The sequence below is a fragment of the Lactuca sativa genome, chromosome 9 (assembly GCF_002870075.4).
Source record: "Lactuca sativa cultivar Salinas chromosome 9, Lsat_Salinas_v11, whole genome shotgun sequence".
In the NCBI taxonomy this organism is placed as follows: domain Eukaryota; kingdom Viridiplantae; phylum Streptophyta; class Magnoliopsida; order Asterales; family Asteraceae; genus Lactuca; species Lactuca sativa.
This window is the reverse complement of record NC_056631.2, coordinates 213942771-214014859: the sequence shown is the minus strand read 5'-3', so window position 1 is coordinate 214014859 and position 72089 is coordinate 213942771. Positions and strand designations below refer to the sequence as shown.

Here is a 72089-nt window from a genome sequence, read left to right as displayed (position 1 = left end):
ACCATTCCCAAAGTGTCCATAGGGTTCTATTACCAAAAGGAAAGGGCATTGGTTGCGAAGCTGTCAAATTTACCTGAAAGATCATAAGGTTGGCTCTATTTTAGGTAAAGTCCACTATCTAACTCGATTAAGTTTCTATTCTAAGATTCTTACTACACGATGTAACAAAGTCACATGTTGATGTTTTAAGAATCAAAGGAAAAGTGAAGGAAACTTAAAGAAAGAGTATGCTGAATCTGAACGCGAAGATGGATTTTTAACGCTTGATTGAAGATCGGATTCTTGAGCTACTCTTAGGAGTTATGATAGATTGCTAGGAAACATGTAACAATATAGTTTTCATTTAAATTTGCATTGTAAGGAAAAGTTTTTTCTGCATTTTATAAATAAATAAAAGTTTGTTTTGTTTTATTTTATATATCCTTGAAATGACATTTATGAAAACTTGATGTTTGTATCTTTCTAACAATATTGGAAATATGAATTTGGTTCTTTCTTTAGTGGTAGTGTCTAAATTACCAAATAAGGAACGCTTCTCATCAACCAAGTTTTCAGTTGGATAGAAACTTGGAATCATACAAGTTGTATAGTATGATGAATGAGAACTTTCAGCTTTGGAAAATTAAGACTAGTTCCTTGTTCACATTTATATGTGAGTCAAGTGAAGGACTAAGGGATCGAGTACACATTTCTTGTGCACTGATCAAGTCTACCACAAAAGATCTATAAGACTATTCGCCATGATTTACTAAAGTTTAGTAAATATGGTTACACTTACAAGTTTAAGTGTAATTCTGATACATTGGAAAATTTTTGATGTATGGCAGAATGAATGAGAAGAATCAAATTAGGCAGAAAAATAAAAGTTTCTCAAATCTGAAAAGATGGGAGAGTACTTTAGAATCATGATATATGATCATCTTAATCATTAAGAGACCTTATCATAATTCATCATCTAAGTGCATTCTGATAGCTAACAAGAGGAGCTATGAATTGTTGAAGTGGTCAAATCAAGATGATGATTCATACCTTGTTCCAAAACAATTCTTAGAGTCATAATCCAAGGTTGTAACTTGAGTGACATATCTTAAAGTAGGGTTTATTAACACTAGTCAAATGTAAGAGTAAAAGTATCCTACTCTTGTACATTTGAAATTGGTAAGTTGTGATGTTTTGGATAAAACAAAGACCAACTAAGACCAATTATGTGAAGTGTTTGTCTTGATAAAGAATCCAAACTATCTATTGAATATTTGGCAAGTGAGTCTTATATGTAAAGAAGACAGTGGGAGTCCTAAAGATCCTGAAAAGAATTTCAAGATCTAATCAAGAATAAAATCCTGTAGTTTAATACTAGCACACGATGTGAGGTTTTTTAACCTATCATGTTGGCATATTTCTATTTCTGTGCCCATTCCAGGTAAAGTTGGCTTTGCATATAAAACTTGTTTTTAAAGTGGTAATGATCATAGTAAACCAATTTCAAGGTTAAAATCAAAATTTCAAGTTTATTTATGTCGATGTAATTCTTGAAATTATTGATATGGATTGTTCATGATTATGAGTTTCGGTAGATCATAGGAATTATTTACAAAGTGTTTTTAGTTAATTCTTGATCTAAATGTATTTTAATGGAGTCCATAGTTTGTCCTCAAGTTAGTGAACTCAGTATGGTGATGGCTTGGTGATGACATTGTGGGCTGATAAGAGAGTAAGTGGATCTAAGTGGGAGTAATCACTTAGGAATATTAGGGAAAACCATGGGGTGAGCCCATGGTGGGTGAGAATGTATTGTGAGACTACAGAGAGCCATAGCATTCACGAGTCAGTGAGAGAGTATCGTAAGACTACGGGGAGCTGTAGCATTACACAAGTCAGTAAGAGAGAGTATCGTAAGACTACGGGGAGCCGTAACATTACACAAGTCAACGAGAGAGAGAGAGAGAGAGAGTATCGTAAGACTGCGGGGAGCTGTAGCAAACATGAGTCAGTTGGAGAGTATTGTAAGACTGTGGGAAGCTGTAGCATTACACGAGTCAATGAGAGAGAGAGTATCATAAGACTACGAGGAGACGTAGCATTTACGAGTACTCATTAAGAGAGTATCGTAAGACTGTGGGGAGCCGTAGCAAACACGAGTCAGTAAGAAAGAGAGAGATTGTATTACAAGACTACAGGGAGTCGTATCATTCACGAGTTAGTTCGAGATAGTATCGTAAGACTACGGGGAGTCATAGCTTTCACGCGTCAGTGAGAGAGTATTGTAAGAATGTGGGGAACCGTATCAAACACGAGTTAGTGAGAGAGTATCGTAAGACTGCGGGGAGGCGTAGCATTACACGAGTCTGAGAGAGAGAGACACACACACAGAGAGAGAGAGAGAGAGAGAGAGTATTATATGATTGCCGGGAGCCGTAGCATTCACGAGTCAGTGAGAGAGAGTATCGTAAGATTATGAGAAGCGGTAGCATTCACCGGTCAGGGTGTGACGTAGAGAGGTTCTTGGGACTGTGTGGCCTTGCCTATTGAGTCCTTGGGAACTTGGTGGCCGGACCAAGAGCGAGAATGGGGTCTCCGTGATGGTCAGAAACCATATTATCTCGATTGAGGGAGGGTTTTTCATAAATCGAAAGGATGGGAGGAGTAATGTACGCGTAGATTTGCGAATCTCGGGTCATGAGTTGAGTATTAGATTGGATACGAGTGGTTCCAATTATATGTCGGACCAGACTCTTGTGTTTAAGTTTAGCTCTATCTATGTGGAGGACGGGCAGGTTGGGATTTCGGAGCTTTCAGATGGATTTCATTATGAGTGGGGATGTTTACCATCTGATGTTTTAGACATGGGTGAATCGGATCGTGGTTTAAGGAGGACCACGACACACATGAATTATCAAGTAGTAGACGACAACGGTCGGAGGTAAGGTGCGACTTCAAGTTGGTTGTAGTAATCGCTTGGAGTAAAGAGAACTTGGTGATTGTGAGTCCAGTGTGATTGGTTGAGACAACTCGGTTGGATAGAACGAATGTGAAGTCGTGTTGCTGAATGTGCTAGGGCATCCCTGGAGGTTCAACTTGTAGGTCAGGAGCTGACCTGGTACTCAGTGTTGGAAAGAACATTTGAAGGGAAGTTGGGGCTTATGGATATGGTTATTAGAGGATATTTCGACCAAGCATGGTCATTCTTCTAGTGTCTGAGGGAAGAGTATTGAGATTCATTTATCAAAATGGTTATGATAGCAGTACCGATGGTTGATACTTGGTGAGAGGTGACCTCTCCGTTCTTTTTGAGCTACAATCTGTAGCGACTAGTATGTCTCACATTAGTGATCAGCAGCCAATTATGGTCAACTACTTGTCCCCGTCAGTCAAAATGAGATAATCAGAGTTGGGAGAGTTTTAATGGGTTTGTTATTCGATGAGCGATTAACATTATAATATTCTGCATGGGCGGTCTTTCGGGGAGACAGACCACTACAGTTTCCAAGTTTTGGAGAGCCAAAGCTGATACTGTTGGATAAGGTGTCTAAGTCCATAACTTATTTGGTATATACTTGACCCGACCCGACATGGTCCATTTGGGTTGCATTTCATCCAAACTATTTATGGATAATCTTATGAGAGTTATACACATATGTTTATTAATATATTATAAGTTATAATATATTAATATGAAGTCATGTTATTTAATTAGTCTTAGTCTTAAATTAATTATGAATTAATTTAGAGATTAAAAGGAAGACTAATTAGATTGTGGGCTATTGGTTTTATATAGTGTGGGCTAACACTCATTTGTTAATGGGCTAGGCTTGTATGGAAGTCCATAGATGATCCATGGAGATTTTAACCCATGGATCCTTGGAAAAGGAAAAGTCATGGGTTATTAGGGTTTCACCCTAATCATGTACACTATATAAGAATGCTTATGTTGCATGAAATAGCCACTAGTGGCACTAGTGTGTGTGTGTTTGTGTGTGGCCGATTTCATAGTGTGTATACACTCTCTCAAAGTTTTCCAAGAGTTTGTGGTGATTTGTGATTCCATTTGAGGCATTCACACTATTGGTGCTTGGCCCTCAAACTCCTTAGGATTCAAACTCATCATCAAAAGGTATGTAATCTCATCTAATTCTTTTATGTTTAAAAGTAACCCATGCCATGTTAGATAGGTTATGAACCTTGGAAAATTATTATTTTGCATGTATTTAGACAAACATAGATCCAAGGTTTATTAGGGTTGCATGCACACTTAGGAAGTGTTAGATTGCTCAAAACCCAACAGTGGTATCAGAGCCTAGGCTTGCTTGTTTGAATACTTGATGCAAATTGCTGAAAATCGAAGATTTTATGCTGTCTGCACAGCAGACTCGCCGAGTCCATGAAGGGACTTGACGAGTCCAAGACAAAAATCATCCAAATCGGCGAGTTGGTTCATGCACTCGACGAGTTGGACCCCCAGACAACATATCTTCGAGTTTTGGTGCTGGAATTGGTCTAGAATCATTACCTTAAACTGTTTTGGACTCATAAAACCTGTTTTTGATGTGGTAATGATGATGGTGGACCAATTTCAAAGTTATAATCAAAATTTCAAGTTTATATGTGTTCATATGATTCTTGAAATTGTTGATGTGGATGTTCATGTTCATATGAGTTTTGTTAGATCATAGGAATTATTTGCAAATTGGTTGTTAGTTAATTCTTGATCTTAATGTGTTTTAATGAAATTCTTAATTTGTCCTCAAGTTATGGAATTCCAAGAGGTTTTCTTTTAAATGTTTTTTTAAGAAGTTGTAGGTTACATTTTCTTGAAGAGTTTTTTTCATAAATGTTTTATGGACTCCATAACTTGTCCTCAAGTTATGGATTTCCAAGAGACTCTTCATTAAAAGCTTTAAAACACTTAATTAAAACTCATAAGTTATGAATATCCAAAAGTTTATGAATTGTTCAAAACTTGCCCTCAAGTTTTGGAATTTGGAAAAGTTTCACACACTTTAATAAACTTTAATTCCAACACTTAGAATTTTAAAAGTTAAAATTCAACACTTATACTATTTATAACATTAATGGTTAATTATATATATATATATATATATATATATATATATATATATATATATATATATATGTATAAGAACAAGTCGTTTTACCGTTAGTAGGCCTCATTCACGAAGTCGGTCTATAAGGTGGGTATAAGGTTGCTGCCTATAAAATGACGACTTAATGGGTGTCCACTCTTACCCACCGCTTGCTTGATCGGTGGAGGGTCGTTAGCCGAACAGGTAGGACAATGACTTTAAATTCTCATTAAAAGTATAATGAATATTATAAAGTAACTAAATATTTTTTATTTAATTCCCAATCTTAGTTACTTTAGGAAAAATGTGAATTTGGTGCTAGCCCATGGAATTCACACTTTGAACCTTACCAAGTCGTTGGTGGAGCGTGTGTGGTTAACCGGCACACCAACTTGGACTAGTAAGGATCACGAAGGGTGACTTAATGTTTGTCATAGATCAATGGAGCGTGTGTGGTTAACCGGCACATTGATTAAGTGATAATATTAAGGGTACCATGTGAATTGGTATGGTTATTCACACCTTGTTTTGTGATCCTCGGCATCCCAGTCACTAAATTTGAGAGGGCACACTCAAGATTGAAACATGCCATTGAAAAGTTCAATGAATTTCAAAAGATCTAGGAATTTCAAATCCAATTAAAACCTAATAAATTATTTCATTTTTCATGGTGGAAATTGGTGAATCGTCATTCGCCTATCTTCAAATATTTTATAGCTTGGATTACGGCATCCCTCTTCCAAATTATAAAATATTGTGTTGGGTCCTAGCCTTAATATTTCATATTGGGTGTTATATTAAGGACTTTGAATCAACTAACTTGATTTTCTCCCATTATAGATGTCTGGTTCAGACAACTATGATCTTCCCAAATCTCTTGAAGATGGTGTCCCTCAACATCATGTTTCACTTCCTCCACCTCCTCCAATTATTCTCCCTCACCCACAAGTTCTTGAAAAGTTTAAAGTCACTCAATCCCTATTGGCAAGCATAGTCTATGTGTGCTCACATCTTGGAGATAAAGTCACATATTGACAAGCCGGGAGAGTTGGGTGTCAAAGTCTTGTGAAAGTTGGATGTTCCATCACTTTCTTAGTAACATAGTGAGTCTCTTTGGGACTACTATGAGACAGACTATGACATGGCCCTTAATGATGTTATCTATTTGCTTGGTGTTGTGGAATCAGCAATGATTTGGAACACCAGTAAAGCAAATTTGATTAAAAGAACAACTTCCCAAGTCTTAAATGGACATTGAAAATGGTAGCATTGGATATCTAGAAAAGCATTTCTCTTCCCAATGGAAAGGGATCGGCCATAGTCAACTCGGTTGACCAAATGGTAAAGAGAAAGGCTAAGTCTGAGATAGTCTCATGTGCCAAAGGGTCCATGTGTTTTGTTGCCAGAGGAAGGGGCATTGGTTGCGAAGCTGCCCTATTCACCTGAAAGGTCATAAGGTTGATCAAGCCAAGAGGTTTGACTTTACTTCAGTTAAAGTCCACTGACTAACTCTATTAAGTTTCTATTTGGAGATTCTTATTACATAATGTGAATGGGTCACATGTTGATGTTTTTAAGAATCAAAAGAAAAGATAGGAAGCTTAAAGTAAGTATATGTTGATTCTGATTGCAAAGGTGGGTTTCGATCGCATGGTTCGGCAATCAGAATTTTGAGTTGTTGCTTAAGAGTTATAATATATTGCTTATGAATAGATAACAACAAGGTTTTCATGTGGATTGTAAGGATAAGTTTTTCCGCAAAAATTTAAAATAAAAAAAGGGTTTTAATTTTATTTATTTTAAAAATATCCTTACAATGGCATCTGTGGAAAATTGTTGCTTATATGTTTCCAGTAATAGCAATATTGGAAAGTGGATTTGATTCTTTCATTTGTGGTAGTGTCTGAATTTACCAAATGAAGAAAGTTTTTCATCACCCAAGTTTCAATTGGACAGAAACTTGGAATCATACAAGATGTATTTTATGATGAATGAGAATTTTCATCTTTGAAAATTAAGACTAATTCTTTGATCACATGTATATGTGAGTCAATTGAAGGACTAAGGAATTAGGTACACTGGGTGTGCGCTGGTCAAGTTCCACCACAAAGATTGATTTGTCATGATTTACTAAAGTTAGTAAATATGATTATACTTATGAGGTTAAGTATAATTCTGTAACATTGGTAAGGTTACAATGTATGACAAAACAAATGAGAAGAATCAAATTAGGCAAAGTTTCTCAAATCTGAAAGGATGGGAGAGTCCTTTAATATCCTGTTTCTTGATCATCTTAATGATTATGAAACCATATCACAAATTCATACTCTAAGGACGTCTTAGTGCATTGTTATGGCTAAGAAGAGAGGTCATGAATTGTTGGATTGGTTAAAATCAAGAAGATGAGTCATACTTCGTTCCAAAACAATTCTTAGAGTCGTACTCCAAGATTATAACTTTGAGTGACATAAAGGAAGATTTATTAACACTACTCAAATGTAAGAGTAAAATGTTTTCTACTCTTGTACATTTGAGATTGGTAAGTTGTGATGTCTTGAATGAGAAAAAGACCAACTAAGACCAATTGTGTGAAGTGTTAGTCTTGATAAGAATCCACACTATCCCTTGAATATTTGTTTTGTCAAGGAATGGTTCTTGACTGGGGAAACTTATATGTCAAGGGGACAGTGGGAGCCTTAAAGATCCTGAAAGAATTTCAAGATTTAATCAAGAGTAAAACCTGTAATTTATCACTAGCACACGACTTAAGGTTTGCAACCTATCGTGTTGACATAATTCTTATTTCTGTACCTACTTCAAATAAGTTGAATTTGCATGTGAGTTATCAGAGTTCAACTTGGAAGCATTGGTGGGCCTTATGCTACCAAGGTGACAAGAAACTAAGATTGAACAAGTTTAATCCATGTAAGGCTGAATTTGTCACTAACCTTATCTTGTGATTATGGTTTTGAAAAATTCACATGGATAGGAACTCATACACTATAAAATCTAAGTGTCATAAGGTTTCTCTCCGATTCATGAAAATGATGGTGAGGAAACGTTTTCACTAAGTAGATTTTACGTTGATATCAATTGTGTTATTTGCATTTTCAAAAGTCGTTAGTGGAGCGCGTGTGGTTAACTGGCACACTAACATGGACTTATGAGAAATGGCAAATACCTAAACAATTAAGACTATGATTACGGTATCCCTTTTCATAGTTCTAAAAATTGTTTAGACACACATGTGAGCTATCTAAGAAAGGGTGTATGAATCTAAATTTCAGAAGTCCAACAGATTTCTGGAAATATGTCAGAGCTAGTGGGAGCATAAGTGTTATGCTGATAATCATCATGTTAGTGGGAGCATGATAATTATGATTAGTATTGCAAGCTAGCAATGTTAATTATAGAAAAACAAAAGTTTCAATTCATGAAGTTGCAAGGGTTGAAAAAGTCATTTTGCTATAACTAAGGGAGAGGAAATTATACTTTGTTTCAATTCTAAAGCTTAGATTGAGATTTTAATCGTCTTTAGTCAAGGACATATATATGAATTTTATGTCTGAATGGTTCGACTTAAGGAAATTCTATATATATTGCGTTCTCAAAATTCAATTATGACTACGGCATCCCTCTTCATAGTTAACTTTTGAAAACATGGCAAATAAAAATTATTGTAGCAAAAGACTGGTCTAGTATCATGTCTTTGTGTCAAACATCATGAATCGTGTCCCATATGCTTCGGATATAGGATCGATTGCATGTGCTATAATATTCATCTTTTCTAAATTTTCCAAATGCTTAAGGCATTGAGAAGGGAAAAGTCTAGAACTAGATATGACTAAAGTGATTAAGCAATTGTTGAGGACAAATCTGAGGTTCGCCAAAGATTGGTTGCTCAGGGACAGTTGGAAGTATGATGTAAGTTGTCGGAAAGGACCATATTGACATATTCTGAAAAGAAGTAACTCTTGTTCGGAAGTGATAGTCAAAATGGGACTATGGAAATGTCTCCATAGGTGGAAGTTATTCAATCTATGTAAGATTAGAAAACCTTAATGCAAGAAGGATGTTCAAAGCAATGTACTTTGAATATGAGACTTCCGTTCCATAGAAGTTGACCTTTTTTGGAGTACTCTGTAATGACTGGTGACAAGGTTTTGGTGACTTTGTGCATAATCATTACAAGAGGAACATTGTATAAAAGTTTAAAATCTAACAGATTTTTTGGTAAATGATAGGAATCGGGGATTCTCACATTTACAATAAGGATTTGGGATTGTGAAATGAGTATCATTGGAATCATGTTCAATTGATCTACATCACAATGTAAGGATCATAGACAAACATAGTGTGCATACTTGGAGTATGGCATAACTATTGTTTAGAAAAACAAAGTGTACATGCTAGGAGCATGGGACGACTGCTGTTTTATTCAAGTCTTAAGTTGATTGCTTGAAACATTATACAATGAATAATGTGTAATCAATATGGTGATAAATAAAAGGTGGTTCTATTTATATTCAAAAGGGTTCTGAGACCATATTGGATTCGATTATTATTGTGTTTCACTTTGCATGTTTTGACTTCCAAAATAGCTAGGTTATTCTTTCCGAATGACTAAGTTATTTAAACACTCCACAGTCGTTCATATGTTGGAAGTAGGTATGAATCTAGACTGTCATGAATCGAGTTTGTAGATGGCTAAATGGGTTTAGTCATAGCAATGGTTGCTACAACATTCATGAGTGCTCATAAGTTATGAGTATTGGAATAAACCCACGCTCACTTGTATCACTTCATGGAATTTATCTCGAGTGATCGTGAGACGGTAATATCATATAAATCTTCAAACCTAGAGATATGAGTTGTTACCTATGAGTTGGTTGTACATTGATTGCACGTAAACGCATCAGTAACTTGATGTTATAAAACGTGCCTTTGTGTACAATTCAACAAGTAGTAGAACAAGCATATGAGTCGAAGTTTATCTGTTCCTTCTAGAAATAGAAGCGATATCTGGGCCCCTCGATGATTTTGTTGTGACCTATGTACCTTCCGGTCAGAACTAAATTGATGTGTTCGATTAAGTTCCTTGTCAAACAAATCGAAAATCGGGAAACAAACTGCTGGACAATAAGTACGACGTTGTTCCATGTATTTGTCTGGCTGATATCATGAGAACAGAGGATTATATGATCACTTATCTAAAATGGCGCTTCATAGTTCAACAGAGTTTTCGAGAGCTACGATTGCTGGTTGGTTGCTGAAGTAACATATGCAAATATAGTTATTAGACTTATCCAAGTGGGAGTCTGTTGGATAAGTTGTCTAAGTCCATAACTTATTTGGTATATACTTGACCTGACCCGGCATGGTCCATTTGGGTTGCATTTCATCCAAACTATTTATGGATAATCTTATGAGAGTTATACACATATGTTTATTAATATATTATAAGTTATAATATATTAATATGAAGTCATGTTATTTAATTAGTCTTAGTCTTAAATTAATTATGAATTAATTTAGAGATTAAAAGCAAGACTAATTAGATTGTGGGCTATTGGTTTTATATAGTGTGGGCTAACACTCATTTGTTAATGGGCTAGGCTTGTATGGAAGTCCATGGATGATCCATGGAGCTTTTAACCCATGGATCCTTGGAAAAGGAAAAGTCATGGGTTATTAGGGTTTCACCCTAATCATGTACACTATATAAGCATGCTTATGTTTCATGAAATAGCCACTAATGGCACTAGTGTGTGTGTTTGTGTGTGGCCGATTTCATAGTGTGTATACACTCTCTCAAAGTTTTCCAAGAGTTTGTGGTGATTTGTGATTCCATTTGAGGCATTCACACTATTGGAGCTTGGCCCTCAAACTCCTTAGGATTCAAACTCACCATCAAAAGGTATGTAATCTCATCTAATTCTTTTATGTTTAAAAGTACCCCATGCCATGTTAGATAGGTTATGAACCTTGGAAAATTATTATTTTGCATGTATTTAGACAAACATAGATCCAAGGTTTATTAGGGTTGCATGCACACTTAGGAAGTGTTAGATTGCTCAAAACCCAACAGATATTGCAACAGCAAAGGGGTCCATCCTTTTTGGGTTGGGAGTTCATGTTTGGTTTCGGATGTCTTGGGAGGGGGATCGTTCTATGTTATGAGATTTTCCGATTGTGCTTCTCAGATTGTTTTTTTCAACCTATGTGTCGATAAAGAGTGATTTCGATGGCGAATTCTAATTTAAGTGGGGGAGAATTGTAACACCCTGATTTCCTAGATGGGAACTTGAGAATTTCATTCACATTATAGGATCTACTCGACGAGTTGGTTTGTCCCAACACATCGTGTAGGAGTTGATCAGGATGCGTGGGATATGAAGTCTACTCGTTGATTCGGAGGACTGGACTCGACGAGTTGAGTCTATTTGATAAAACCCTAATTATTCGGGCGTGCACCTTATTTAAAGGACTTTAACTCCTTTACCCCATCTCCCTCATCACTTTGCCACCATGAGACAAACCCTAATAGAGTACCTTCCATTTGAGTAGGGATGTCAACGGGGGAAAATGGGATGGGGAATGCATCCCCTGCCCCCGCCCCCGAAATTTCCTTGTTCCCCCGTCCCTGCCCCCGCCCCCGAAATGTTCAGCTTTCCTACCCCCGCCCTCGCCCCAAATCCCCTTTATTACCCCTGCCCCCGCCCCCGTTCCCCTACCCCCGATTGATTTTGGGCTGTCTTTTTTTTTGGCTAAAAGAAGTTGTTATTTACGCTAAAAGAAACTATTTTTTAAATGAAAAATAATTATGTATAGTAGAATTTTACATGTTAAAAATAAAAAAAAGTTATGGCATCTTAAAAACATTATACTAACAATTTAAAAGCATGTTTTTTTGATGAATTTTGGAAGCTCAAAATCATGTTATAGTTTATTATATTTATATATTTAATATATGTGTAATTTATTAACGGGGTCCCCATGGGGGTTTCGGAACGGGATTGCCTATCCCCGCCCCGCCCCCGAAATTAAAACGGGGGTTAACTTTGCCCCCGCCCCGTCCCCGCCCCCGATTTTTTGAAAAAAGTTTCCCCAAATAGGACGGGGCCCCCACGGGAACGGGGTCCCACGGGACTTTTTGACATCCCTACATATGAGAGTGTTTAGAGCTAATAGAGGGTGTTTTTGGTGCATTCCTCGAAAAGTAGAAGGCTTGGAACAAGAAGGAGTCTTTGGATCCGGCATCATCTCAGTGGTAGCAGTTATTTGAAGGTAAAAAGTCATTAACTTGATTACTTGTTTGTTCGATCTCTCCATTAAAGAGTTTATGGCCCTTTCTAGCTTCTCCTTGAGTCATTAATGGTTGTGAGCATGCTATGGAGATGAGACCTCATATCTGGACACTACTAGGCCCTTTAGGCCTAAAGCCTCAAGCTTTTTGAAGCTTTGACCCGTCTTCATGTCCTAAAAACCTTCTTGAGATAGTTTTGGGTATTTTAGCCTTGTGAGGCCTTGCATGATCGTAAAGTTAGCAAATTTACGTGGTAGCTTCATCCTAGGGTTGGATCTGGAGTTTGGAGCATTGGAATAGAGTGGAGTGAGTTTAATTTGTAATGGCTGAAGAAATTGACGATTTGGGCATCCAACTCAACGAGTTGAGTTGGGTTTTCCCATTTTGGATTCAGAGTAAACTCGACGAGTGGTTAGGGTTTTCCCCGATCTTCTAGACTCTGCATGGACTCAACGAGTTGGCTAGCAAATCGGCGGGTTGACTCAGGTTTCCATGATTTGTTGAGTACTAAGGAACTCGACAAGTGGATGAGTTGCACTCGATGAGTTGCGTCAGTTTTGATTATTGACTTCCGTTGACTTTAGGGTTTTGGTCAAGATATGGATTTTGGAGGATATGGAGGGGCGGAGTGTAGACCATCAGTTCGAGTGTGGGATATCTTGCTTTACTATGCGAGGTGAGTCTTCTCACTATACTTACTTGAGTGGTAATCAATGTGCTACCGGAGGGTCTTATGTGCTTATACTGAGTTATGTGATATTATGCTTTTTGTATTTGTGATTTATGTTGTATATCAGTATGTGCCTTAATGAGTTACTATGTCTTCGTGGGACTAGAGGGTCTTCACTAAGATACATGACTGGAGGGTCTAACCCGAGCTGTGAGACTGGAGGGTATTCAATAAGACACATGACTGGAGGGGCCTTATTGAGATATAGCCATGAGAGGCTAATTATTTGTGTGTGGTATTTTAGGGTACTCACTAAGCTTCCTGCTTACAGTGTTGTGTGAAATGTGTTTCAGTTACCTCTCAGGATCGTGGGAAGGCGTCGACATGATTGTACACACCAACTTGAGATTATGTTTTGAGGATTATGGGATATTATCAAACATTTTGTTGTCTTGTGTTTTGAACAACTTATACATTTGTGATTTGAGAAATGTGAGATTGTGTTTTATGTGGCTTTATAAATGAAAAAAAAAATTGTTTGATAATTTAGAGCGTTACATTTGGTAATCGAGGTTTGACGATTCTTTGGTTTCAATCCATGTGGTTTGACTGGTTGTTATTTCTATAGATTTTGTTGCGGTTTTGGTCATTCCCCAGAACGGAATGACTAACTTGCCATTATATTCATTTATTTTTTTGAAAATTTTTATATTTCTAATAAAATCAAGAAAGGGGTCCACCACCACAACACCCCCCTGTGTGTGTTCATATGTGTAAATACTCATACGAAAACAGAACAACGACAACCAACAACGTTCTATTTTGGTGTTTCATCAGACCTCCAATCTTAATCCTCTCATTCAAATTTCTTTACACGGTACTCGTAGGAGGACGAATGTACTATTAAAGAGAGAGGACACGTAATCTTATAAAAATGATGACATGGTCTGCTAATGAAGAACAACATGGTCAAAGCTTTAAGGTTTAGTCAAAATCACATAAGAGAAACAAAGCAAATAAGAGATAAGCTATTGTATATACCAAAATTAAAATTATCGATCTTAAAAGATGTAGGATAGATTAAGCTTAGAAAGTAGAAAGCCATGGATCTTTAATTTCTTCTAAAGTATGGATTAATATGTGAAGAGTAATCTCGGATTCCAGCACCTTCCCAACCCATCCAATCTTCCCACATATCCTAATTAGGATCGCCATTCCTCTCATCAGTTCATCGATCCGTCCACACATGTTATCTCGTGTACAATTGTTTCATCTCTCAAAGTACTCATCACCATCTAAAAATCATCACCCAGATTTGAGTTTGATTTTTTTAAAAAAGTGGGCACCTTAGCAATTTTGAGGTGGAATTGGTCCTAGTGTAGTGTTTAGATTACCAAATAATGTCAATGCCATGGTGCTATAAATTCGGATAAGGTTAATTTGTAATCGATATATGGAAGAATGCCATGAAGGGTGCATAATACTTGAGACATACGATGGTGCCAGTCAAAGACCAGTCAAACATCAGGTTGAAAACCTTGAAGGTTTTAGGCTATAGAGTTTCATTCATTTTGGATCATGATGCATATTTGAACATAATAAATAACAAGAAATAGAAACATAAAAAAGCATAAAAATCATGATTGAACCATGGATATTTGTTCATCATTTACTAGCAACTAACTTGTTTCACAAGAAGGTTGATAATATTACCTTTTAGTGATATGAAGAAGAAATCCATGGACCCAAAACTATAATCTCTGTATCAGCATCGCACCCCTTGACATCAAACTAGCAAGTTCTTCCTCCTTGGTGCTTAAGCTAAACTGAAACAATCATAAGTGTTTTTGAGCTGAAAAAGATAGAGGTGAGGAGAGAAAAGGTGGAGACAGAAATTTAATGTTTCCTTAAATCTCAAAGGTTTTCCATGCCTTATATAGTGCATAATGAAACACCCCTCTCTAGGTTCAATTTTAAATAACCTTTTAAAATCATTAATTTTTAGATCCCCAAAATTTAAAATTTTATTTTGTGGAAATAACAATCCAAAAATTCAAAAGAATTTTAAAAGTTCAAATAATGAGGGTGTAACAACCAAAATATCATAACATAGTTTAATAAACCACACATGTCATGGACATCTCAAAAGTCCTTACTACTTCTAATCTCGCCTTTATAGTCTTCAATCTAAGCACAAGTCAAAATAAGTTAGCCAATGGAATACCTAGTGAGAATACCCGAGGTTGATTCATTTTGACTAATAAGATAACAATCTTCTTACTTGAATCAAACCTCCAAAATTTTACAAAAATATCATAAATCATTATATTGTTTTTATGACCCAAAACAACCAATAATCAAGAACAAAAGGTATATGTACCCGTACTTAAATCCAAGGAATAGTTCAACAGCTCAAATATGCAATGCATGTATCTATTCCCAACCTGAGTGAATCTAAAAAATTCCACCTCACCAACAATATGATGGTTAGTATGCAACGTCCCAAAAATATAGTCCAAAAAGTTCATTTTTAATTTTAGTAAAACAATATTCCAATCATCAACCATACATCCCAGATAAAACAAATGTATTAAATATCATAAAATCAGAGTATAATGTCAACTACGGAATCCATGTGGTGTGTGCAATAAAATCATCATGAGCTCTTCCCCTTGGAATCGGAAGTACTTGAAACACAAATTCAAAACCGTAAGCACAAATCTTAGTGAGTCCCCCAAACTACGCCATACCATACATAATAAGTCACATATTGGGACCTCGCTCGACTTCAGGCCCCGCTCAGTTTACAGATCTGGTATTCTCAGGTCTCGCCTGTCATTGGGCCTCGCCTGCTCCACACATACAATATATATCACATAGTCATGCTAATACATATAATGATCATAAACACTAGCCTATGTTCTAGTTATCGGGCTTCGCTCGGCATCTAGTCCTGCTCGATATACATAGAAACACATAACACATGCAAGGGTCATGCAGACTCCTAAAATCCTAGCATAATCAATAAGGGCTGGAATTGGTGCCTTAGACCCAAAAAACCCAGTGAGGAAACTCACCTCGAATGTTGAATATCACTGAAAGAAATCCCTAACTGCTGCGCTGACAACTCCTCGAACTATCGGTACAACAATAACACCTAATTAACACTTGGGTTCCAATCTATAGCCCATAATACATACTTAGGGTAAAATGGTCATTTTACCCTTGGCCTAGCTTAAACCAAAACTGAGGCAGAAATCCATAAATCAAAAGGCCCAAAACCAATGGATCCATTAAGGCCCACTTATAGCCTAATTTTTCAAATTGGGCCCTACCGCCATATGGGCCTTAACCTAAAGCCCAATAATTTTACTTATCCCAAAACCTTGATTTCAGATGGACCAAAAGGCCCACAACAACAAAGTCTAAAGAAGTGGCCCAACCGAGGCCCAAAGATGCAAAGTTGAAACTGACTAAGTATGCAAGGAGTACTCAGTTGTACGCTAAGCGTACACACTGTATGGCTTGTACGCTGCACGTATTGGCTTGTACGCCCAACATACTCCTCCATTAAGCCATTTCTTCCATTAAGCTCTTAATGCTTAAGCTTAACCGTCCAAAACACAAATCTGAGTCCTAAAGAGTATCTAGAAACATAAAGTCATTGACTTGGTGACTTTTCATGCCCCAAAAGATCCCAAATTCGATTTATAACATTCTACTTTCAATATAATGGCCATAACTCAGGCATGGATGGTTCTAAGCTTCAAAGATGACAACTTTATGACTCTAGGGCCAAAAGAACACCAAGAGTAGCAACTTTATGCTTTATGAAATGATAATAAACCACAAGATCTCATCTATGGGACCAAAAAGGGTCCAAAGCTCAAACAAAGGATATCTAAGCTATAACACAACAAGTTTAGAGCTTTATACCTCAAATGAGTGCCAAATGATGATGATAACCTGGATCTACAAGCTCCAACTCTGCCAATGAAGCTTCAAGATGATCTCCTTCCTTGAAAGCACCAAAAACACACCCAAAAGACCTTCTAAGCTCAAGAACACTCAACAATAGGGTTAGGGTTTTAAGTATAGGGCTAGGAGGACAAGGAGGCATAATAAATGAGGGTTTCAAGTCCATAAGGATGATTATATAGTTACCAAACCTGGAAATTAGGGTTTTCAAAAGTCCTTACGTACGACCCGCACACGCTTATTTACGCTCAGAATAAACTTGTGGATCCATGATCAAACCCTCGCATGAGTATGTTTAGCATACTACTTGGTACACCTCGCATACTCGCTTTACAACTAGTACGCTAAGCGTACCTATTAGTATGCCCCGCATACAACTCAAGGACTAAATTGGACAATTTAAATAATGCAAGGACAAAAGAGAAACTTATCAAGATTCAAGTGTTACATATTACTTATGTCTCATGGATGGTGCCATAAGGGAAAACCATTATCTCATTTTATCCACAACTCGAAAATAAAAACTAGGCATTAAGGAGCCATCACCCTATGCCACATAAGAGGTAGCGAGCCTCTACTTGTACATGTGAGGATTATCTAGAAATCTAGTCACACACCAACTTAATGTCACCTGTAAAGTCCCTAATTTGCCTATGTATCAATCAAATCCGTTTGATTGTGCGGAATCCCAATCAAACGGATGATGTCAGATCACAATAAAAAGAAAAGGAGAAGAAGATGATGATGAATCTCAATGTATTAATGAATAGAATGACGATCCGGATACAAGAGATTCACACACACACTAACACACAATAGTTCTTCTCTCTCTCTGGCCGTAAACTCTCTTCGTGTTCATCAATCTGTACTCCTCACCCTAACACCTATATATATACATGGAGAATATGGGCCGTAAATGGGTTTACGGCCGTAAATGGGTTTACGGCCGTAAACACCCATTGGACCGTAAACTTGACCGTAAACTCATAAACATTATAGAAAAATACAATCAACTAGAAAAAGCAAAGTATAAACCATATTTTTGACCCAACAATCTCCCCCTTGGTTTATAGCTTTCTTTTCTTTTCTTAAATGACCCAACAAGCTCCCCCTAAAAAGTAGCTGGCTTTTCTTGTTAATCTTCAATGGGAGCTTTGGCTTCAGCTTTAATCTTTGATGACTTCACGGCTTCAAGATGAACTTGATGAATCTTCAATAAATGACTTCATTTTGAGCAGTTGGGAATTTCTTCAGAATTTGACATTGAACGCACGTTGGGTGAGAAGGCTTCTTGTACTGATTCTTGAAAGATGGCGCTTTCAGCTTGAGAATCTTCAGAGAGAACTTCAGAGAGAAATAATCTTTTGGATCACTTCAGCAGGTTTAAGATAGCAGCAAACTGATTGAGGAGGCTTCAATGCAATCCGTCACATAATCTTCAATTTCAGCTTCACCTTGCTTCTAGGGTTGAAAGATTGAATTTGAAAGAATAATCTTCATTTCTTGCTCTTTAGAATGAGAATTTTTCGATGCTCATGGACGAAGCCTTTGGCTTAGAAATCTTCAACACAAACTCCATGAGTCTTATCTATACCTGTTTCAAGACAAAACAAAACTAAAAGAAAACTTAGCACACAAAACAAAAACAAAAATATTTTTGGATTTTTCATATTTTATGAAAAAGAAATAAAACAGAAATAACACTATTTTTTGATTTTGAATTTTTTGATTTTTGTTTGTTTGTTTTTTTTTTTTAATTCTCCCCCTTATATTTAAATTAGAAGAACACTATGAACAATCTTAACAAAAACAAAAATAATAGCTAACTTTAAGAGTGATTTGGGTTCAAAGTTGTTGGACAACCTTTTCCACTTGTCGGTACCCTTATCTTCACATCTTCGTCTGATCGATCGCCAGTATTGTGGTCCACTTAAACACGAAAAATTTGTGACAATTTTGGACAATTTACCAATGACATGATACATGTATGTATATCTAATTATAACTTTATTATCATGATTGGCCCTAATTCTTAAATAGATTTTTCTTAAGACCATTTAACTGACTACAACCAGGGATATTGTTGTCTACCTAAATCGAGCAGCGAGATCTATAGACAATCTGTATGTGTTCAATTTTTAAGTGTACTAGAACATGTTTCTCGCTTCCTGATATGCCCCAGCCATCAAGAACTTCCAGAGTACTCATTACACCGGGGGAGCAGACAACCATTCAGAGAAAGGATAGATTCAGAATTTTATAACTTATTACTTCAGAGGGGTTGAGAAGAAGAAGGTTGCATATGTTGTGTACCAGGTCGGATTAGAAGTCACGCAAAGGAGACAACATATGGCTAACAGATAAGAAGTATTTCACATATATAGCCTGCAGAGAAATAGAGTTGCGTATGTTATGTACCAGGTCGGATTGGAAGTCACGCAAAGGAGACAACATATGACTAACAGACGGAAAGAAAGAAAATGATATTCTACAGACCTAATTTATCGGAATTTACCAGTCGCCCCATCCAACCGGAATTAAGGACAGAATCCGCACATCGAAGAAAAGTGAATCCACAGTTCTAGATACGGGTTATTTAATGTGACCGGTAGATTCCCATGTATATATCCCTGCTCAACCTATCCGAGCGTCATGAAATCAGGTTAAACGGATCTAACTAGGTCAAAGTTTGTCAGGTCCTTAAATTCATTAGGTTCAACTTTCCTTAGTCAAGTCCATTTAAAATCTTATGTGCCTACCAGCGCATCGAACACAGAGCGTAGACGATTCAACTTAGGTACGTTACTCTGATTCAGATTGTCCGTTATCACTTGCTAATTTCATTTCCCAAAACATCTCCTGCAAGCACATTCCATTAACACCATATTTTTTATTTTCTAATTTTCTAATGTTTTTGGATTTTTTTTTAAATTAAAATTTTCTAATTTTTGTTTTGTTTTTATTTCTCCCCCTAAATTTGTGCATAGGTGAGAAACGAAAGTAAATGCGCAAATTTAAACTATCCTAAAACAAAAATTAGTCTCTAAAGTGAATCAGCTTAAGAAAAATTTAGGAGTATGGAGAAGAAAACGCAAACCGTAATTCACCGATTGAATCTGCATTCAGAAGGTCTGAGAACAGCAAGCATAATCTCATAATAGATCCGAAAATTCTTCATATCATTAAGCACTAACCCAATGTGATCTCTTCCTTTCTTCCTGTGACAACCCGAAATTTCCATTCTGTACAAACCATTTGAAGCCAATAGATGTAGAACAGTTACAGTGAAAACTCAGATTTCGAGTATAAGTTTGGCAGTTTTCAGGATTTTACACTTAAGGATATATTAGGAGAGTGGATGCACTAGGGTTTTGTGCAACACTATTATTCCAATACTCTAGGATATTAGAGTTCGTTTCAGGAATAAAAATATTTTCTGCCAAAAATATCTCAGGACTATAAATAGAATTCTGAACCAAATTGGTTCATTAGTTGAATTCCATTTAGAGAAAAGTCAAAATTCTCTCTCACGAATCTTCGGGTTTTTATCCCAAATTGTGAGTACTTCGATCTAGTTATGTTATATAGCTTAGATTGTGTTTAGAAACACCAATTTCATATCAAATCTGTGAGATTCGGGAGTTTACCGCCCAAGAACGTTCTTGGAGAGTAAACTCCAATAAGTGGCTTAAATGCTACCTAGTCCTTTCCCCGTGAATTGTAACTACCTTAGACTTGTATGCTAGTGTGTATGTGACTAGAAAACATCAAAATCGGAACAAGACACCAAGATTTGGGAGTTTACCGCCCAAGAACACTTGGGGAGTAAACTCCATTTTAAGGGCCAAAAGTGTCCCAATGACCCTCAAAGCCTTAGAACTCAAACTAGAAGCCTTCATTACATATTTAGGACACCAAAATCAATTAAAATCAATGATAAAAGTGAGTTCACGGCCAAGGAGCTTCTTGGGCCGTGAACTCCATGTTTAAGTGCCCAAAATGCCCTAAATGCCTTCATTTAGCCAAGAGACTAGCATAGCACATTACCTTGATGTGTCTAATACCCAAAACAATCAAAATACCAACACCTAGGGGTGTTCACAGCCGCAAACACATGGCCAATTGGTTCATGGGACGAAAACTCTAGTTAGGGGTGTTTTGATGCCACAAACACTACCTAAGGCTTAGACTTGATTTTAGACATGTACCCTAAAGTGTTTAAAGCCTAGAAAACATAAGGAATCACAAGTATTAAGGAGTTTACGGCCAAGACAAGTTCTTGGGTCGTAAACCCCTATAAAGGGGTCAAATGATACCCTAACTCCTTCCTTATGCCTAGAACCCAACATAGATCATAACCTTGAAATGTTAGAGACTTGAAAACACCATAAACACCCTCCCAAGGGAGTTTACGGCCGTAAACTCCAAGGGAATATGGTCCCAGGGCCGTGAACTCCTCAAAGGAGTTAATAGGAAGCCCAAACACTTGTTTAAGCCTTGAAGCAATTCACCACATGAGTTGTATAATTGTTAGACTTCATTTAGGGGCTTTGTTCAGAGTTTACGGCCAGGAGTTTACTCCCCTAGGCCGTAAACTCCAAGACATATGGTCATTTGACCATAAACTCCCATTAGAGGCTTGGCACTCCTTTGTTGCAACTCATTAGCCTCCTAGCACTTGACCAAAAGTGTTTTCCCCGCGTTAAAATGTTTATACTTGTATAATTAGTGTTTTAATCACTAATTATTTATATACATATGTCTTCATATGTAATTAGGATCATTGTGTGTGTCTAAAGTCTTCACTTGACACCAAGCACTTGTCTGATCCTTCCTTACGATAACAGTCCGTTCAATTCCAGTCACTTACTGCAGGTGAGTTCATACCCCTTAAATAATGTTTTAAACTGCTTTTAAATGTTTTATGGGGGGGGGATACATGTAGAATCATGCTAGTTATTATATCAATCACATGTGATTAGTAAGTAGAATTATGCTAGTTGTTATATCAATCACATGTGATTAATATGTAACATTCAAATGATTTACTACATATTAGCCGTTTTTCGAAACAGTTTCCTTCAAATGATTTTTATAAACATTTTATATGTTTTAAACTCTTTATTACACTATACATTTTACTCTGTATATTACATTTCAAACTTATTTACAATTGTGTTTCAAACAAATGTTTCTTTATACTAAACTGTTTTATCAAACCCATGCCTTCAAATTGTTTTATAGATTGACATCAAGACGATCTTTTCTTAAAATAATAATTATGTTTCAATTGTCTTACAAAACTTATTTATGCTTTTATATTATAAATTGCATGCCTCTATATGTATAGTTATATAAGAAATGTTTAAAAGACTTAGGAAGGCTATCCACCCTATTTCCTTTTCGCGCTTGAGATGTGGTCTGGTGGGATATCGGGTACTCGTCCGAAAGTCATTTAAATATTAGTTATATATCATGTGTACATATATAGTCATAAAAGGGTCCTTCCAGTTCATCCTATGCCCTTGGGTAGCAAGGGTATACATCCATGTTCATACGTACCAGTTAGATTGCTAGTAAACTACCATATGGGTAGTTTAGGAAGATACTAGAACTATTACTAGAACATGATATCATACTATGAGTCAGTTCATTCATGAGTCAATACTTACTACTAGAAGAACATATACAATTTTACTAGAGAAGAACATATACAACTATACTAAAGAAGAACATATACAACTATACTAGAAAGAGAACATATACAACGATACTAGAACGATTACATTACTATACTTGCTAGGTAGAGAGCATGTACATTACAGCTAGAACAGTTCATTACATTACATATACATGAATACGTTAATAATTGTGATCCACTGTATCGTAGCATGCCTTAAATGTCATGGCCCGAGTTGTAGCCAAAATTCTCTTGGAGGGAGAGCGTGAGTTTGCGTATAGATCTATACTGGATTGACTATCCTACACCTTGCTGCTAGCTACAGCCGGACCTGCAGGTCTGCGGGTGCCAAACGTCATTCCGTTTTACGACCATTTGTATGTCGTTGTTACCAGTCGATAGTATGGTGCAATTAATCACATGATGCCTTAATATAAATCCGGTTTAAGGTAGTTAGTACAGCAGTAGTTCCTATAATACAACACTACAGTACTACATTAATTTCCCCTTTTCACATTTTAGTGCTCATTTCACTTAAACATTAAATGTAAAAACTATATTTTGTAAATGATAGTTTCACTTGGGAAAATTACGCACTTTTACGAGAAACGAACATTTAGAACAGTTAAGTCTTGGTAGAAGACTACATTGAGAACAGTTAGGTCTTGGTAGAAGACACGCTTTATATAACAGTAGGAATCATAGGGATTTCTAGGGTTTTTCAAATGTTTACAGTTGTTTTACAAACATTTTACATTTACAGTTCATATACATTTTCAATACTTACAATTCATATACATTTTCCATACTTACCGTTCATAAACTTACAAATTCTTACATACAAATTAAGACACTAAAATACTTATGATCTCACCAGCTTCAAAGCTGATACTTGCTTTCAAAATTACTTGTATCCTCAGGTCATCATAGACAGGTAGCGATGCAAGGAGAAAGGAAGATGGAGCTTGTTCAAGACTCATCTTTCATTTTGATTTATGCTTTAGTGTTTATCAAAATTTGACAGAACACTTGTATAATAATTATATTATTAATGCAATGGATGATGTTGTTGCTTGTTTACTACTTTTCATTGTTGTGATACTGTACATGACGTCCTCCGCCCCAGAACGTTTCCGCCGTTCTTGGTTTTAGGGTGTGACACTTCCTTTCCCGCAAAAGGACACATACTCTCAAGCAATGTTATGAGTGTTGTATAGTTGAGAGATGCCTCCTATCATGTGCTTGGAACAACCACTACCAACAAACAGAAGTGTGATGATATGCCTCCATGGCTGCTCTGACACAGAGCGGGACCAGTTGGTCTTTGGAACCCAGTCCATTTTGAAACTAGGTCGACCTTTGTCATCAACGCAGGGTATTCTATCCCATGACATATCCTGCTTATCACAAACAGAAGATGTAGAAACGTTAGAAGCATTAGGAGATTTGGGAGTTTTCACCTTTGGTACCTATCTATATTCGGGTTTAACCCATTTCTTGTTCGATCTGATGGGTGCCTCGGCACTTGCTTTGGAACTTAAAGTCGTCTGCCTAGATGATTTTGACCTAACCGGTCTTGGTTTCACAGGAGCATCTCTTGAACTAGACTTCTGTGCCAACATTCCCTTCTTGTTCTTGGGAGTTGGATGCTTGGCCTTGGGAGTTGGATGCTTGGCCTTGTTCGCATTCCAGTCATCATGGTCTGAACGTGACCTTGATAAGTTTCTTTTGGAGTATCTCCCTCTTGGTGCGTTCTGCCAGCCTTTTGCATAGTAAGGAGTGTATGCGCGATTTGGACAGTTTCTGGCAATGTGTCCAGGTGTTCCACAGTGAAAACAAGTCATTTTCTTCACTGGGAAATTATTTCTTCCTTCCCCTGGTGGCGTATCCTTGCCTTGTCTCTTGTTGTTCCCATATGCACACTTACAACATGTAACAGCTCAAATTTTCAAATAAATTTTTCGTTAAAAACAAAACATCATTATTCGACAAAAGGGTTTATTCCAAGTTTATTTCAAAATATAAATAATAAATCTCCAGGATCTTCAATAGTGGCAGTGTGTACGTGTCACGCCGGCGCCTTTCCACGGTCATCACTAGTACCTGAAAAACATAAACACAACTAGTAAGCATAAATGCTTAGTGAGTTCCCCAGTATACGACTTACCCACATACGCCTTCCGGCCCGGACCTTTCGGTCCACATAACATTGCCTTCCGGCCCGGACCTTTCGGTCCACATAACATTGCCTTCCGGCCCGGACCTTTCGGTCCACATAACATTGCCTTCCGACCCATAGCATTTTGCCTTCCGGCCCATGATAGTATAAAACATAACACATGTACATAATACTCGTAACACATAAATCATACATCATACCGTTCTTTCTATCACATAAAGTCTCGCCTTCCGGCCCGTATAAGCATACATCACATATAAGCACACATCACATATAAAGCATCTACCTCTCTAGACATAGCATGAATATAACACACACGACCTTCCGGTCTAACAGTCAAACCCTTCCGGGTGAAGTATAGTGAGAAGACTCACCTCGTAGTACGCAGGCTATAACCTCTTCGAGCTACTCGCACACAATCCGCTAGTCCGCAGGTTCCCTATAATACCACAGCCTTTGTTAACGATCTTATCAAACAAGACAACTGACCCCTCTAAGATATATACAGGTCAACGGTCAATCTTGACCGGACTCGTCGAGTGCAAAGGGTAACTCGACGAGTATAGACATCCTGACAACACTCGCCGAGTCTGAAGAACGACTCGACGAGTTCCAGTAGATCTTCAAGCTACTCGCCGAGTCTGAAGAACAACTCGACGAGTTCTAGTGAACCTTCAAGCTACTCGCCGAGTCTGAAGAACAACTCGGCGAGTTCTAGTGAATCTTCAAGCTACTCGCCGAGTCTGATCATTGGACTCGGCGAGTCCTCGCCATGCAGTCAATCCGCTGCCTCCTGTATTTCGCATGATTTCGAAGTATATAGATATAGGGCTTCCTGGACTTTCACATATACCATTACAGGGGTTTTTAACACTTATAACAACAATATAATCTAACTAACCCTTAATTGGGTTTCCTAAACCCTAAACTCGCATACAACGTAAAAGTTACAGATTTCGATCCGAAGATTACCTGAAAACGTGTTCCCTGTGTCTCCAAACCTCCAGTACTCGATTCCTTTGATCACCACCTTGCTCCTCCTTGTCTAACAATCTCTTCAAGCCTTCTCAAGTCCTCTCTCTTGCTTCAGATGCTCACACACTCCCAGGGGATCTTCAACCGGCCAAAAGACGCGACATGACGGCCATAAGATCGTTATATACGATCAGAAATGAAACGGCTAGGGTTCAGCTGAACAGCGTCGACTCGCCGAGTCCCTTCTTGGACTCGTCGAGTCCAGTCGCGCGTCTGCGACCAAGACCATGACCCTACTCGGCGAGTCGTGCACCAACTCGCCGAGTCCCCTCCTAAATGTGCCCCAAAAATAATTTAAAGAAATACCTGAAATTCCGGGCTGTTACAACTCTCCCCCACTAGAACTAGACTTCGCCCTCGAAGTCTCTCATTCTGCGAATAACTCCGGATGTTGCTCCCGCATTTCTCGTTCCGGCTCCCAAGTCATCTCCGATCCTTTCCGATGTTGCCACTGAACCAACACCAGAGGTATTTCCTTGTTCCGTAGAACCTTGATCTTCCGATCCCTGATAGCTACTGGTCTCTCGGCGTAATTCAGACTCGCATCTACCTGGATATCTTCTAACGGAACCACTGCTGCCTCATCGGCTATACACTTCCTCAGCTGTGATACGTGGAAGGTATTGTGAATCTGATTCAGCTCCGCTGGCAACTCCAACCGGTAAGCTACCCGACCTACCCTTGCAATTACCCGAAATGGACCTATGAACCGGGGCCCCAATTTGCCCCTCTTCCTGAACCGAATCACCCCTTTCCAAGGAGAAACCTTTAGGAGAACGAAGTCGCCGACCTGGAATTCGAGCTCGGACCGGCGTCTATCCGCATAACTCTTCTGTCGGCTCTGGGCGGTCAATAACCTCTGCCTCACCCGTTGGATCTGTTCAGTCGTTTGAAGTACGATCTCTGTACTGCCCATCACTCTCTGTCCCACTTCTCCCCAGCAAATGGGAGTCCGACACCTCCTACCATACAACAACTCAAAAGGTGGCATACCAATGCTCGAATGATGGCTGTTGTTGTAGGAAAACTCAGCCAACGGCAGATGCGCATCCCAGCTACCCCCGAAGTCTAACACACACGCTCTAAGCATATCTTCCAATGTCTGGATCGTCCGCTCGCTTTGACCGTCGGTCTGGGGATGGTATGCGGTACTAAAATGCAGTTTAGTACCCAACTCCTCATGGAATTTCTTCCAGAACCTGGAAGTGAAACGTACATCGCGGTCCGAAACAATCGAGGTCGGCACTCCATGCCGAGATACTATCTCTCTCACGTACAACTCCGCCAACTTCTCTGCTGATGAACTTTCACTAATGGCAAGGAAATGTGCACTCTTTGTTAGTCTATCCACAATCACCCAAATCGCATCGACTCCCCTGGCAGTTTTCGGCAATTTGGTGATGAAATCCATCGTGATCTGATCCCACTTCCACTCAGGGATCTCCAAGGGTTGCAACTTACCGTGCGGTCTCTGGTGCTCGGCCTTAACTTTTCGGCAGGTCAAACACCTCTCCACGAACCAAGCAACGTCTCTCTTCATGCAAGGCCACCAGTACTCCTTTTTCAAATCCAGATACATTTTCGTAGCACCGGGATGGATCGAGAATTTCGATCTATGTGCCTCCTCCATCAAAATAACACGCGTACCGCCCACGAATGGCACCCAGATCCGACCCTGAAATGTCAGGAGTCCCCGCCCATCCGTAACGAACTCTGAAATTAACCCGACGACCCGCTCCTGTTTCTGCATCCCAGACTTCACAACCTCGGCCTGTGCCCCACGAATAGTATCTAATACCGGAGTCACCACCGTCAATCTCAAACATACGTCCCGCAATGGAGTACCCTCCGCCCTACGACTCAATGCATCGGCTACCACATTAGCCTTGCCTGGGTGGTATAGGATCTCACAGTCATAATCCTTAACCACGTCTAACCATCTCCTCTGGCGCATGTTTAGGTTGGGTTGATCCATCAAGTACTTCAAACTCTTATGGTCCGTGTATATGGTACAACGAACCCCGTACAGGTAGTGACGCCAAATTTTGAGGGCGAACACTACTGCCCCCAACTCTAAGTCATGCGTGGGATATCTCGCTTCGTGAGGCTTCAGCTGCCTCGATGCATAGGCTATCACATGGCCCCTCTGCATCAACACTGCACCCAGTCCTGAAATCGATGCGTCGCAATATACGACGAAGTCCTCCATCCCTTCCGGAAGAGCTAATACTGGTGCTTCGCACAGTCTCTGCCGAAGTGTCTCGAAGGAAGTCTGCTGCTCGGGTCCCCATGAGAATGTAACACCCTTTCGGGTCAATTTGGTAAGTGGCACTGCGATCTTGGAGAAGTCCCTAATGAACCTTCGATAGTACCCTGCCAACCCAAGGAAACTCCTGATCTCTGAAGGTGACTTTGGTGCCTCCCATCTCATCACCGCCTCCACCTTGGCCGGATCGACCAATATCCCTGCCTGATTTACAACGTGCCCCAGAAATTGAACCTCCCGTAACCAGAAGTCACATTTGGAGAATTTTGCATATAGCTTCTCCGACCTTAGTACCTCAAGGACCTCTCTCAAATGTCCCTCATGCTGCTCCCTAGACCGCGAATACACCAGAATGTCGTCGATGAATACAATCACAGACCGATCCAGCATCGGCCTGCATACCCTGTTCATGAGATCCATGAACACTGCTGGGGCATTGGTGAGCCCAAAAGGCATCACCACGAACTCGTAATGCCCATACCGCGTCCTAAAGGCTGTCTTCTGGACGTCCTCATCCCGCACCCTTACCTGATGGTACCCTGATCTCAAATCAATCTTGGAAAACCAAGATGCCCCTTGCTACTGATCGAATAGATCATCGATTCTTGGTAACGGATAGCGGTTCTTAACTGTCACCTTGTTCAGTTCCCGGTAATTGATACACATCCGGTGTGAACCATCCTTCTTCTTGACGAACAGAATCGGTGCTCCCCACGGCGAGCTACTCGGCCGAATAAATCCCTTCCCCAACAACTCTTGAAGTTGCGAGGACAATTCTTGCATCTCTGGAGGTGCAAGACGATAAGGCACCTTCGCAATAGGCGCCGCCCCTGGAACTAGATCGATACCAAACTCCACTTGCCTCGCAGGAGGTATTCCCGGCAAATCCTCGGGGAAAACATCTGGAAACTCACGCACCACTGGAACCTCCTTCAATGTCTTCGGTCTCTCAGAACTCTCCCGCGTATCCATCACATACGCCACAAAACCGTTACATCCCTGCTATAGACATTGCCTCGCCCTAGCGGCCGAACAAAAAGCTGATCCCGAACGGGTACCCTCGTCGTATACCGTAAGAACTCCCCCACTAGGGTCTCGTATAGTCATCAACTGACGCTCGCAGTCGATGACAGCGCTGAATCGGCTCAACCAGTCCATGCCTACAATGACACAGACATCACCCATCGCAATAGGAATTAGGTCAATCGGAAATGCGACCCCGAAGATCTCTAGCACACATCCCCGAAAAACCTTCGTAGCACAAATCACCCTCTCAGCCGCAATGGAAACGCTCAAAGGCCGACTTAACGGCTCACGACTAATGCCGATGTGCTGACTAAAAGCTAACGATACAAACGATCTACTCGCACCCGAATCAAATAATACTAGAGCAGGCATAGAGTTCACAAGGAAAGTACCTACACATATATTAACATAAGCATAACATTTCGACCTTTAATTAAATACATGAATGATAACATACCTGCCACAACATCGGGCGCAGCGCGGACCTCCTCCGCAGTCAGCTGAAAGGCTCTCCCGCGAGCCCTCGGGGCCTCGACCTTCACCGGTCGGGTCTCAGTAGTCCGGGTAGTAGGTGTAGCTCCCTGACGAAGTTGCGGGCACTCGGCCTTCCGATGGCCTGTCTGGTTGCAGTGAAAGCAAACCATGAACCCCTTAGGGCAATCCCTGGCGATATGTCCCTCCTTGCCACACTTGTAGCAACCACCAACTCGGCACGCCCCCTCGTGACTCTTACCGCACTTTGCGCAAGTGCGACCCTTCGAACCTCCCATCCTCGAATCAGCGAACTTAATCCGCTTGGCTGCCGGCTGAGACTGGGCCGGCCGTCGATCCACCTGCCGAGACTCAGCCTCCTCCCTCGCTTGAGTCTCCAACTCAATCTCGCGCTTCCTGGCGTTCGCCTGAAGCTCAGTGAAAGTGCGATAGGTGGAGTTTGACACAAACTCCCGAATCTCCCTCTTCAAAACACCCAAATAGCGGCTCATCCGCGACTGCTCCGTGGATACCAGCTCGGGGCAGAACATTGCCCTCTCATGAAACTTCCGTGTGATCACTGCCACGGAATCAGTACCCTGCTTAAGGGTCAAGAACTCCTGAATCAACCGCTCCCTCTCTACCGGGGGAACGTACTCATCCCTGAACATCTCCGTAAACCTCTCCCATGTCACCGCCGTAATCTCTGCCTGAGTGAAGTTCACCGTCACGAACTTCCACCAATCCTTCGCTCCCAGACGGAGCTGGTTCAAGGCGAACCGTACCCTCAAGTGTTCCGGGCATGAGCAAGTATAGAAGCACCCCTCGATGTCGGCGATCCACCTCATGGCTGCAATCGGATCCTGCGTCCCATCAAATTCAGGGGGTTTCGTGTTGCTGAATTCCCTGAATGGTAATGAATCACCCCCTTGCGGCCTGGCAGCAGCCACCGCTGCGGTAGCGGCAGCAACTGCAGCTTCAGAAAGTGCGGCGCACCGCTCCTCAAACTCCTCCATCAACGTGGTCTTAATAGACCCAAACATCTCCGGGATCTCAGCCCGGACCGCCGCAGCTACCTCTTCCTGAATAATCTGACGAATCTCCTCGTCACTCGCACCGCTCGAACTCGCCCCATTGCGTGTGATAACCATGATGTCTCTGAAATACAACATAAAATCATCAGAGACTCCACCAAGTACAATTGTACTCGATACGCGCCCTACCCAGTCTCCGATTTCCAGGGATTCTTATTTGAGTCTTCCACTGATCCGGTGCCTTCGATAGTACGGGCCCAATACTACCGACCACACCGTATCAGTATTCGTCCCAAATCTTCCTCCCCAAATCCCGAATAACGAGTACTCTACTTCTAGTATGCACTATTTACTTGCACGCTACCAAATATCTCATATAAGCAATCTCCCTAGACTAAGGCATCACAAAACAGGCAATTCTATTCCTATCATGTATACCTAGTCTTCTAGCATGCATAACAATTCATAATTCAGTGCATAACATAACATCGTAAGGTATTCTGGGGATCTTTACCGTTCGGACGCTGGCTGCTCGTACACACTGTTCCACCCTTGTTTTTACCGCCTTGCCCTTTATAAAATGTTATGTCCTTATTATTTTTAAGAAAAAGTTTTTCCTCAAATCCCCGGTCTGAGTTCAGTTGCACCCAAAAGTACACCCGAATCCCTCAAACCAAGGCTCTGATACCAATTGTAACAGCTCAAATTTTCAAATAAATTTTTCGTTAAAAACAAAACATCATTATTCGACAAAAGGGTTTATTCCAAGTTTATTTCAAAATATAAATAATAAATCTCCAGGATCTTCAATAGTGGCAGTGTGTACGTGTCACGCCGGCGCCTTTCCACGGTCATCACTAGTACCTGAAAAACATAAACACAACTAGTAAGCATAAATGCTTAGTGAGTTCCCCAGTATACGACTTACCCACATACGCCTTCCGGCCCGGACCTTTCGGTCCACATAACATTGCCTTCCGGCCCGGACCTTTCGGTCCACATAACATTGCCTTCCGGCCCATAGCATTTTGCCTTCCGGCCCATGATAGTATAAAACATAACACATGTACATAATACTCGTAACACATAAATCATACATCATACCGTTCTTTCTATCACATAAAGTCTCGCCTTCCGGCCCGTATAAGCATACATCACATATAAGCACACATCACATATAAAGCATCTACCTCTCTAGACATAGCATGAATATAACACACACGACCTTCCGGTCTAACAGTCAAACCCTTCCGGGTGAAGTATAGTGAGAAGACTCACCTCGTAGTACGCAGGCTATAACCTCTTCGAGCTACTCGCACACAATCCGCTAGTCCGCAGGTTCCCTATAATACCACAGCCTTTGTTAACGATCTTATCAAACAAGACAACTGACCCCTCTAAGATATATACAGGTCAACGGTCAATCTTGACCGGACTCGTCGAGTGCAAAGGGTAACTCGACGAGTATAGACATCCTGACAACACTCGTCGAGTCTGAAGAACGACTCGACGAGTTCCAGTAGATCTTCAAGCTACTCGCCGAGTCTGAAGAACAACTCGACGAGTTCTAGTGAACCTTCAAGCTACTCGCCGAGTCTGAAGAACAACTCGGCGAGTTCTAGTGAATCTTCAAGCTACTCGCCGAGTCTGATCATTGGACTCGGCAAGTCCTCGCCATGCAGTCAATCCGCTGCCTCCTGTATTTCGCATGATTTCGAAGTATATAGATATAGGGCTTCCTGGACTTTCACATATACCATTACAGGGGTTTTTAACACTTATAACAACAATATAATCTAACTAACCCTTAATTGGGTTTCCTAAACCCTAAACTCGCATACAACGTAAAAGTTACAGATTTCGATCCGAAGATTACCTGATAACGTGTTCCCTGTGTCTCCAAACCTCCAGTACTCGATTCCTTTGATCACCACCTTGCTCCTCCTTGTCTAACAATCTCTTCAAGCCTTCTCAAGTCCTCTCTCTTGCTTCAGATGCTCACACACTCCCAGGGGATCTTCAACCGGCCAAAAGACGCGACATGACGGCCATAAGATCGTTATATACGATCAGAAATGAAACGGCTAGGGTTCAGCTGAACAGCGTCGACTCGCCGAGTCCCTTCTTGGACTCGTCGAGTCCAGTCGCGCGTCTGCGACCAAGACCATGACCCTACTCGGCGAGTCGTGCACCAACTCGCCGAGTCCCCTCCTAAATGTGCCCCAAAAATAATTTAAAGAAATACCTGAAATTCCGGGCTGTTACAACAAAGTGGGTTAGATCTGATCCCACATCGGCTGGGAAGGAGAACTAAGCATTCCTTATAAGGGGTGTGGATACCTTCCCTATCACAACGCGTTTTAAAGCCGTGAGGGCAGCAGATCCCATAAGAACTCTGCAGTTAAGCGTGCTCGGGCGGGAGTAGTACCAGGATGGGTGACCCCCTGGGAAGTCCTCGTGCCGAGTGGCCCAAAGCGGACAATATTGTGATACGTGCCAGAAGGGGATGTTACAAATGGTATCAAAGCCAGGGCACGGGTCGATGTGTTCGACGGGGACGTCGAACCCTATAATGGGGGGTGAAAGTGGGTTAGATCTGATCCCACATCGGCTGGGAAGGAGAACTAAGCATTCCTTATAAGGGGTGTGGATACCTTCCCTATCACAACGCGTTTTAAAGCCGTGAGGGCAGCAGATCCCATAAGAACTCTGCAGTTAAGCGTGCTCGGGCGGGAGTAGTACCAGGATGGGTGACCCCCTGGGAAGTCCTCGTGCCGAGTGGCCCAAAGCGGACAATATTGTGATACGTGCCAGAAGGGGATGTTACACAACAGACACTTTGTTGCGCTGGAATTGGAGGCTTATATTTCTCAACGACAGGTTTGTTAGAAGCAGCCGAGTTCGAAGCAACAGATTCAGAGCTCAAGGAGATATTGGTTTGTTCAATGGTTTTCTCCTTGTTCTCATCCTCTGCTACTTTACCTGCACATAAAGTAGAAACATTAGTATTTTCAACATTAATAACTCCTCCTGACACAAATCCAGCTGGTTTTCCATATTTAAGATGTGCCTCCCTGGCAATTTCTTCATGTTTCATAGGGATGGATGTGTAGTTATGATTGAAAGGTAGAGGAACACTATCATACCCTAGACCCTTGTTTTGATTTTCTTTGAATTTTAATTGGGTTTCATACAAGGACTCGACTGTCTGACTTGATGCAGTATAATTTTTGAAACTGACATCTGTTTTTCCACACTTAATTTTTAAAGCATAAAGTTCTTCAGTTACAGCACCAAGTTGTCTCTTAATATAATCATAATTTTCACACTTGTTGCTATACTCTTCCTGAAGTTTCCTAAAGTCCTTGGTTTTTGCTTCTAATTCAGCCTTCAGGGGTTTCTGTCCTTTCCTGAGTTGATATCCTTCTTATCTCAGGTCCTCAACTTCTCTTTTAAATAAATCAATTTGTTCCCGAAGAAATTTAATCGTGGCTTCACAAGCTAGAGTACATGTAACTTCAGTGACCGGAATGTTTTCAGAACTCATTGTTTCTCTACGTTTCAAAGCATCAAGTTCTTGAATTACATCAGCAAGACTAAGCTGATTGAGATCTTTTGTCTTCTTGATGATAGCCACGTTCATATCCCACGATTTCGGAAGAGCACTCAGTAGCTTTTTGTTTATCTCACATTTGGACAAGAAGATCCCAGCTATATTCATCTCAGTAGTGAGTGTAGTAAATCGCTGCAACTGAGTTTCGAGGGTTTCTCCAGGGATATAATCGAACATGTTGAAGTTTTGTCTTAACATCTTTTGACGACTCTCTTTCATGTTTTCAATTCCCTCGTAAACTTCAAAAAAAAACTATTAAAAGCACAACTAAAAACCAAAATCAAACTTAAAAGTCAAACCCTTTGATTATAAACCTCAAAAGTTAACCTTAAAAGTCAAATTTAAAAAGTTAAACTCAAAAGTCAAACTTAAAAGTCAAATTTAAAAAGTTAAACTCAAAAGTCAAACTTAAAAGTCAAATTTAAAAAAATTAAACTCAAAAGTCAAACTGAAAAAACTAAATTTGAAAATTTAAAAGTTAAACGAAAAAGTCAAAGTTTAAAATCAAAGATCAAACTTGGAACTCAAAGTCAAAATTTTAAATAAAAAGTCAAAAATATATTTTTTTAATTATTTATTATTATTATTATTATTATTATTTTATTTATTAATTTTTTGTTTATATAAATTTTTTTTAAAATTTTGGATGAAAAAGGAATTTAAAATTTAAAAGGAATTGAATTTTGGGTTAAAAGTGTCAAAATAGGAAAAGTTGCTGCGAAAAAGATGGGTTATAGCTTAATTTTCGAAGGAATGTAACAAGTGATCAGGTAGCTGAGTTGGATAGTGCACTGAATTGATGAGCAGGAGGTCACGGGTTCGAAACCTGGCACCTCCAAATACGCTTCTGATTTTTTTTAATATGTGCGAAGAGAGGCTGGCTTGCGAGGCCGAGGTGCGAGGCCGAGAACTCGGAAGCTGGAAATGTGCGAGACCGAGCCGCAAACCGCTGAGCCATATACTCCGAGCCAAGGCCACAAACCTCTGGCCGTGAACTCCTTGGAAACCCTAGCTGCTGGCCGCCACCCCCTCGCAGGTTACGACCAAAAACAATGATTTTTGCCCTTTTTTGCTCCAAAACTCGATCAAAAACCTTTTTTTTTTATGAAAAACACGAAGAACAAACCCCCCTTATTTTCAGATATCTATCCAAAAACGCAAAAATATTTTAAAAATAAGATCAAATAATGCCCCAAATCTGACAAAATTGACTGATACAACTTGGCTCTGATACCAATTGTAAGTCCCTAATCTGCCTGTGTATCAATCAGATCCGTTTGATGGTGCGGAATCCCAATCAAACGGATGATGTCAGATAAAATAGAAGAGAAGAAGAAGAGGAATAAGATGAATCTCAATGTATTAATGAATAGAATGATGATCCGGATACAAGAGATTCACACACACATTAACACACAATAGTTCTTCTGTCTCTCTGGCCGTAAACTCTCTTCGTGTTCATCAATCTGTACTCCTCACCCTAACACCTCTATATATACATGGAGAATATGGGCCGTATAACATGGGCCGTAAATGGGTTTACGACCGTAAACCTGTTTACAGCTGTAAACACTCATTGGACCGTAAACCTAACCGTAAACTCATAAACATTACAGAAAAATACAATCAACTAGAAAAGCAAAGTATAAACCATATTTTTGAGCCAACATCACCTAAATTGTCCAATCTTGCATGGATATATTAGGGAATAATCATAGACTCTCATCCTAAATATATGCACATGAATGATGTCAAAATAGTTTTGAATCAACAATAGCTCAAATGAGCATCATACTTTCCGAAAGTGATTTTCCATGCAATCCATAAATAATACTCATAGTTAAACATTTCACATAGGGAAAAAAATTATATAATTCAACAATCAACTCAAAATATATCTAGCACATAATAGCATAGAAAACATCTAAAATAAGAAATCAATATGGAGAATTGCACTCTCGATAAACTCACCTTAGTCCAAAGCCATCCTACTTAACCTCCAAAGTACGTAAAATCTTTTAACACCACCTTTCCTCTTCAAGAATGATTTAGGAATTCAAGTATCACCTAAAAAGATCAAAAGGCTTATTAAAATTCTATCAAGCCATCCATTAAGTCACTTAATAAGATCTTAATTATAAACTTGGAGTTTTATTATTTCAAAGTCTTCCTTAAGTTAAAACATAAATTGTAACATCCCCAAAAGTAAGACCAAAAATTTTCGCTTTTAAATTAATAAAACTATTATCCAAACATCATCATAAAACCATGGTGGAACAAAGTGTAACATCCCGATTCCCAAGTATGAAATTTATTAGTCAAAAGGCAAATTTCCCTTGGAACTCAGCGAGTTGATGACCCAAGTCAATGTGTTGAAAGGCTTTGGGTCACGCATCTTTTTGGACCAACTCGACGAGTTGGAGAGGAAAACTCGACGAGTTAGCGGCTGATTGTGAAACCCTAAATTTTAGGGTTTGCACCCTATATAACCTCCTTAAGTCCTTGAGGCTGATCTTTTATCAGCCTCCAAACCCTATTATCACACTTGTGAACCTTGATCTTCAGTCCATCTCTTATAGTGAGCTAGTGTGGCATATTGGAGTGAAAAAAAGAGAAGATTGAGAGAAGGAATCAACAATCTAGCAAGTAAAGCTCTTATCTTCATTTTGGCACTCTTTTAGATCATTGTAAGTGTTCAAGATCTGATTTTTAACTATCCATATAGCTAGATCTTGAGTTTTGTCCATTTTTCTCCTTATTCTTTGATGTTGCAATGGATGGACTTCATAAAGTTTGCGACTTTATGAATCTCCAGGTCAAGGTGACCTTATACTAGGTTAGATCTAGTCTTTGGCCAAGCTTTGACGCCATACATGGAATTTAGGTCATATTTCCCATTTTTGACCTATTTTGGGTTCAAGACATGCATTGGACATGCATGTCTATAAAGCACCAACCTTTGGGACGTTTTTGAGGCTAGAATCTCTTCTGGACAAGTTGGGTTCCAGATCTCAAGGATTTTGTGCTTAATGGTTAAGCCTTTGAGTTTTCAAGCCTTGTGGAAGGGTTTTTGAGCATTTAGAGTAGCCCTAAAGGATAATGAAACATCCCGAAAGTACATTCCAAAAATTTCATTTTTAAAGCATTGAGAAAACCATAGTATCTAACATCATATAAAAATCATAAGTCGTGTATCTCAAAATATTATAAACATCAGTCAAATAAATCAGAGTATAAACATCCCATGCTAAACAAATGGTGTGTGCACTGCTATCATCCTGAGCTCTTCCCCTTACCATCGGAAGTACCTGAAACCAAAAATGAAAACTATAGCACGAAGCTTAGTGAGTCTCCCCAATTTACCACATACCATATACATAATAATGTTATTAGGAGATACGGGCCCTGCCCACACTCAAGGAGATATGGGCCTCACCCACACTCTGCTAACAAGGAGATATGGGCCCCACCCACACTCCATTAACTCGGAGATATGGGTCCCACTCGTATTCTGCTGACTACGAGATATGAGCCCCACACACACTCTGTTTACTACGAGATACGGGCCCCGCCCACACTCAGCTAACTACGAGATACGATCCCCGCCCACAATTGGCTAACTATGAGATACGGGTCCTGCCCACACTCAGCTACTAAGCATATATACAAGTATCACAGAGGCAACAAGTATAATCAAATCTATCAATCAATCCTATATCCTTACTCAAATATTGCTAGAGATATGGGCCTCACCCACACTCAACCATCTATGAGATATGGGCCTCGCCTACACTCAGCTACTAATCAATACACATAACATATACGGGTCGACCTTGGTGCCTTCGACCCGTTCAAATACACATAACATATACGGGCCTCACCTCACAAAGCTGAATGTGAAATCTTGTGGTGAGGAATCTCTAACGGTTGCTCAAACGACTCCCCAACAATCATTATCATAATAACACTTAGTCAAAATCCAATAATCCTTCTTAGGGTAAAATGACCATTTTACTCCTGGTGAAAGTCAACATTCTGGGTTGACTCAACTCGCCGAGTTGACCCATGAACTCACCGAGTTCCATAAATCAGAAACCCTAAAATTGCGATCCAACTCATCGAGTTCCTCCTATCATCAGAATCGGGACTTTCCAATTCTACTCGTTGAGTCCTTCCTGAACTCGTCGAGTTTTTACTTCTATGATATCATGATATTTTGACCCAACTCGTCGACTTCCTCTATGGACTCGACGAGTTCTTCAGTCTGTTAAGCCATCTTAATGGATTAAGCTCCTATTCTTTAGATCTAAGCTTCATGCTTCTCATATACACTGAAAATGTCCCTTTAACGGTAAAGTTTCCAACTTTACCTGTTAATACCCTCACTTAACTAGTTTTATCTCAAACCCTAACTCTTTAGGAATTAGATCTTGATCCTAAAGCCTTCAATACTCTAAACCAAGGAATCTAAACTGAGATCTGGACCCTAGACACTACATAAACACGAAAATCTTCCACCTTTCTCTCCATGCATGGCCTTTTGCAACTTAAAAGGCCAAAATGACATCCTATAGCTTGGATGGGACTTCAATGGCCATAATGTTTGCACCCTTATGCCATGAAAGCCCTCCATGGTTCCAGATGTTATGGTATACTCACTTGGGACGTCCATTTCCCAAAGGTCATGCTTCCTGTACAAAAAAAACCAATAAAATGATGATAAGAAGATCCAAGAAGTTACTAAGTAAGTTTGGGACTTACTTACCAGAAAATGATGAGAATGCAATGGTGTCTCTAGATCTACTAGCTTCTTCATGAATTCCTAAGCTTCTCCTTCCTTCATAAGCTTCAAACACACAAGATTCACTCAAAATTATCTCACAAGCTCACACAAAGCATTCGGGTTTCGTGATTTAGGGTTTGGGACTTGGAGGCGGGAAATGAGGCCATCATGTGGGGATTCAGATGCTTAAATAGGATGCAAAAATCCAGGTTTAGGATTTCATCCCTAGCAGCCTACTCGTCGAGTTGAGGTCTCTCAATTTATCGAGTAGGTTACTTAAAACCCACGTCTCTTCCGATCTCTATGCTACGAGTTTGGGGCTCCCAACTCGTCGAGTTGCTCTACAAAAATGAATAAATTATAATATAAATGTATACTAGGAATCAGGCGTTACAATTCTCCCCCACTTATCTTAGACTTTGTCCTCGAAGTCTGCTACGTCGGGAAACAAATCTGGGTAATGCTCCCTCATTTCCTCCTCGAGCTCCCAAGTTTACTCCTATCCCTTGAGGTGCTGCCACTGCACCTTCACCATATCCACCCTCTTGTTCCTCTGCTCTTTCGTCTTCTTGTCGAGAATAGCTATTGGTCTCTTGATGTAGTTTAGGCTGTCGTCAACCTAAATATCCTCTAAAGGCACAATCGTGGAGTCAACCACTAAGCACTTTCGTAGCTGAGAAACATGAAAAGTGTTGTGGATCTGGCTGAGTTCTGCTAGAAGATCTAATTGATACACCACCTTGCCCACCGAGGAAATAACCCTGAAAGGACCGATGTACCTGGGGCCCAGCTTGCCCCGCTTCCTGAACCGGATGACACCTTTCCATGTGACACCTTCAGGAGAACCATGTTCCCCACTTGAAACTCCAATTCTGAACGTCGCTTGTCGGCATAGCTTTTCTGCCAACTCAGAGCTGTTTGGAGCCTGCTTCGAACCTGCTAGATCCTCTCAGTAGTCTTTAGAACTACTTTAGTACTCCCCATGACTCTCTGACTGACCTCACCCCAACATATTATGGTCCTACACTTCCTCCCGTAGAGCATCTCAAAGGGAGGTTGGTGTATGCTAGCATGGTAACTATTGTTATACGAAAATTCTGCTAACGGAAGATACGTATCCCAACTGCCTTCAAAATCCAATACATATTCATGCAGCATGTCCTCTAGAGTCTGAATCTTCCTCTCACTCTACCCGTTAGTTTGAGTGTGGAAAGCGGTACTGAAGTGAAGATGAGTACTATTTTAGGAGGACAGATCTATGGTTTTGGTGTATGAGACCTCATTTAAATCGATTGTATGGAATTGGTCAAGGTTGGACTCAGCGAGTTGTTCTTGGCACTCGACGAGTCAGTGACCATTGTGCACCAAACCCTTTCTGTGAATGGGTAAGTGTTAGGAAGGAAGTCCCTTGTGGGTTGAGATGCGAAAAGGGACCTGGAAGCCATGGGACTCGGCGAGTGGTATGATCATACTTGGCGAGTCCATATCAATCTCCCAATCTTTGAAGATGGACTCGACGTGTTGTTCACATAACTTGGTCAGTCATAGACTAGATAAGTTCTTAAGTTGGAGATGCACTCGATGAGTTCAAGAAGGAACTCGGCGAGTCGGATGAAGATGGTCCCGATGTTATGATTGAAGGAGAACCCGTCGAGTTTTTGCTAGACTCAACGAGTGGATTCACGGTTTTGTGTGGGATTAGAGAAGCATGGACTCGACGAGTTGGTAGGCCAACTCGGCGAGTCAGGTCAACTGATTGTTGACATTGAGTGAACTTGGACTGACCCTGTTTAGGGTTGTATGTGATGTGTGTTGACTTGAAGGTTATCGTGTAGGGATCGAGGAGTCGTAGGGAGTCGACTTATGCACCGAGGATAGTTCAGACACTGCATGATATTGAGGTGAGTTACCTTCCAGTAGGGGTGGTTCTAAGGCCACAGTGGTCCTTAGGGCCCAAGGGTAGGTCAATACCAGGATATGCCTGACAGTATGCTTATATCTGTTGATTGTATGTTAGTAGTAGGGGTGAAATAGTCCCCAGTTACCGGTTGAAAGATATCGATGTTGATTACCGGTTGAAAGATACCGATGATGGATACCGGTTAAAAGATACCGATTAAGGTTACCAGTTGGAAGATACCGATGAAGGTTACCGGTTGAAAGATACCGACGATATTGTATGGTATGTGGTATGATGGGTGAACTCACTAAGCTTTGTGCTTACAGTTTTGGTTTTGGTTTTGGTTTCAGGTACCTCTTCGTCGAAGGGGAAAGAGCCAACGGTATAGCAGCACATCACACACACACATGTTTCAGCAAGAAGTTTGTTTTGGGACTGGACTCTGATTTTCCATCCTTATGACGTTATGGTTTGAAATACAACATTATGATTTTGTAATGGAATGTTTTATTGAAAATGTTTTGGTAAAATGTTTATTAAATGCGTTAATTCAAAAATGAAATTTTTGGCCTTGAAAATTGGGTCGTTACAAGTTGGTATCAGAGCCCTGGTTTGAGGGATTCAGACACACCCTCGAGGGTTTCTGGACTCAAACCGAGGGACTAAAAGATCTTTCAAGGAAAAATGGTTTTCTAAAGTCTAAACTGAGAAATTTTAAGAAAGACGAAGTGTGTGATGCGTGCGATCGGCCGTGCTTAAGTAAGTTTTCCCCAAGATACCCATACTTGTTATGTTATGTTATATGGTTTTGATTTAGAGAACTACATGATAGAATAGGACTAAGGATCTAGGAGGATGCGTTGTGTGCCTAATATATGATTCTGAGAATTGCATGCTAGTTAGGGCTAAGGATCTAGTAAGGATGCCTTATGTGCTTGTTGTATGAGCTGTATGCTAGGACTGTTAGTCAGCAGTAGGATGGCATGTATAGGTTATGCCTAGTTTGGTACTCAAGGCACAAATGCTGCTTGCTTTGTGCTATGGGGGTTCTGACCAGCTTCAACTAACTAAGGAGCAGATATGTAACAGTATCTGCAAGCTAGTTAGGGGGAGGTTCTGGGGACTCCTAGTGCAGCTAATGGCGGAGAGTAGGTCGGAGAGTGCCCTAGGGAAGCCTAGGATGAGGTCAGTGGAAAGGGTGTCGGTAAAAGGGACTTGGTGAAGTTGAAGCAATTCTTGAGGAAAGTACGGATAGATGTGGAAGGTAGTATGGGCCTGTACTACTGAAAGTATAGGATCCGTACTCAAACCAAGGAGGGCCTAGATGGAACCGGGAATCTTGGAAAGTATATGTGACCCTGAAATTCATATGTTTATTGTTCCAAAATGGTGGTCACGCGACATGGAGTAGGAGGTTCAGGATTCGGGTCAAGATCGGGCTCGGGGGCAAGATCCGAGCATGTGGATGATGGGTTACGCGAGTTCATCGTGTCCGAGATCACGAGGGGTATCCTTGATGCGACGCCGGTTATCTTCGGGTCGATTAAGGAGGGGATCATTGAGCTGATGGAGGATCGCCTTAAGGCGTTCCGGAGTGACATGGCGACCAGCCAGTCAGGACCACGCACACTGTCCTTTAAGGACTTCAGAGGGAGTGGTGCACCAGATTTCCACGAGGCGAAGGACCTCATTGCTGCCAGACGATGGATTACGAACATTGAGTCTGCACAGCTGACCAACTTCTGCCCCGAGGGGTCGAAGGTACGATTTGTAGCAAGGTGTTTGAGGGACCGGGCTAGGGACTGGTGGGAGTCGGTTGGTGACTCTCTGGGAGTCTCGACTGTTAAGGCTATGACATGGTTGGATTTTGTGACCCAGTTCAGAGCAGATTTTGCGCCAGCTGTAGAGCTTCAGCAGCTGGCTAGGGAATTCTTAGATATGAGACAGACTACGGAGACTATGGCGGAGATCACCGCCATGTTCTGGGAGAGGGCTTTGTTGGTACCCCAGTATGCGGGTGATGAGGACATGAAGAGGACCCGCTACCATGACATGCTACGAGCTAACATCCGGGAGCATGTCAATTTTTCAGCTTACCCTACCCTGGATTCCATGATTTTCAGGGCTAGGGAGAGGGAGATTGATCTGGAGCACATCCGAAAGAGGAAGGAAGAGGAGGGGCAGACGGCGGGGGCTTCGGGGAAGAAGCCCAAGGGATCAGATGGTAGGCCGAAAGGCCAGCCAGGGCGGGACCGCTGTGGAAAATGCGGTCGGTCATACGAGGGAGCTTGTCGCACTGGGCCGAGTTCAGGCTGCTATAAGTGCGGCAAGGTTGGGCATTTTGGCAGGATTGTGTTGCCCCTACTCCGGGGATGCAGATGTCAAAACTAATTTGCTTTCATTGCAATTAGAAGGGCCATAAAAAGGCCAATTGCCCTAGATTGGCAGTAGCAGTGGCGCCGACTACAGCGACAGGACGGGTTGTGGATGGCTGGAAGGTCAAGTTGGAGGCTCTAGTGGTTCGGAGCCGAGCATTTCAGCTGACAGCCGAGGAGGCACGCACTGCACCCGATGTGGTGATGGGTATGATTCCTTATCCTTATGCTTTTATATTATGTCATGTGATTTTGATATATCATGTGCCTTGTTTAGGATCGTTCCATGTGAACGGAATCCCAGTTCAGGTGTTGTTTGATTCGGGTGCCACCCGATCTTTTGTCTCTCTTTCGCTTAGCAAGAAGTTTTTGGAATCTTCGAGCATGTTGGATTGCCCTCTAGAGGTCGAGATTGCGGACGACCGGTCGGTACGAGCATCGAAGGTCTATCAGAACTGTGTTTTAAGGCTGTTCGAGGAGCGTTACCTGGTAGACATGGTTCCTATTCCGTTGAGAGGGAACAAGGTGATTATAGGCATGGATTAGTTGAGCCCCAATAGGGCAGTGATAGATTGCACGCATCAGCTGGTTCGGATCAGAACCCCAAGTGGGGGAGAGTTGGTAGTTCAGGGCGAGAGGCCGCAACAAGGACCAGCGGTATGTTCAGCAGCGAGAGCTAGGCATTACCTTCATCAGGGTTGCGCAGGATATGTCGCCTATGTTATGGACACCCGAGAGGCGGGTAAGGCGATGGTGGGCGATGTTCCCATGGTGCGTGAGTTTACGGACGTATTCCCCGAGGAGTTGCTTGCGATACCTCCGGAGAGGCAGGTGAAATTCAGGATCGACCTAGTCCCCGATGCAGCTCCGATAGCCAAGGCACCATATCGGCAGGCTCCTCCTGAGATGCAGGAGTTGTCTATACAGCTGCAGGAGCTGTTAGACAAAAGATTTATTAGACCGAGTAGTTCTCCCTGGGAGCCCCGATTCTGTTTGTGAGAAAGAAAGACGGGTCGCATCAGATGTGTATAGATTATCGGGAACTGAACAAGGTAACATGAAGAACCGTTACCCACTCCCGAGGATTGATGACCTCTTTGACCAGCTTCAGGGAGCATCTTGGTTTTATAAGATTGATCTGCATTCAGGATACCATCAAATGAGGGTCAGAGAGGAGGATGTGTAGAAGACTGCGTTTCTGACGCGCTATGGCCACTACGAGTTTATAGTGATGCCCTTCGGGCTCACCAATGCTCCTGCCGCGTTCATGGACCTCATGAACCGCGTGTGTAGACCGATGTTAGACCGGTATGTGATAGTGTTTATTGATGACATCTTGGTTTACTCCAAGACGAAGGAGGAGCACGAGGAGCATCTGCGGGAGGTTCTGGAGACTTTGAGGAGGGAGAACTTGTATGCTAAGTTCTCCAAGTGTGAGTTCTGGTTGTGCAAGGTGTAGTTCCTTGGGCACCTTGTCAACCAGGACGGGATTTCAGTGGACCCGGCCAAAGTGGAGGCCGTGATGAGATGGGAAGTTCCGAAGTCTCCATCTGAGATTCAGAGTTTCCTAGGATTAGCCGGCTACTATCGGAGATTTATCCAGGATTTCTCCAAGATAGTCATACCCCTGACCAAGCTAACAAGGAAAGTCGTGGTCTTTCGTTGGGGGCCTGAGCAGCAAGCCGCATTCGAGACTTTGAGACAGAGATTGTGCGAGGCGCCAATTTTATCCCTGCCAGAGGGCATGGAGGATTTTGTTGTATATTGTGATGCGTCCATCTTAGGTTTGGGCACAGTTCTGATGCAGAGAGGGCATGTCATCGCCTACGCGTCGAGGCAGCTGAAGTCTAACGAGACGAATTACCCAATGCATGATTTGGAGCTGGGGGTTGTTGTGTTCGCGCTCAAGATTTGGCGTCATTACCTTTATGGGGTTCGCTGTACTATCTACACGGACCACAAGAGTTTGAGGTACCTTATGGATCAACTGAATCTGAATATGAGGCAGCATCGGTGGATGGACGTGGTAAAGGACTACGATTGCGAGATCCTTTACCACCCGGGGAAGGCCAATGTTGTGGCTAATGCGCTTAGTCGCAAGGCAGTGCTGATCAAGGATATCTGTATGAGGAAGACGATGGTGACTCCGCTGTTGGAGCGGATTCGGGAGGCCCAACAAGAGGCCATGAAGGAGGAACATTGGAAGAGCGAGCAGTTTATGGGTTAGGTTTCCTCCTATGACTATCGCAGACGGGGTTTGTTGACTCTGCACCATAGGGTGTGGGTCCCGTATCATGGGGGTGTGAGCCAGGTATTAATGAAGGAGGCGCACAAATCTCGATTCTCCATTCACCCCGGGGTGACGAAGATGTATAGGGATCTTCGTCTGGACTATTGGTGGCCCTACATGAAGTGGGATGTGGCATGGTACGTAGAGCGGTGCTTAAACTGCAGGAAGGTCAAGGCCTAGCATTAGAGACCTTACGGCAAGGTGCAAACATTGGATATTCCGCTGTGGAAATGGGAAGACATCACGATGGATTTTATCACAAAGCTTCCCAGGACCGCGCGGGGAGTGGATTCGATCTGGGTCATCGTCAATCGATTGACCAAGAGTGCCCATTTTATCCCAATTCAAGAGAGTATTTCGGCCGAAAAGTTGGTCGACATTTATATCAGGAAAGTGGTGGCGCGGCACAGAGTTCCAGTATTGGTGATTTCAGACAGAGACATTTGGTTTACTTCCAGGTTCTGGAAGAAGTTCCACGATGAGCTGGGAACTCATCTGCATTTTAGCACCGCTTTTCACCCGCAAACAGATGGACAGAGTGAGCGGACCATCCGGACCTTGGAGGATATGTTGCGGGCGTGTGTCTTAGACTTCGGAGGTAGTTGGGATACTTACATTCATTTGGCTGAGTTCTCGTACAACAACAGCTATCACGTGAGTATTGACCGTCCCCCCTTCAAGATGTTGTTCAGGAGGAAGTGCAGGACCCCGATATGTTGGGGGTGAGGTTGGTCAGGGGTTATGGGGAGTACCGAAGTGGTACTCAAGACTACGAAGAGGATCCAGCAGGTCCGGAGCAGGCTTCAGACTGCTCAGAGTCGGCAAAAAAGTTATGCCGACAAGCGCCGATCAGACTTGGAATTCCAGGTCGGGGATATGGTTCTCCTGAAGGTGTCACCTTAGAAAGGTGTTATCCGATTCAGGAAGCGGGGCAAGCTGGGCCCCAGGTATATCGGACCTTTCAGGGTTATAGCCTGGGTGGGCAAGGTTACGTATAGGCTGGATCTGCCAGCCGAACTCAGTCAGATTCATAGCACTTTTCACGTCTCCCAATCCGGAAATGTTTGGTGGACGAATCAGAGGTGGTACCCTTGGAGGATATTCAGGTTGACGACAGCCTGAACTACATCGAGAGACCGGTGGCGATTCTTGACAGGAAGGCAAAGGATCTGCGGAACAAGAGGATGGATCTGGAAAAGGTTCAGTGGCAGCATCGAAAGGGCTCGGAATGGACCTGGGAACCGGAGGACGGGATAAGGGAGCATTACCCAGAGCTTTTTCAGGATCAAGCAGCAGACTTCGAGGACGAAGTCTAAAATAAGTGGGGGAGATTTGTAACACCTGGTATGTTTTCTTCGGTATATGTATTTTTCTCTGGGACTCGGCGGGTTGGAGGATCAACTCATCGAGTAGGGACATGGATGCGGACATTTTAAGTGACCGACTCGACGATTCGGGAGATTGACTCAGCGAGTAGGTGCTGGTTAAGTGAAACCCTAAATCTGAGGGTTTGCACCCTATTTAAACAACTTAACTCAGCCTCCCTTGTCCCTAACACTCTCTTGAAAGCTTCATATCGAACCCTAGCTGTTTGTGTGTGAGTTGAGGCCATTTTTGGTGTTCTTGTGTGGATTGTAAAGCTTGGAAGGGAGAAAGGAGCTTGGAAATCGAGTTGGGGATTGTAGATCCGGAGATCTTACTTCATTTTCAACAGCTTCAAGGTATAATGCCCCTGTCTTGACTCATCTATGTGTTTATTCATCTTTAACTTGGGATCTCTATGGATTTCTAAGTCATTTTTCGGATTTGGAAGCGTTGAGTGAGTTTTGACTTTAGATCTGGGCCTTAAGAGGGGTCTCATGGCATAAAGGTGCTAACTTTAGGGCCATGAGAGGCCGATGCACATGGTAGGACACTTTATATGGATTTTTAAGCTAAAAACCCCATGCATGTGCAGCAAGTTTGGAACTTTACTTATAAAATGGACATTAGGAGGCCAGATCTATGGTTTTGGTGTGTTAGACCTCATTTAAATCGACTGTATGGAATTGGTCAAGGTTGGACTCGGCGATTTGTTCTTGGCACTCGACGAGTCAGTGACCATTGTGCACCAAACCCTTTATGTGAATGGGTAAGTGTTAGGAAGGAAGTCCCTTGTGGGTTTCGACACGAAAAGGGACCTGGAAGCCATGGGACTCGGCGATTGGTATGATTAGACTCGGCGAGTCCGTAGCAATCTCCTAATCTGCTCACACAACTCGGCGAGTCATAGACTGGACAAGATCTTAAGTTGGAGATGAACTCGATGAGTTCAAGAAGGAACTCGACGAGTCGGATGAAGATGGTCCCGATGTTATGATTGAAGGAGAACCCGTCGAGTTTTTGCTAGACTCGACGAGTGGAGCCGGGGTTTTGTGTGGGATTAGAGAAGCATGGACTCGACGAGTTGGTAGGCCAACTCGGCGAGTCAGGTCAACTGAATGTTGACTTTGACCAATGTTGACTTTGATTGAACTTGGACTGACCCTGTTTAGGGTTGTATATGATGTGTCTTGACTTAAAGGTTGTCGTGAGGGATCGAGGAGTCGTAGGGAGTCGACTTGTGCGTTGAGGATATTTCAGACGTTGCACGATATTGAGGTGAGTTACCTTCCAGTAGGGGTGGGTCTAAGGCCACAATGCCGGCCCACCAAAAAGGGGTATTTAGAAGATAATGGTCTTTGTGATAATTATCTTGGTTTGGTTATGTGTTGGTTATGAGGTTTATCTGGGTAGTATGTTATGTGTATGGTAGGGATTAGTTTCCCTGACAGTGGTCCTTAGGGCCCAAGGGTAGGTTAGTACCCGGATATGCCTGACTGTATGCTTATAAATGTTGATTTTATGTTAGTAGTAGGGGTGAAATAGTCCCTAGTTACCGGTTGAAAGATATCGATGTTGATTACTAGTTAAAAGATACCGATGATGGATACAGGTTGAAAGATATCGATGAAGGTTACCGGTTGGAAGATACCAATGAAGGTTATCGGTTGAAAGATATCAACGATATTGTATGGTATGTGGTATGATGGGGGAACTCACTAAGCTTTGTGCTTACAGTTTTGGTTTTGGTTTCAGGTACCTTTTCGTCGAAGGGGAAAGAGTCGGCGGTATAGCAGCGCATCACACACACACACACATGTTTCCGCAAGAAGTTTTTTTTGGGACTGTACTCTGATTTTCCATACTTATGACATTATGGTTTGAAATACAACATTATGATTTTGTAATGGAATGTTTTATTGAAAATGTTTTGGCATAATGTTTATTAAATGCGTTAATTCAAAAATAAAATTTTTGGTCTTGAAAATTGGGTCGTTACAAATCAGGTCTGTATAGAAAAGGGACTGAATGGACTCGGCGAGTCACAAGCTTGACTCAGCGAGTCATATGAAGATAGCCATGGACACGACGAGTTGGATGAGCAACTCGGCGAGTCCGATGAAGATTGCCTTAAACTCGACGAGTTGTTCTACAACTTGGCGAGTCGGATGAGTTTTTCCCGAGAAAAGTAGTGTTTGAGTGAAATGGCTTCATTCCTTCGTAGTTACACGTAAAGTCATCAACTTTACGTGTTCAGATGGTTCCAAGGGCTCAAATCTACGAGTTAGAGGCCTTGGAATGGATTAGAGTTCGATTGTATGGAATCTGCGATAGGACTAGGCGAGTTGTTCTTCGGACTCGGCGAGTCGAGTCGTGAGTCCCCGTTTTCCCTTTGAGTTGTGAGTTAAGAGTGAATCAGTGAGTGGGAAAGGGGCTCGGTGAATTAAAGTCAGAGTTAGTAAAGGAGGGACTCGGCGAGTCCGGTCAACTGGAAGTTGACTTTGACCAGGGAGTTGACTTTGACTAGGGGTAAAATAGTCATTTTACCCTGAGGGCATTTACAAGTAACCGATCTAGTGTTTTTGGGATGTGTAGCCGGTTAGTTCCGGAGCAGCAGTCAGCCACTTTTAGAGTTAGCATCTCAGCAGCCAGCACTACGAGGTGAGTTTTCCTTCCAGTAGGAACGGGTCTACGACCACAATACCGACCCGCCTAGTTAGCAGTAGTTCCGGACTTTGGTCCGATGTAGTAGTTTAGTGTGCTTGATGTCTTTATGATTCAAACATGTCTTGTGTTATGTGCTCAGACTTCGCTCCAATGCAGTATGCAATATAGGTGTTTACGCTAGTTGGTATGTTTATGATATACTATGTTATGCTCAGACAGTTTCGGAACTTCAGTCTAATGCAGGGGACAAGGTCCCAGTTAGTTTCAGATTTCGATCCGATGCAGTTAGTTCCGGACTTCGGTCTGATGCAGGGGACAAGGTCCCAGTCAGTTCCGGACTTCGGTCCGATGCAGAGGGCAAGGCCCTGGTTAGTTCTGGACTTTGGTCTGATGCAGTTTCCAGACTTCGGTCCGATGCAGTGGGCAAGGCCCAATATGTGTTTATATGTTATTGTATGGCATGTGGTAGTCTGGGGGAGCTCACTAAGCTTTGTGCTTACAGTTTCAGTTTTGGTTTCAGGTGCTTCCGCAAGCAAAGGGAAGAGCATGGGATGATGGCATTGCACACACCACGGCTTCAACTTTTGTCCTGGGAGTTTATTTTAGATACTATGTTATGTTGTTACAGTTCTTTTGTTATGACACATCTATTATAACTTTTTGGGATTTATGACGTACGGTTTTATGATATATTATAAATCGTAGATAACCTTAGAATTATTTAAACAAAAAAATTTGGGTCATTTTTTTAGGATGTTACATCACCTCAATCACAAGAAGGCTAACTAGTCCTCATCTACTTCCTTTCCTTAGAGCAACACTCTCAAATACCACCTATCTAACATATAGGCACAATTCATTAAAATGACCAAAATACCCCTCGAATGTTCCATTACTAAATTTTATTACTTCATACTATTCCTCATTCAATAATATGAATGTAGGCGAAAACCGCATGTAAATCCGAGTCCGTGTGCAAAAGTTATGAATAAAACAAGAAAATCTCCGAATTAGGGATTTACACGGGCCATGTAAATAAAAGCATGCATTTACATGGGCCGTGTTTTCATGTCCGGACACACCCAAAACTCGATTTTTCTCAAAATAACACTATACTTTGCATAGTTTTTGAAGGCCCGTTTCCAAATCACTTTGTACCATTTGTATAGGTTCTCACACATATTTTGGAGGTGTTTTATCATCTTAAAACACTCCACTTAATCTATTAAGAGTTCATTGAAACCTTAAGATCAAGATGATCCTCAAGTGTTTAAAAGAAGGGTAAACTAGTCCACTTTTCACTTGAACATTCCAAAGCTCACAAGATTTGTTCCCAATTTATTAAACACTCAAATAAATGTTGTCAAGCACATAAAACCTTCATTAATCTCATTGCAAGTACATAAACTAACCATGGAATCCTCAATTATATTCCATGTTTCCCAAATTGCCCTTTAGGCTAAAACAATCATTAGAACCACTTACAGCTCAAGAGATCCTTCATGTTTATGTTTCAATATCATTTTTAGAGTGTTAATTTATGTTTATGAATGCCATTCACTTCAAATATATATAAATCATCATGTAGTTATCCTTACATTTCCCAAAATGCCCCTTATGACCATAAATTCCATGGGTTAATCGAATATCCAATCTACTGTCACAACTAGAAATTTTGTGTCTTGTAATCACTACACTCAAGTAAAATGTAGAATCAAAAACTTAAGAGCATGTATGATGCTTACTCTATGACAACAAAACTTCAATCCAATACACCATACAAGTACTACAAATAGTCAACAAGCAATTGGAAACCCTAGAAGTTCTTGTTAGGTCCATTTGGGCTAGGACTTCCTTATTGGACTCAATGGACCAATAAGCTTCCAATTTGACTATCATGGGATTAGAACCTTTAAATGGGCTCTAATTGGATCCACATTCATTTATTTCAACATTTTGGGCCATATTGGCCTAGAATGAAATAAATTAAATATTATGAACCATAATTAACCTAAACTAGCCCAACAAAGTATAAAAATCACACTTATATTTTATAGGACCAACAATCATTCAACTTAACTCCTATATGGGCTTAGGGGCAATAAAGCCCAAAAATCTCTTCTCCCCTCTCCAATCTCGGCCCAAGCCCAAAGAAAAGGAAGAGTTGACCTTTGTTGCCACCTCACAATTATTCAAGGGTCTTCCATGCATCTTGTCCCATATATCCATGCATACATCACTTGAAGATCTCTCTTCTTCTCCCTCTCTCTCATTCTCGGCCGAACACACACACATACACTCACAAAAATTCATTTCATCCTCTCTAAGTTTTGAAGAACGTCTCCTCCCTCCTTCTTCTAAATTTTCGAGATTTAAGGTCATTCCAAGGAGATTTTTCACAAGGACTACCATCCAAGGTAAGTTTATACTTAAATCTATGATCTAGGTTCCTTGATTTATCAAACCTCTCATCTTAACTCATAAAAATTTATGGTCTAACTCCCTAGAACCATCTAAGTCCGAAAATCTCCTCAAGAAGTTGCTAGGGCCGAAAACAACATCAAACTTCTTCCATTCTCCTCCAAAACCGAAACCACACCCAAAGGTGAGCTTCATACCCCCTATTTTTCGGTTTTTATAAGTTTTGTGGGGGGGGGGGGAGGAATACAAGCAAATGTGTAGATCTATGAGTATATGTATGCTTTGTATGATTTTTATGTTTGTTTACATGTTCTTATGTGATTATGGTGTTGAAACTAGTCAAAAAGTCCTCAAAATCGAGATTTGCATTAGGATGTATGAAACAAGTGTTAAACATATTATAACACACAAATCATTTCTAGAAAAATAACCAAGTTAGTTAATATGAACTCATTGGGCTAAAAATCCCATTTTTGGACTCAAAATGTTGAAAATATAAGGTTAAAGGGCCGAAAATGACAAAATACAAATTCTGATGGATGAAATGAGTCAAGGTATTTTTCTGGAAATATTCTCTTTGAAGGATTAAATGTGAAATTTTTAAGCATAATGGGCCAAAAATGAATTTTTCGGCCCAATAAAGCCCAATACGCGAGATTTTCAAATTAGAGGGGCTGAAACTGTGATTTTCTGTAAAACAGGGGACTACTAATGCTCCAAGTCCATTTCAAGGGTTAAAAATGCTTTTCATATTTAAAAGGGACCAAAAATGCAAAATTTTTCTATTTTGGGCCAAAAGTGTAAAAACTGCGAACATAAGGGTTTCAGCCGAGAAAAATTTCATTTAGTGGACTAAAACTGTTTTTCAAATAACTTTGAGCTGAAAAATAACTTTTCTACAAGTTTTGATACTAAAGTGTCAAGAAAAATGGTTTGAGGACTAAAATAGAAATTTATTTTATACAAAGGGTTAAATGTGTAAATTATCCAAAAGAAAGGGGTTGCAGTAATGAAACATCCTAATGTTTTAAACAATAAATCCGTCATGATGAAATACTAGCACCTCGACTATCGGCAAATTATAATACACCTTCAACACCAAAAATCGTTATCAAACGAATTGATTCGGTCTCGAATCAATAATGAATCCGAAATTACTAACACGACGAAACTTCAATACACACGCGGAAATTTCGGGAAGTCAATACACTTGTGAGAATACACCAGACGTCGATACACCGTCTTTGGGCCCAAAAGTTTCAAATCGTGTTTGTTGGGCCTAGCTAGCCCAATGACATGATCTTTAGGCCCGAAGGAAACTCGCTTACATGTAGTTGGGTCTTATATGACCTAATTTCGTGTAAAAGGACTTTTACAGGCTTTGTGCTGTTGGACCCCAAGGGCCCTCTGGTGCTGCTAGTAAAGTCGAGAATTCACCAAATGCGAGTCGGGCTAAGGGCCCTTCGCATTCACGATAGCCTTGAATGACTTACGGAAAATATCGGGGCTTCGCACCCTCTTTTCCTCCTCGGTTGTGGGGCTACATGAAGTCCGGGTGTTTGGATTAAGTGAATAGTGCGAGTGACGCCTAAGGGATCATTTGTATGGTTGTAAACTAGTCATTTTCATTAATGTGTGTTTATAACAATTCACAATCCATAATTAATCCAATGTCACCGGGACTCAACGAATACACCTGTCGTAACAAAATAACAAGACATAAATCATTTGATGCAAAGTATTAGGAAAACATCGGGTTTTCCTAGGGTTTTCAATTAATACACCTACGAGTTACATACCGAGTTTTACAAACCGTACTTTTACATTTATAGAAACAAACAAGCATACTTACGGATCTTCACACTTTTTATACTAAGTTCTTTTCAGAAAATATCGGATTTTCTGGGGATTTTCAAAGCAATACAAACCACTATATATATTTCAAACATTACTTATGAACTCACCAACATTTCATATGTTGACGTTTTTCAAAATACTTGTATTCTCAGGTAACAGGTAAATCTAAAAGGAAAAATGTACTCAGTAACGTCTTGCTGTTGTCTTAATTAGTACCGAACAATTTACTTTTGAGCATGTAATATTATGGATCAATGTACTGAATGTAAACGCTACCAGTTGTAATATTCCAATGCTTGGTATTGTATGATGTTATGTTTCATGTATATTCATTGTGATGGTATTCAATTGAGTCACAATAGCCCTCGGACGTTTCCGCCGTCTGGTTCGGGGGTGTGACATCTACACTCAGTATTTTGCATCTAAATCTTTCTAATAGCATCCATTCATGGTTATGAACTTCATTTGCTCAATAATTATACCTAAGTGCATAAAATCCATTGATGTCATCACATCTTTCCCAAAATCACCTAAAATTCATGTTTATGCAACATTTTACCATCATGGATGTGTTTGAGTATTCTAATTGGATTCATTGTCATCAAACATCATCTAGGTCATTGAATCCATTCCAATTTAACATATAAACATGAAATGCCCAATTTAGATTTCTAGGGTTCATGAAGATTTTTACCCAAGTCATCAAATCTATTAATATAGTGATTGGATTGAGATTAGAATCACTAAAACTACTCAAGGGAGGTTAGAAACCAAAACCCTAACCCTTAGAAGAAGCTAAATTCGACATTGGTGTATTCTCCAAGTATTGAACTCAAAATTTAGGAGTAATAGAGAAGAGATTAAACCTCATTAGCCTTTGATTGTTTCCCTTCTTGTTTGAATGCTTCTAAACTTGCTTAATTCAAACCCAAGGAGCTCTTTAGATCAAAATCGCCATTAGGGAGGTCTTCCCTTGCAAAATAAGATCTGAAGAAGAAGAATGAAGGAGGATTGCATCCTATTTCCTAATATTTTCACAATTGACCCCTCTAGTTTACATTATTTGGCCAAACCCCACTAAACCACAATATTTGTGACTTTAAATTAAGTTTTTGACATAAAAAGTCCTTCTCCATCCATTTTATAACCTTTTTAGTCATTTCCATTAATTGAGTCAACCCTTTGGTCAACTCATTTTGCCAACTTGACAATTTTGGTTCCTTTAACCTTTAAAATGTTATTATTTCCCACTTTTGACTTTCTAAACTTCATATCAATTAATGATATGGTTAACCCAATATTATTTAACTTTATAAGTCATATTTCATTTATTTACTTTATTAATCGAAGAACATTGTCTTAAAATTTTAGGATGTTACAAGTAATTAGCCCCTAAAATCTTGGTTAAGATCTTTGATGTCTGCAAAACAAAGATGTTGGGTAAAGAATGAGTGTTCGCCGGATCGTTCCAAACATATTTTGGGCACGAGGAAGGAGAGGAAAAAATCCATTCTAAGACGAAACTCAATAAAAATACACTAATGTTATATATATATATATATATATATATATATATATATATATATATATATATATATATATATATATATATATATATATATATATATATATATATATATATATATATATATATCCTTTAACCTTTTAGATACAAAATTACAAATAATATATTCAAATCAACATTTTTTTTTCAACCCCAAATAACATTTCGTTCATAGTGATTAATTATATAGTTCAATACATATCGATTGAAAACAAATTAGTCAAACCATCGACGGAGTCAAGTAAATTTTGTATTAAACATCAACTTTAGAGTAATTTCATCATTCCAAATAAGAAGTTTCGTCTACATCTTCTTAGATGTTTTCCTTTTGGTAGATGCCTTCATCAAATTTTGTTGATTGATATTCATAATCATGGACCTTACAAAGAATGCCTTCACATGCTTTTGTCAACTTATACATTGAACATACTAACAATAATATAACTACGATAAACAAAAAAAGATGCATGTATTATGTTTATCCATTTCAACTCATGGACAAGTTGACTTTAAACAAAATTCGTAAGTTTAGAATAACCTCAAAAGTGATCACATCACTTAAAAACTTGCATGCTTACCACACATTTCTAATCTTTTAATCTAATAAACCAGTTCTTTTGAATTTTTATCTTTCAGGCAATTAACCATTGATTAATTGTATAGTTCAATACATATTGATTGAGGGCAAACAGGCAACAAACTGCGCCGCTAGCCCTTTCTGGATAACAAAACCAATTCTTTTGAAAACTACATTTGTGGATCTAGGAGATATGACATTGAATGCATGACCCGTTGGACTCTATTGAGGAGCTCCACCGCCTCTGGTGCGAGAAAACCAAATGTATCGAATGCAAAAGGAACAAACACATGTTGATTTGCTATACATGTATTCTCGTTCTTTACCACTTTGCACGCAACGACTTTTAAAGCGGCATGTCCAACTGTGAAACCTCCGCTCCCCAAACCAACGAGATGAGAGACCCCAGTAAGATCCACACACACATGCTTCCCTCCTATCCATCCAAAGACCAAAATGTAAGCCGGTCTAAGTGTGAACATTCCATCATGCGGGTCCGTCAAAAAGTTCACTGGCGCTTCTTTCTTCACAGAAATACCAGCACGCCGACAAGCATCATAAACATGAGTGTTCTTTTGAATCATGACAAAAGCATGTTGCAATTGAAAAAAAAATCATTCTTATTAACAAAAAAAGGAAGTTTTAATGTTATAAATCACTTATTATTTTTAGTAATTGAAAAACAAAGAAAAAAGTAGTCACTTCTTACATGTTACAAAGACATCCTTTCCTATTTTCTTATAGAGTGACTTTACGAATTGATATGAAATGAAACAACTACCATAAATTTGTACACTTACTATCCTAGCAGGATGTTAATGAAATTTGAAATTATTTAGAAAACCCAGCCACATAACAATGATATATTGCGATAAGAATGGTATATATGAATGTAAAAAGAGGAAATAAGAAAAATTAAATGGCCAGAAACATTATATAATCTAAATGATTAAACTTTATCCATAAATTAAACCGTAGATAATCTATTAATTCAAAATGGTGACTAAGAAAAAAACCAAATAGAAATTTGAGGGAGAATTTTAAGAACAAAAACAATTGATTTATATTTGAGGGAGAATTTATATTTGCAAATTCTTATTGATTTCTCTATTTTCGCACCATTCCCACATTCTTTCTTATTTTTGACTTGCAATGATTTCTTCGTTCACGAAATAGTTAAACACCTATCTAATCTAACGAATTTTGCGCATGAAAAAAAAAAAAACATTTTTATATTGCTTTTATGGTCTCTTTCAATCCTACAAAATCTCCACTAATTCGACACTAAAGGGAGATCAGCATTCCATTTTGGTGCAACTTTAATCATCCGGCAAGGAATGTGATGGCTCGCAAACATCGTTGTCGAACCCAAGCTACCTTCAGTCAAATGTATGTATTGCTTTCTGTACTCTGTTATCTTTAAATTTATCATGTCCCAACAATCTGTTTCAGTTCTTTTGTGGATGACTGTTCTACCTGAACAAGTTAACGTGTGGTAGGTTTACATGCGTGTATTAAGTGTTTGATAAAATGCCAGAATGAAGCCTTCTTTCAGGAGAACTCCAAGTTAACTTGTTAACCTGGTGGGTCTTACGGGTTAAGTTTACCCGTTTTCTAGAAACTTCACTTCCCCCAACTTATGTTAGAAATGTATATACATTGATAAATCATTCAAGTCTTTATGTAGTTCAATTGTTTCTACAATACTGAAAGTATAGTCAAAGTCTTCTCGGAGTCAACTATGTGAATTTTCATTTCAGTATTCCCTTTTTCCTAAAATGGTCCCCTCTCTTTCTTCCTACAGCCACAACTTTAGGAGAAAAAAAGAAATTTTGACTGGTTACACAAAGACTATTCCCCTTGTCACTACCCCAAAACAAATAACTTCAGAATCATCATGTCGAAGAATTTCTTGAAGTGGAGCTTTCGGTTTTAGTTTGTTCATTTTATTTGTGAATTGGTCTTCAAAGCTAGCGTTCTGTGTTTCAAGTTTTTGGCATTTTATATTTCTTGATTTTGTTCAATAACTGATGATGAAACTAGGCTTTTAACTAGCCAGAAATGGATAAAATCCTCCCTGTGATCCTCTATTTGTTTATTTTGGGGTTCCATAAAAGGGTTTATGGGAATGCTGAAGGTATGTTCTTTTTTTCATGATTCTTGATTGTTTCCTTGATTCATGATGTTTTATACTCATAAGTTAAATCCTCATTAATTTGATGTTTCAAAGAAGAGACCATAATCAAAATTCATATATGTAAAACAGTTGATGCATTGAATAGCCTAAAATCAAAGTTATATGATCCGAAGAATGTTTTGCAAAGTTGGGATTCGGCCCTTCCCACCCCATGTACTTGGTTTCATGTCACATGCGACCCTAGGAATAAAGTTACTCGAGTGTAAGCTCATCAAACCTCTTTAATAAAAATTTGATATTTTATTCTTTTATTCCATTTTCTACTCTTACAAATAAATCTCTGTTTTGGTGTTTGCCACACACACACACACAGTGATCTTGGAAACGCGGACTTGTCAGGTGAACTGGTTTCGGAGCTTGGTCAACTTACAAATTTACAGTACTTGTAGGTCAATAGTGTATATTCATTTTCCTTAATTATTAATCATTTTATTTATGATTTTAAACTTACTAATTAATATATGGTCTGGTGATATTAGGGAGCTTTATAGTAATAACATCACTGGAAAAATTCCTGATGAACTTGGGAAGTTAAGACAGTTAGTGAGTTTGGATCTTTATCTTAACCAGTTAGAAGGTGGCATTCCCAACACATTGAGCAACCTTCAGAAACTTCGTTATCTGTATGTATGGTTTTACATCATTTAGATTCCTTTTTTTTTTTTTTTATGAAATTAAAAAAGCTTGATCCATTTTACTTCATCTTTTGTTAGTTTGAATGTCTCAAGAATCAAAGTGTTGTTTCTGTGTTTTTGTGCAAGGATAGTCGTCTGAATAACAACAGTTTGATGGGAACTATTCCAAATTCGTTAACAACTATAGACAAACTAGAAATTCTGTAAGTATATATATATATATATATATATATATATATATATATATATATATATACATATCATTCAATTATGATTTATAGTTATTGAAACAAAGCTAAAATTGTTTGGTTTTTTATTATGTGTCACAGTGATCTATCCAACAACTTTTTGAATGGAAGTGTCCCTTACAATGGCTCATTTTCGCGATTCACAAACATTAGGTCTAAATAATGTTACTTACATGATTCTTGAAATTATGCCATGAATTCAAGATATAATGATATATCATGATTTTGCAAACTTCTGTTCTTTCAGTTTTTTCAATAATCCCAACTTGACATTTGCGAATGATACAACACCGAATGTGACACTGACACCTCCTTCAGGTATTTTCGTTCATTATCATTGTTTTAAAAAAAGTTCAAAAACTTAAATAAATTTATTTTACTTTATATGATCTTTGATAGCACTAATGTGATGACATCTTGGTCTGGTTCTTTTTCCAAGTAAAATGACTATATTACCCCTGTTTCATTACATTCCTTGTAATTGTATTTTATGTAAATTTCAGTCCGCAAAGACAACACATTTGCAATTGCCGGAGGAGTTGCTGTCGGAGCTGCTATCTTTATTGCAGTTCCGTTGATTGCACTTGCTTGGTGGCGGGGTAGACACCCACAAGATCATTTCTCTGATGTAGCAGGTGACTAAATTTAATAGATTTAATTATCACCTTATTTAGGTTCCTAACAAATTTCAAAAAAAAAAAAAATAATAATAATTCAGTCTTCTTGTAAAATAAAATATCAAAATCTGAACTAATGTGCACAACATTGCAAACTATAGGGACCAAAAGTATAAGCACTCATTTCTTGTAACTTAAAAACTACGCGGACCAAAAGTGTAATTTTGGAAAATTAAAACTACAGGGACCAGTATTGTAACTTATTCAAACTAAAAATGTCAGGGACCAAATATGTAATTCCACATAATTAAAACTATCGGGTCCAAAAGTATCTTTTTATTATTTCCTTCTTGCAGATTAAAAACTACACGGACCAAAAGTGTAATTTCAGAAAATTAATACTACAGGAACTAGAAATGTAATTCGTGCAAACTAAAAACTTGAAGGACCAAATATGTAGTTCTGAGAAATTAAACTATAGGGAGCAAAAGGCCAAAAGTATCTTTTCCTTATTTTCTTCTTGCAAATTAAAAAGTACATGGACCAAAAGTGTAATTCCGGAAAATTAAAACTACAAAGACCAAAAATGTAATTCCACAAAAATAAAACTGTAGGGACCAAAAGTATATTTTTCTTATTTCCTTCTTGCAAATTAAAAAGTACACGGACCAAAAGTGTAATTTCAGAAAATGAAAACTATAAGGACCAAAAATGTAATTCCGAGAAATTAAAACTGTAGGGACCAAAAGTATCTTTTTCTTATTTCCTCCTTGCAAATTAAAAATTACAAGGACCAAAAGTGTAATTCCGGATAATTAAAACTACAAGGACCAGAAAGGAATTTCCAGCAAACTAAAATCCACATGGACCAAATTTTTTGTTTTTTGTTTTTTTTATCAATTCATAACATCTAATTAGACATATGTTAACTGTCACCAAAAATGTAATTCGGAAAAAGTTAAACATACAGGGACCAAAAGTGTCATTTAATTATTTCCAGCAATATAAAAGGTATATAGAATGAATGTCTGGTTTGATTTTTTATAGCTGGAGAGGATCCGGAAGTTCATCAGTTAGGGCAACTGAAGAGGTTTTCTCTACGTGAGCTACAAGTGGCAACGGATGATTTTAGCGACAAAAACATTCTCGGAAGAGGTGCATTTGGTAAAGTTTATAAAGGAAGGTTAGTTGATGGGTCTTTGGTGGCTGTGAAAAGACTGCTAGATCGTGTTCAAGGTGGCGAGTTGCAGTTTCAGACGGAGGTTGAGTTAATAAGTATGGCAGTTCACCGGAATCTATTAAGGCTTCAAGGTTTTTGCATGACACCAACCGAACGTTTGCTTGTTTATCCATTCATGGTCAATGGAAGCGTTGCATCATGTCTAAAAGGTAAGAAATTAAGAAGATCCACTTTGACTTTTTAAGTCAAATACATGACTTTTTAGCTAATTGACAAATTACTGTAGATCGACCCGATACAAAACCCGCACTCGATTGGCCAACAAGGAAACGGATCGCACTCGGGTCCGCACGTGGCCTCGCGTATTTACACGATCACTGCGACCCAAAAATCATTCACCGTGATGTAAAAGCTGCAAACATTCTATTAGATGAGGAATTTGAAGCAATAGTTGGAGACTTTGGGTTAGCAAAACTCATGGACTACAAAGACACTCATGTCACAACTGGTGTTCGTGGTACAATCGGACACATAGCCCCGGAGTATATATCCACGGGCAGATCTTCGGAAAAAACGGATGTTTTTGGATATGGTGTGATGCTTTTAGAGCTTATCACCGGGCAACGGGCGTATGATCTTGCACGACTTGCTAATGATGATGAGGTGATGTTGCTTGATTGGGTGAAAGGGCTTTTGGAAGATAGGAAGTTGGAGGTGCTTGTGGATCCGGATTTAGGAGGTAATTTGTTGAATGGAGTTGAGGAGGTGATACGGGTAGCGCTATTGTGCACACGGGCGACACCGTGGGAGAGACCGAAGATGTTTGAAGTTGTTAAGATGCTTGAAGGTGATGGGTTGGCGGAGAGGTGGGAGGAGTGGAAGAAAGAGGCGATTCCAAAGAAAGAGGATAGTCAGATACAACAGATTCGGGTTGAGTTTAATTCGGGTTTTAACCCTAGTAATGATCACTTGTCTGGTCCTAGATAATCGACCGTTTGTCCCTTTTTTTGTTGTAAATCTTAGGAGTCTTGAGTTTATGTAGTAGGACTATGTCTAGGTTTTTGGTAGATTGTTGTATTGGGGGATTTTCAAAATATAGACAAAAACGCTTGGTCATTTTGTGTATAAGAAAAAGTTTATTTTGTTGTATAAAAAAATTTGGCTGGGTTATTATTATTATTATTATTATTTTTTTATCTTTTTAGATCTTGTACATACGAAAAAGCAGAATTTCTTTTTACTAGTTAACTAAAAGTTCTACGTTTGTATATATTGTCCATATTTCTTCCTTATTTAAGGAATTGTGTTTGTCCGTTGTATGTATATGTTCATGTTATCAATAAAAAGGGTGCGGGGATTTATCCTCTCTAGTTTATGTTATCAATAAATGGTACATCGTACTCCATATAAGTAATGTGTTCAAATCTTAAGAGAAAAGACCACTGCTCCCAACTTTAGATCATGTGTTGGATAATCAGCCTCATGAGGCTTCAATTGTCTTGAGGCATAAGCGATTGCTCGACCTCAGTGCATGATAACGACTCCAAAACCTATGATTGATGCATCACAATAAACCACCATATCATTCACACCTTCAGGAAGGGTTAATATTGGTGCTTCACATAACTTCTTTCTTAGTATCTCGAATGCTGACTGTTGCTCCGGATCCCAACTAAAAGCAACACCCTTATTCGTCAAACAAGTCATTGGTATTGCAACCTTTGAGAATTCTTGGATAAATATATTGAATTAGGTGTCTAAGCTCATAACTATAATTAGTAGAAATTTGAATTGATAGTAGCACAGTACTTTTGGATTGCCCTCAAACCTAACAATTAAATAGGATAACTTTTAGAGAGAGAGAGAAAGAGAGAGAGAGAGAGAGAGAGAGAGAGAGAGAGATTGATTAAATGATTTATTAATTTAATATATGGTTAATAAATTAATTAGAAATCAAAAGAAATAATTTGTTAATGTATTATGGGAATAATATATTAATTGGAAATAGTATTATTTAATTAATAATTAATCAGAAATTGATTTGAATTAATTGGATTAATTAAAAGTAGGAGGACTAAAGGTGACAAAGTTCAATAGTTGAGCATTAAACAATTGTAGAACCTCCCATAGAGGGGACGAATTCTAGAAGCCTTCTAGGATTTCCTTAGGCTCTAAGGGTGCCTTGGATGCGTTATGGAGGAAGTAAAGGGATTAGGGTTATCTTGGAGATACCTGCCTTATCCAACACCTCCGTATCACCTATATAACCCCCCTTTGGGGTTGAATTTCATCCATGCTTACATTCCTAAGAGGAATTCCGAATTTTGCAATCTCTCTTCTCAAGCTCCTTGTTTGCTAAGGTTTGGGTGTGAACCATTAGAGGCACGACACTTGTGGTGCTAGCTGCCAAAGGTTTTTCAAGTAAGGATTCAAGATTGTTTGCAATAACAATCTTTAAGGTTAGTTTTCTTATCTTATGAATTAGTTTGTTCATATGAAATATTTGTAGATTAGCCACTCTTAGTATATAGTTGTATGTGAAAGACATATATCAAACTAGGTTACATGCGCCCTAATTATTTGAATTGTTTGAATAAATTTCCGCTTAGTGTGCATTGTAGATGTAAACCTAAAAATCCATCAGTGGTATCAAAGCCTAGGGTATTTTTTCATGTATTCTCACATTGGTGAACCGATCAAAGAAACATGTTTTGGATTTGTCGCAGCTCACGTTGTGAGCTTGCATGCTCACATCGTGAGCCCAGGCCAGATCCGAAAAATTGGGTTCTAATCTGCCTTAACAGCTTTTATGTGATAACTCATTGCCATATTTTATCCCCAAATCTGATTTTGGTGTATCTAGCATGATAAATTAAAAGCGTAGAAGTTAGGAGATTCGCATTTGACTTGATTAATTGTTTTGTGATTAATATGATTGATTTTTAAGTGTTTAAATAATTAACTTAAATATTAATGGAACTTAATAATTAATGTCAAATAATTTATAGAGTATTATAAACATGGTATTTTGAAAAGTTTAAAATACATCGTTACATATCTTATTAGTAATTTAATTAAGTAATTAACTAAAAGTATTTAATAAATCCATAAAAGGTTTAAATTTTACCTGTATTTTTGGGATGTTGCAATGCCAAAAGTCAACGACTAATGTTGACTTTAGTCTACCTCCACGTCGTGGCCTTCCTTGGCCACATCGTGGTCCTCATACGATCAACCAGACGAGAATTTCCTAGTCACCACACCGTGACGACCTATAGCCACGCCGTGGGTGTTAAGATTCCCAACAACTTAATGGATTAAGCTGTTTCCTTTGATTCCAAGAGCTCCAAAGCTCAGATCTGGTCCACTCTATGGTCTAAATGGATAAAGTTTCCAACTTTATCTATTAAGACACCCAAAGAGATCAAGATCTCAAACCATAGGTCCAAATAAAGACATAATCCATAATGCCTTAACCATTAAGCCCTAAATATGAAAAATTCCTTAACCCAACCACTCTAGAAGGGTTTATAATACCAGATCTATGATAAATGTGGAAGCTTTATAGACATGTATGTCCAATACATGTCTAGAACCCATTTTAGGTCAAAATGAGCTCTAAAGACCAAAACTCAAGAAAATGACAAGAACATCTACCAAAGGCTAGATCTACAACATATGAAGCTCTTGGGACTCAGGAGAGTCATAAATTTGCCAACGATATGAGTTCCTTCCTTCCAAACTTGCTCAAACATGAAGAATATGAGACAATATTCAAGATCTAACCACTTTAAGCTATAAAGCAAGGAACTTGGAAACTTACAAAGGTCTAGAGATACCCAAAATAGATCTTTAGTTAAGCAAAGAAGCCCCACAATCCTTTCTAATGCCTCTTCTTTCTTCACAAGCAACCAAAGTCACCAAAATAGACTCACAACTCACAATGAGGAATTAGGGTTTGGGTTTCTGAAACTTGAGGGTGATGGAGGCTGATAAGGAACCCTAAAAATGAATTAGAGGGGTTTAAATACGAAGGAACCCCTAAAAACGTCATGGGCTTGGGCTAGAACAACTGCCACACCATGGAAACCTTTGGTCACACTGTGCCAATCCAATAACACATGTGATCCATTAAACAATTGTCATGTCGTGGCCCTCCTTAGCCATGTCGTGGAACATGATTTCCTCTAAAACGTCATATTTGGTCCCTGACAAAAGTAACCTTAACCAATCTAGAACACGAATGTTACATCAAAATTATGCACAATCAATAGAAAACTAAGGCTCTGATACCACTGATGGGTTTTCTAGGTTATACAAAAAATTCATGTGGTAGAAAAACACTTAAACCCTTAAGTTCACATACAACCTAGAAATGATCTATGTTTTCTCTATTGATAGTAATAAACTAAAAATATCAAGAAACCCTACTTTAATCAAAATTACAAGAAGGAATAGAGTAATATACCTTTTGATTAATGTAACAATTAATCAATAAAATCTTCCTTTAAGTTCCTGGAAAGCAAGCACCAAAAGTTTGGATGCCTCAAATGGCTTGTACCCAAAACCCTAGAAACTAGAAGACTTGAGGAGAGGGGAGGCTTAGAGAACTTTTCCTCTCTTGGAGGCTTAGGAAGAGTGGACGAAAACTAGAGACCCTAGGATCCTGTTTTTAGATGATAAGGAAGCCTTGGATAACCTTAATTTGAATATAATAATAATAATATCATGAATTAGGTAATTATCCAACTCCTTAATTATCCAATAAGTTTAATCTAGAAACCCTAAAACACATAGCCAAAACTGGCCATGCTAAGAGGGTTCTAGACACCCTACTTTGCTCAACTATTGAACAATTACAACTTAGTCCATGAACTTCCATTTAATTATAATTAACTCGAAACTAATTCCAATTAATTTTTGATTAATTCTAAATTAATTATAACTATTTCTAATTAATATATTAATCGTATAATATATTAATAAATAATTTATTATTAATTTATTAATCATATAATCTACCCTAATAAATAAGAATGATTTTGCCACATCTCCTTCTCTCATTCAATTTGCCACATGTCATTTTGTCATAATTTAAAGATATATTTATTTTCCACTTGTCATTTATTTCATTTTCCATTTATAATATATTATTAAATTATTAATTAGTTTACATAAATTAAACCTATCATAATGATATTAATTTCAAATTTTAAATTTAAATTTCAATTTCAATTTCAAATAAATTTACAGTTTAAACCTTTATGTTTAACATTTTGTTATAATTAACCTATTTAGTATACGGGTCTGATAACTAAACAATAATTTTAATTAATTTATTTTTTGCATGTTTTTTTCTCATAATTTTTATTTATTTCAAATTTCAAATTCAAATAAACTTCTCATTTAATCATTTTTATTTAACATTTTGTTTTAATCAACCCGTATAATATACGGGTTTCATAACTAGTAAATTAACAAAACAACCTATTTTTCCCAAAAGTCATTCTATTTGGTTACAAGTTATTAGGGCAACTCAAAAAAGACATTACTTCTATTTCAAGAATATACCAATTTAGTTATTGGATTAGACACCTTAATCCATGACAGATCTTAGTGTGCTTAATTAATTCCTTGACATCTTTGCTACTCGTATTTCCATTGGCATGTTTATTTTGCAATAGAAATATGCCACTGAGATCCTTAAGCATGTTAATATGCTTCATTGCAATCCCTACTCGTACTCAATCCAAGTGCATTTAAAAGCTTGACTCTACCTGTCCATGAGAAATCCCTTGTATTGGCTAGTAGAAAATAATGATTCCATGTACTTACTCATCAAGATTAACCCACATTGACCCCCATAATCTTGATGTCGATCCATTGCTCAAAGCAGTGCCAATTCTTCCTCTTGGATCAAGTTTTCTTCTTTATTGTTGTCTTTCCATTTAGAACATGCATAAGCAAAATGTATGAAATCTACACAATCATAATATCTAAACCCGGTTTTGTCAATTCGAACCATGCCACTCCCACGTCATCTTTCTCATCTACTGAATCTTATTCTTCTACCTCTTCCTCGTCCCTATTGCTTATCTTCATGCTCACTACTCTTGGAAACCATTAATAAAACTCGCCCTTGCTCTTCCTCCTTTTCATCGTGGCTTTTGAGACGTTCCTCAATCTCCCTACAGCTTCTTCAAACAACATGTTTTCAATTTCTGAATATTGCTCAATAGATTCAACAATTGGTATATACTTCTTTGGTACCGAATTTAAAAATCCCTTAAAACGATATCCATTTCAAGGTTTGAGTCGAGACTTTCAAACTTGGCCACTATACCACTTATCTTTCCTGAAAACCATGGTTGTAGAACTCGCTATTCGGTATATATAAAATGCGTTCATATTATATGTAAAACTAATATATGATCATGTATGTATAGAAGTATAGTATCCTGGGTAGTTGTTTAATATATAACACTTTGTAATAGTCGGTTTGTATCCAGTCGTTTGTAAACAAGTTATCAATGTAAAATATTATTTTTGAATATGTATGTAGCATGTTTTGGAGTGATAATAATGTTTTCAGAAATATGAAAGTTGGGGTCTTTCAGTTCGGGTCTTGCTGTCGTCCTTCGACTCTTGTTGTCTCTTGCCTCGATTTTATGCTTTCTATCTTGCTTGCTCAGGTCTTGCTTCTTTTCTTTTTATCTCGATCAAAAGTGATAGATTGTTGCTTCCTTTTTTTCTGCCGATCACGACTTGATTAGCCTCTATACTTGCTTTCTATCGATCACAAACTTGCTGCTTTCTTTCACATTTGATCAACCAATGTTGTTTCTATTAATCATATTAGGATCAACACTTCTTCTACTCACCCAATTGTTGGAATAGTCGCCTTGGTAATTTGCAAAATGAAAAATTAATGTTAAACAAGAGGAATAAATGTAATGTTGTTGGAACAATTCTCCTTAATTTCTCAATGTCTGAGTACACTTTAAATATAAAATAGCAGCTAAACTTTCTCTTAAAAAAGGACTACTTACCAACTATTTATTCGAGTCTTTCAAACATTGCAAATTACCCATTAATTAATTAAACATATTTAGAAAATAAAAGATTCCAAATACTTATATGGTGTTGTCCTCATTTCATGAGTTCAAAGGTTCAAGTCCTCAACATAAAATTAAAGAATAGTTTAGAAGTAGATTATAATTTTCGTTAAAGAAAATCAAGATTAACCCAAAACTATTTGATACCCCTTTGCGGAACCTGTTTGTAGATTTCATTATAGAAACAAAATAGATACATGGTTTTCAGACGACATTCATCAAGGTGATGACGATGCTAGAATTATCATATTTGGCAAGCTACAATGGTGGTAGTGTAGAGTGATGCAAGTCTTGTAGTAGAATAGGAAAGGGTTGGGTGAGGTTTTTGTTTTACTTTTAATTAAATAAATTGTTGAAAATAAAAAAGGAAAATGAAAACAATAAGGGTAATATACTAATATTGTTCTAATATTAGTATATTAGACAAATAAATATTGAAAAACCCATCAATTTATAATTTTCTTAAAAGATAAAAGTGAAACATATTGAAAACCGATCAATATATATTTTTTTTAAAAAATAGAAGTATTATTTTTAATATTTTCTCCTAAAAATGGTTCTCTTGAAAAGTCGTCCATTTCGGTAAAAATAAATAATAAAATAAATAAATTGGCATTAAGAAACCGAACCACAGGAATTAGAGATGTAAACGAACCAAACGAACACGAACGAGACTTGTTCATATTCGTTCGTTTAAGTTAGTCGAACAAATGAACGAACACGAACGGATAAACAAACGAGTTTTCTTGTTCATGTTCGTTTGTTTAACAAATTGCATTGTTCATGTTCGTTCGTTTATGTTCATGAACATGCTAAACGAACATAAATGAACAAAGATAAACAAACATAATTCGAGCATATATAAACATTAATGAAAATATAATATAGTAATATTATCAGATACAATAAAGCATATATGAACATAAAAGGACACTACAAGAAACCGGACCTATAGGGACGACAAATGTCGTCTCTATAGGTTCTAAAAGTCGTCCCTATAGATGTCCAAGACGACATATCGTCCCCATAGCTCTTGTCACCATAGCCCCGTCACAATAGATCTTTTTTTCCGTCGCTATAAATACTGTCGCAGTAGATAGCCTTTAGAGACGACATGTTGTCCTTTTTTGGTTTGTCGCTATACGATGCTAGTCTCCATAGATAAATCTATAGAGACGACATGTCGTCTCTATAGGTGCGTCTATAAAGACAACAAGTCATCTACATAGATAAAGCTATAAAGACAACATGTCGTCCCCATAGATGGAGATATTTAGTTAATACGTTTCATCCTAAGCAATAAGTTTCGCAATTGCACCTACTAAAAATACCTGTTCACAGACCAAATTAAAAAGGGCAATTTGAAACAATAGTTGTCATGCCCTTTGATTCACGAAGCTTATTTTGGGTATGAGAATGCAAGATTGTAGGGCCTCTTTCAAGCTTCCTCTCATCATCCACCAAATCCAATCCCACCACCTTTATAAGATTATTAAAACATTACATACAAATTTTTATGAAATAAATCAAATTCAAATTATGTAATGTGTACAATTTAATTGGTACCTGTTTCAAGAAAACATGCAACTGGGGATGTGAATCTTGATCGATTAAAACATTATCCAAAATTGTCTGAAATGATGTCACAATTCCCATTTCTTTGTATATGTTGTAAAGCCGGGGTAGCTGAACAACACAAGTATGCATATAAATTATAATGTTAGTTGATATTAAAGTATAAACATTTGGTGTCTTTTAAAGTATTGTAGTAAGAGATCACCTGAATCAACCAGACAACATTCTCACTGTATAATTCATTGTTTACAATCCATCTAGCTAAATTGTCCCATTCACTTTGCTTTCTTCCATATATAGATATTCTGTATTCAGCCATCCGTCAAAAGGAAAAAGCTTTAAGTGTAAGTGTAAGTGTTATGCATGAATCAAAACAGATAAAAGGAATAAATAAATAACATGGATTTCAAAACTCACTTGTCCCATTCACTTTGCTTTCTTCCATATATAGATATTTACTCGCTTCAAGATCTACAAACACTTGGCTTGTTACCTCAGCAAGGAAACGACCTGAAAAAGTACTGAAACTTACCTTGAATAAGATTGTCCTGTTTCAAGAAAATCTCCCGAAGCCTACTTTGACCACATGGGTTGTATTTCATATTGAATTTATCAAAACGATGAAATGTGCTCTTGTCTGCATGCACATCTAATTGATCAACATTCAGGTCATATCTGCATTTAAGACTTATGATCATAAAAAAACATTCACACAAGAAGATATAATTGTTCTATAGATAGTAAAGTTACTCGGTTAAATCCAAGCTCTCAAAAACCTCTTTTAAGGTCAGATATGTCCCATCACAAAATATTACAACCTGAAACAGGAAAAAATAAACTTTGATTCATGCAAAAGAGAAACACATTTTTAAATGATCAAGAAATAGATATGAAGCATTACCTCATCTGGTTTCCTTCTGAACTTGGACTTAATGAACCTCAACAGATGCTCTTGATTCATGCTATCTTACAATCTTTATCTGCATAAACATGAACCACGCCATCTTCCATTTGAAAATAATGCTGCAAGCATTTGAATATCAAGTCAAGATTTAAGAAAATAAGCATCAAGAACAAACTTGTGTCAGAAACTTCAAACCTACATCATATTTTGTCTCAGGGGTATACTCAAAAGGATTTGGATTACGCTTTGGAGAACTAGGATCAGATATAACTTGTTTCTCCCATGGAGCAATGCTTTCTTCGAACACATAGCTCTTTCGCATCTCAAGACACACTTGTAATGCTCTATAAACCTCTGCTTCATCAGAAGATGGTGTCTCTGCAATAAGAGGAGTTGGAAAGAAATAAGATTATTCAATTTTCAAATACTTGTGTGTGTATGTGTTTTCCTGCATATATGAAATTACAAACAAAAAGAAAGAGAGAAGATTACCAAATGGGCTGATTCTCAGCCTTACAAAGGTCTTGTGCTCTGGTTCTTTCCTAAGAATATCAGCAGCTACATGATCTGGTTGAACACCATGCAGGTCTCCAGATACACTATGCTCTCCATTTGCATTATTATGTTCTGGTAGGCTCCGATGACCCTATTTGGTAGATGCCAAACAGATGTTAAAAAGTGTGTGTTTCAAGATGGAATATCAGGTATCAGTTACAAACACACACGAAGATCTAATAATGTATCAAAAGCTTACAGCATTTCCATTAGTATGAAGGTATGTTGTATCTAGATCTGCATTGTCAGTCATATCATCATCTTCTTCAAACGAATAGGAAGTAGACAAAGAGAGTAAAAGGGAAGGAATAAGTACCGATTGGAGAGGATACGTGATGATTTGAGCAATGATACCTCCGCCAGCTCCGACAAGGCCATTCACGATGGTGTTCGACATTCCTCTCCGTCAATGATTTCTGTGAGAGCTATGAAACCATAGAAAATCACAATTCCAGTTTCAAACACATAATTGCTAACATAAACCCCAATTCTAGTTTGTAACCGATAATTACTAACCTAGGTCGCCAGAGTGGGGCTTGTAATTGTTAGAATTCGTAACCGGGGGTGAAAAGGAAGCCGGTAGTTGGAATCGTCGGTGTTGAAGCTGATCGTCGGTGGTCTTCGGCAACTAGCATGAGGATTGGTGGAGAGAGGAAGAAGATTTGCCGGTGGTGGGAGGTGAGGAAGTCGTCACAGGAGAATATTTGACCGATCGATAAAGAGAGACCGATGATTGATGTGCGTGAATGAAACGAAGGGGATGTTCCAATTTTAGCCGTAGAGAGCTATGAGGACGACAAGTAGTCCCTATAGCTATCCCCAAAACGACCTTCCCCCATTATTTCCGTCAAAGGATTTAAAAAATATGTTATTTTTTACTTTTTGTTATTTATTGGAGTGATATGTCGTCCCCATATCAACTCTATGG

The 72089-nt window shown here is 39.1% G+C and overlaps 1 protein-coding gene and 1 pseudogene across 2 annotated transcripts; one reads left to right on the top strand and one right to left on the bottom strand.

Annotated features, from left to right (window-relative positions):
• Positions 1–57392: 57392 nt before the first annotated feature.
• LOC111899012 (BRASSINOSTEROID INSENSITIVE 1-associated receptor kinase 1) lies at positions 57393–62188 on the top strand. Of its 2 annotated transcripts, none has more exons than XM_042898321.2 (10): positions 57393–57524; positions 58402–58534; positions 58646–58721; positions 58812–58955; positions 59099–59170; positions 59297–59368; positions 59463–59533; positions 59719–59850; positions 60880–61221; positions 61299–62188. In XM_042898321.2, the coding sequence occupies exons 2-10, from the start codon at positions 58435–58437 to the stop codon at positions 61997–61999; spliced, it is 1710 nt and encodes a 569-aa protein (XP_042754255.1). In that variant the 5' UTR covers positions 57393–57524; positions 58402–58434; the 3' UTR covers positions 62000–62188. The 2 variants fall into 2 exon arrangements, with proteins under 2 accessions (XP_042754255.1, XP_023750656.1); XM_023894888.3 differs by lacking the exon at positions 57393–57524 and adding an exon at positions 57584–58272 and having other exon boundaries at positions 58646–58717.
• A 7286-nt stretch (positions 62189–69474) lies between these two features.
• On the bottom strand, positions 69475–71558 carry LOC111899055 (AMP deaminase-like; annotated as a pseudogene).
• Positions 71559–72089: the final 531 nt, after the last annotated feature.

Bases quoted from the DNA above. Each gene is read 5' to 3' on its own strand.
- LOC111899012 (XM_023894888.3), top strand. From the start codon at position 58,197: ATGGATAAAATCCTCCCTGTGATCCTCTATTTGTTTATTTTGGGGTTC. The intron at 59,171-59,296 runs GTAAGTATATAT...TATGTGTCACAG, and splicing joins ATAGACAAACTAGAAATTCT to TGATCTATCCAACAACTTTT. The intron at 59,851-60,879 runs GTGACTAAATTT...GATTTTTTATAG, and splicing joins TCATTTCTCTGATGTAGCAG to CTGGAGAGGATCCGGAAGTT.